We start from the raw sequence: 72,089 nt of genomic DNA, 5'->3' as shown, positions 1-72,089 counted from the left end.
TGTGGTGCAGAGGGAGCAGGGGCTCCCGCAGGCAATATTGGTACAGAATGGTCCGACTCCAATGCTATTGCCACCACCACAGACTCAGAGTATGTCAAAGTTTAATCAGTTGACAGGGACTTCAGTAGATCTTGCACCAGTTATGAATCAGGCAATAGGAGTACTACTCACACAGGATACCGGTACTATAGCAGCCCCATATGCAATATTGCTACTGATTACTGTTGGTCCAGAGGTACCTTGATATGTCCAGAAGAAAACCAAAGTAGGGGGACAGGCAGAGATGTCACAGACTTTGGTGAGAAGGGGAGTGGGAGACTCAGTGCATTCAACATCATCCTCCAGAACTTGTCTGGGTGAGCTTAAATCTCCTGCAGGATTTAGTCCTCTTGTGACATTACCAGATGTATTGAATGCCTCTAAAACAAGTCAGAGTTTGAGACTTTTGACACCACAAGCTTTGGGAACAGGGGCATAGCAGCTGCCAGTGACTAATGTGAGTAACATCACATTACAAGGGTTAACACCTCAGCAGTTAACTAGTTGGCTGGATGGTCTAGATTCTTCGCAAGGTGCACCAAAAGGGGGAGAAAAACTTAATCGAGTGGGACTAAATATTGAAGCAAATGAATTGGTTGAGGGGACAATGGGATTGCATAGGTTAGAGTCCTACACCGCAGAAGAGTTGAGGTACTTGTGCCCAAGGATTACAAAAGAAGAAGGGAAAATACAACAGAAGCTAGCGGAAGTAGCAGAGAAGCATGACATTGATCTTAAGACGACAAAACATTTGAGACAAAGTTACATATTGGATTTTGAGGCAAAGGATTTTGAACACATGAGATCAGCAGGAATGAAAGCACATTTGAGGGACTCGCTGCAGAGTGCGCAGATTTGGGGAGCATTAGAAAAGTGGCAAGGCAGATGGGCAAGGAAAAAATAGAAACGCAAAAGAGACTCTCAAGATGAAATGGAAGGAGCAGAGAAAGGGGAAGCGGTTAAAATGCTACCGATAAGAGAGATCCCAGGGGGGCAGTTTGTTCATGTCCCATGGCACCGAAGTGACATACTGTCTTTTACAAATGATTATCCTAGATTGAGAGAAAAACCAGTCGAATGGTATCAGCAGACTGAGAGGTTTGTGAAACTCTCTAAATGCTTATGGGAAGACTTGAATACTCTGTTTGAGATAGTTGTGCCATCTGACTTGTGGGTCGAATGTAAGAGGGCAGTAGACTGGCCAACAAGTGAACCTGAAAGAAACAAGGTTACAGGTGCACCGTCACCTGAGGTAATTAAAAATTATTACAAGGTAATTGAGTTTTTGAAAACAAGAATTTCTCCGAAAAACATTGATTGGCAGAGGATTGATAGGACAGTTCAGGAAACTAAAGAGTCAATACATACTTATTATGAAAGACATGTTGCATTTTGTGTTCAGATTTGTTGAAGGGTTAAGACCTGAAGTAGGGCAGATGATTAAGAACCTTTTGATTTGCTGGCAGGCAGTATGCTAAATCTTGCTGCGATGATATAGAGTTGAAGCAAAAGAAGTTGAATGAAATGCAATGCTGATGCAGATTGAGGCAGCACAATCTGGAGTGCAAGGAGCTTTAGTGCCGCCGATGCCGACGCAGCACAAGGCTGTCATGTTTCAGCCTTAAGTGAGGGGAAGAGGACGAGGTATGGATGTGATGCGTGGTCCAGATCTAAGTACTGTGGTTGTTCAGAATGACATGCAGGGCATAAAAAGGATGTTGCCATGTAATTTGTGTGGAAACATGGGACACTGGAAGCGGGAGTGCCCATTGATGGTGCAGGAAGGAATGGTTCAGCAAAGTGATGTTGGTACAGATCAAACCATGAGAGTCCCCAGAATGAGGGGCCCAGTCCCAAATGTTCAGAATCAAGGTCAGAATTTCTTGCCTGTACAACAGTTGCAGATGCCTCGAGCACAATTTACTCCTTTAACACCAGTACAGCAGCAGATTCCTATGGTGTCTAGACAGCAAATGCACATACCCCAAGCCCCGATTGAGCAGCAACAGGTTATGCTTACTCAACAGGTCACAGGTCAGAGACCAGATAACAGTAACAATACAGTACACCAGTTCCCATTTCACAGTGAGGATGAAATAAACGATGAATTGATGCGTGACAGTTCAGATGAGGGAGCTTGTATTCTTGCTGCATCCCTAGAGGTAGATCAAAGAGGGCCTTTTGCGAAGGGGAAGGTGATGGGACATAAGGTTTATTTTTGGTTGACACTGGAGCCACGCGCTCCACAGTGAGGAGTGTGGAAGTACCAGACTTACCTCTGTCCAGAAGGACGGTTCAGGTTGAGGGAGTGGAAAATAGGCAGTTAACGAATCCCATTACAGTTCTAGTGCAAATTGAAATTGTAAATTATTTGGGACTGCACAGATTTGTGGTATGCGTCTCAAGTCCTATATCTTTGCTAGACAGAGACTTACTGTGCAAGACCAAATGTTCCATAAATTGTACAGATGCAGGGATAGAAGTCCAGAAAAACAGTGATGATGAGGAGGAGCAGGCGTCAGCCATGGCTCTTAATGATGCATTTGAAGAGTACCCTTTGATTGAGATTTTCCCCATGTTCACACTGAAGTAGTTGCATGCAGATTTGCTGGGGAACAGTGAAGGAAGTCTGGGATTTGACAGGGAGAGAAGTGGGATTGATCAAAGGAGTGGAACCTGTTAAAATCATTTTGAAGCCGAATGTTGAGTTCCCGAAACTTCCACAGTATAACATGGTGCAGGATGTGATGATGAAAGTGGTGCAGATAATTGGAGATTTCCTGAAGCAGTGGGGTTCTAAGGGAAGTGTTGAGCAGCCCATGTAATTCATCGGTAATGGGATTGAAAAAGCCTTGTGGGAAAGTGCGAGTTGTTCAGGATTTGCGAAAAGTGAATGACATGGTGGTTAAGTGTTGTCCGATTGTGCCCAATCCAGCAGTGATACTGTTTCAGATTCCATGCGAGGCAGAGTGGTTCACTGTAGTTGATCTGTCATAAGATCTCCTTTCAGTGCCACTTCATGAGGATAGTCAGTTTCTTTTCAGTTTCAAATTCCTAGATAAAGTCTACAGTTGGGGCAGGCTTCCACAAGGGTATACGGAGTCACCATCCTTGTTCAATCAGATTTAGAAAAATAATTTGGAGTTGTTAGAATTGCCTTGCCAATCGACTCTAGTGCAGTACATTGATGACTTATTGATAGCATCCAGAACAAGGGAGGAGTGTAGGCATGACTCGATTGCCCTGTTGAATCATTTGGGAGAGTTTGGACACAAGGTTTCACCAGCAAAGTTGCAGTACTGTCAGACGTCTGTTAAATACCTGGGTCACCAAATTGAGACGGGCTGAGAAGAATCTCCCGAAAAAGAATTACAATGATTCTGCAGAGAAATCCCCCGACTTCCCAGAAAGATGTGTGCATGTTTTTGGGAATGGTAGGGTATTGTAGACAATGGATTCTGAATTTGTTTGAGGTTGCAAAACCCCTACAGCAGTTGACACACAAAGGAGTTACCGATCCCATTAGTTTAGATGAGGATCAGATGAAGGCTTTCACTGAGTTGAGAGAGAGTTTGTGCACAGCTCCAGCATTGGGAATGCCTGATTACGCAAAGCCTTTCACATTGTTTTGACATGATTGTGATGCTTGTTCTTTGTCTGTCTTGACACAGGTCCATGGGGTGCTTATCGCCCAGTAGCTTATTTTTCAGCTACCTTGAACCCAGTTGCAGCAGCTTTACCAGGTTGCCTGTGAGTAGTAGCCGCAGTTGGTCAAAGCCTTTCGCAATGTGAAGGGGTAGTCATTGGATACCCAGTGACGGTAATGGTACCACATTCTGTTGAAATCTTACTGACAAGAACGAAAACACAACATTTGACGGGGCCCAGACTGACAAGGTATGAGATGAGCATATTGGGAGCTCCAAATGTTACTTTGAAAAGATGTACAGCGTTGAATCCAGCAACGTCATTGCCAAATGATACTGTTGAAGTTGAAAAAGAGGAGGACATAGAGCATGATTGTCTTGAAGTGACAGACCTTTGCACAAAGCCTAGACCTGATATCAAAGATACTCGACAAGAAGAAAATGACCAAATTGTTTTTGTTGATGGTTCATGCCTCAGAGATGGAAAAGGCACATTAAGAGCAGGATATGCTGTATGTACAATTACAGGCAACCTAGAAGCATCTTGGCTTCCTGGTGTATATTCAGCACAAGTGACAAAATTGGTAGCTCTTACTAGAGCTTGCTATGTTTCTACCAGGCTGCAAGTGACAATATACACGGATAGTCAATATGGATTTGGAATTGTTCATGATTTTGGTCAACTGTGGTCGCAAAGAGGGTTTATGACCTCAAGTGGAACTCCAGTGCGAAATGGCGACAGGATAAAAGAATTACTGTATGCAATACAGTTACCTGAAGAGATTGCTGTAGTGAAATGCAGTGCACACCAGAAAACACCAGACTACATTTCCTTGGGAAATGGGTATGCAGATCAGGTAGCAAGGTTTTGTGCCTTGAACTGTATATCGTTTAAGATAAATGGGAACTAATGCAGGAAGACCAGTTGTGCAAATTTTGCATTAAAAGTAATTGGTACCCTAGAGGAATTGAAAACATTGCAAGAAAACACAGACAAGGAAGAGAAAAAGTTGTGGGCAAAGCTGAAGTGTGTACTGAGACCAGATGAGATGTGAGTACCTGAGGACGGTCAGATTGTACTGCCGAGTTGTTTGTTGTCGCAGATGGCTCGGTATTACCACGGTCAAGCACACATTGGAAGGGATGCCATGATTAGGTTATTCAAAGTCGATTGGTTTAATCCGAAATTTAGACAAGCAGCTGAAGTAGTGTGCCACAGATGTATAATCTGTCCGCAACTAAACGTGGGAAAAGGGACAGTGGTAAGTTTGAGCCACATTGGAAGAGCAGGAGGACCATTCAGCAGAAGGCAATTGGATTTCATTGAAATGCCTGCATGTGGTGGGCTGAAGTACGTGTTGGTGATTGTGTGTGTGTTTAGTCATTGGATTGAAGCACACCCCACACGTAGAAATGACAGTCTCACAGTTGCGAAGCTACTCCTTAGAGAACTGATACCAAGGTTCGGATTCCCAATCTCTTTAGAATCAGACAGGGGAACTGTCAACATCAGGGCAGTGCGCGCTGCACGGGCGACTAGAATGCAAAAACCCTGCACTCTCAAGATAACATAATTTATGCATTGTGCTGATATGCTGTTGTTTAACCTTTTGCATTGCAGAGTTTACTCCTGAAGACTTATGCTCAAGGTGCTTATAAATACTGCTCATTTGCAATGTATTGCTGCAGGCTTTCAGAGTGTGTCAGGGTGTGGTCCCTTTCCAGGACCTTCTAGAAGCTTTCCCTGCAACAAGCCTGGATGTGGGTTGTGGGCTTGGCCAAGACTCTATATAAGGGAGCCAGCCCAGCTCCACGTGCTCACTATTCAGAGGTCCCGGTGCAGAGCAGCAGCAACTTCCTGAGCTCCTGTTCCGGAGGCCTACTTTGATCTTCCAGGCCTTGCCCTTTAACTTTGTCGGTGATTCTTGATCAGGGTGGTAAGACGGAGGTCGGGCTGGGCCCCCGATCCCGTTCTCGAAGGCTTTCGAGTTCTTGGGCCTAATTTGCATGATAAAAAATGTTGCTCTTGTGCGTGTGAATGTGCGCTTGATGTTTAATGGCATTTACATGCTGACACTCGAATTGGCAAGACGCGCGATTCTTTGCTCGTGTACAACTCTTGATATTCATTGTGAGCTACCCTTTATGCCATTTACAAGGTAGCACTCGAATCGGCAAGACACGCGATTCATTTCTTGTGCTTAATTCATGTTATTCATTGTGCGCTACCATTTCATGGCATTCACATGGTGGCCTCCGAATCGCCAAGACGTGCGATTCATTTCTTGTGCTTAATTCATGTTATTCATAGTACGCTACCATTTCATGGCATTCACATGGTGGAATCCAAATCGGCAAGACGCGCGATTCATTTCTTGTGCTTAATTCATGATATTCAAGTGTGCGCTACCATTTCTTGGCATTCACATGGTGGCATTCGAATTGGCAAAACGCGCAATTCATTTCTTGTGCTTACTTCATGTTATTCAGTGTGCTCTACCATTTCTTGGCATTCACATGGTGACCTTCGAATCGGCAAGACGTGCAATTCATTTCTTGTGTTTAATTCATGAATATTCAGTGTGTGCTACCATTTCATGGGATTAGCAAGGTAGCATTTGAATCGGCAAAACGCACAATTTGTTTCTTGTGCTTAATTAATGATATTCATTGTATGTTACCATTTCATGGCATCTAGGTGGTGACATTTTAATCGGCAGGATGCACGATTCGTTCTTGTGCTAAACTCATGTTACTCATTGTGCGCTACCATTTCGTGGCACTCACATGGTGGTATTCGAATCGGCAAGACGCGCAATTCATTTCTTGTGCTTAAATCCCAATGTTCATTGTGCGCTACCACTTCATGGCATTTACTTGGTGGCCTTTGAATCAGCAAGACGTGTGATTCATTTCTTGTGTCTAACTCATGTTATTCATTGTGCACAATCATTTCATGGCATTTATAAACCCTTGTGGAAATCCGCAATGTGCGCAATTCATGTTCCTGCATTTTAAGAAAACTAAAGTGTTAGAATTCTAGATGTTATATTGTATATGCATAATAGGTTCCTCAAGTACAATTCATATGGTGTTATAGAAATCATTCAGATTATTTCCTGGTCCTCATGCAAAAGACTATGGTTGAATTTGAAAGCGTCATTCTATAAGGTTCTGATGTTTCTAATCCATGTGTAACATTTCATTGAGAGGTTCATTGGAAAATTGTATTAATCTTTCTTGATTCCTTCACAGGTATCCAGACAACTTGAGGCCTAGGTATTTTAGTCCATGCTTAAGTTATCCATGTTTCCAGTATGACAATGTTTAGAATCATAGTCTGGTAATTATTATTCTGATATAATCTTGATATTGTGTGTTGTAACCTTTTTGCTTCCTACAGGTTTCCTTCCCAGCTGTTCCCTACCTAATCCCCTTTTCTCCCTTGGACTCTCTTAGACTCTGTGACATTCTAATCAGAGTATTGGAGCTGTCTTGTGGTGGACGTGTTGGGAACGTGCACAGACCCGGAGGATCTGGTGACCCTGACAGGAACACACTTTAATAACGAAGTGATTAAGCTCTTATGTGCAGCATTAAACATTGAGCAGAAACTTCACTGCAGTTATCGTCCAGAAGCATCAGGACTCTTAGAGCAAATGAATGGTACTCTAACGTCAAGAATTGCCAAAATGTGTGCAGCTCAAATCTGAAATGGCCAGATGCATTGCCTCTAGTGTTGATGTCAATGAGAAATGTACCTGACAGGAAGGCAGGATTGTCCCCACACAAGATTCTTATGGGGAGAGTAATGAGACTGCCAGCAATACCAGCCAATGCTCTTGTCAATATTACAGATGATATGGTGTTGGACTACTGTAAGGGTCTAGCTGATGTGGTTCGATCTTTTTCTCAGCAGGTACCAGCCAGTTACAATGCCACCTATCCGCTACCCAGGCCACAATCTAAGAGAGGGAGATTGGGTCGTGATCAAAAAGCATGTGTGCAAGACTTGCCTAGAGCCACGTTGGAGAGGTCCATACCAAGTGGTGCTGACAACTACAACAGCTGTGAAGTGTGCAGGATTGCCTAACTGGATACATGCAAGCCACACAAAGAAAGTGGTGTGTCCTCAGGATCATGAAGAAGTGTTGCTGAGAACGCCAGCAGCTGCAAAACGAGCAGTTCTACCTGAACCAGAGTCAGAACAGGTGGAGCCAGAAGTGGACCCAGAATTGGCGGAAGAAGGCTCAATCACCCCATTAAGAGACGAGGGTGTGGAAAATCCAGAAGCAAATCGAGAAATCGATGCAGCAGAAGTAACAAGAGATCCATGCACAGGAGAGGTTCTTACAAAAACAAGGAGTGCTGAAACGCAAAAAGATCAAGTGCCAGAACCTGAGGGGGAAAGAGTTGAGGCAGGTCAAAGCAAAAGTGATCTGACTCCTCCTGAACCCGTTGCAGGTCCATCAAGAGAAGACACTTCAGACAAAGTGAAAGAGAAAAGTCTGATCCTGAAGAGATTGTTGACAGAAGGAGTGAGAAAAGGAGATCATTGGCATGAATCTCAAATAGGCAAGAAAAAGGACTTGGTAATAAATGAAACAATAGAGGAAGAACTAGACCCCAAAAAGAAAGACGATTTGAGCGATGGTGAACTGACAGGAGAAAGGAGGTTGAAAAGAAAGAGAGTGGCAAGTCGAAAATACGCAGGACCAGAATGGGCATATGCGACAACAAGTGATTGGCAAAACTAGTTCATGTCCTTTTGTTTTGACAGAGAAGCCCCAAATCAGTATTTTGATGCAACCTGAAGAAAATCAATCAAATGGACTGAGTTGTTGAGTTTAAACAAAAGAAATTGAGATTATTGATTTACCGGAAGAGACATTGATAGCCTGATATGACACTTAAACCCTGGAAATGACCAGCTGCTAACCGATTTTTACAAAGGAAGTAAAGGGGTCCTGTTGTGTGAATTTGAAGGGTGGAGAAAAAAAGTATATTTTTGTTTTTTTATTTTTGATTTTCTTTTCGTGTTTCGCATTAATTAAGAGTTAAAATCTGCTTATTGATTCTTTACAGATCATGGCTAGACTAGATAATAACATTAGGCACATTAGGTATTGTAGATATTTGAGTGTAGGGATGGCAATTGTGTGTGGAATATTGTTTATAATAATGATTGTGGGAATGTCAATTCATGAGGTGAGAGAAGCAAAGGTTACATCTGTTCATGAAACTACTACACCAACAGCTATAGAGAGGTTTAAACTTGAGGAGTGATATTTGCATGATTATACTAACGCAAAGGGAGAGTTGTCTTCTAACGTCTTTTATCATCTATTGAGTGAGTATGTGAAAACGATGGATGCTAAGGATTGGCTTGTGTGTATGCAAATACCTTCCTCTGTGGAAGAAGGGGTTACTTATCATAGTCTACCTCTGACTTACGGAATAACATGCAGTTTGCTACTAACTAGATTCTATAACCAAGAATATATTCAGTATTTCTATTCTAATTATGACCTAGTGTTTTCCTTTGTTCCTATAATTAGAAATTTGAGTAAGATAGCTAAGGATCATGATATAGTATTAGTTAGAGGATTCTTTGAGCCTACGCTAACTTTTGGCACAGCTTATGCGCATCGCAATTTAACTTGCTTATTAACACCTATAGAAAAGAGCTTTATTGGGCATACTGACGACAGGAGAAAAGCATTGAAAGAAAAATTGGAAAAAGGCATAGAAAAGAGAACATACCAGAATTATTATGCTTCCACTGCTAATAAAACACAAGGGAAATTGGCTCTAGATGCATTACATGTAGGGAAGCTTTGTATATATAGGCCAAAATCATGCACTGACACTTTATTTGTGGGAGCGAGTGAATGTAGGCATGTGTTTTTGTTTCAGAGTAAATGGACATTCATGATGAATGGTGCGGACCCTGTGATTCCTGGAATTTATTATATTTGTGGGCTCAATGCTTATTTCACACTCCCTAAGGGATGGTATGGGACATGTTACTTTGCAATAGTTTTTCCTCAGATTTATCAAATAGATGATTTGAAAAAGATACGACAAATGACTGAGTTGCACCAGTTGAGACAAAGGAGAGAAGCAGCCTCCGCAATAGTGGGTGATATTTTTGGAGCAGTAATTCCTTCTGTAGGAGTTATATTGAACGCAAACAAGATTTGAAAGTTGTCAACTATAGTAGATGATATGTTAACTAATTTTACAGGAGCTATACTTTTACTAAACACTGAATTAGCTGCGGATAGAGCTATGACGCTTCAAAATAGACTTGCTTTAGACATAATGGGCCGTATTTATACTCCGTTTGCGCCGAATTTGCGTCGTTTTTTTCGACGCAAATTCGACGCTAAACTAACGCCAACTAACGCCATATTTATACTATGGCGTTAGAGGCGTATAGCGCCAAAGTTCCCGGAATGTGCGTCATTTTTTAGCGTGAACCCCTTCCTTGCGTTAATGATATGCAAGGGAGGCGTTCCCGTCTAAAAAATGACTCCCAGGCCTTTACGTGGTATTTATACTCCCGGGCAAAAGAGACGCCCGGGAGTGGGCGTGGCTAAAAACGGCGCATTTGCGCCGCTTTTTAACGCCTGGGTCAGGCATGGCGTTAAGGGACAAGTGGGCTCAAAATGAGCCCAGAGTGCCCTCCCCTGCCCCCAGGGACCCCCCCTGCCACCCTTGCCCACCCCAGGAGGACACCCAAGGCTGGAGGGACCCACCCCAGGGACATTCAGGTAAGTTCAGGTAAGTATTTTTTTTTTTTTTTTTTGTGGCATAGGGGGGCCTGATTTGTGCCCCCCTTCATGCCACTATGCCCAATGACCATGCCCAGGGGACAGAAGTCCCCTGGGCATGGCCATTGGGCAAGGGGGCATGACTCCTATCTTTACAATGATAGGAGTCATGTTGATGGGGGATGGGCGTCGTTAAAAAATGGCGCAAGTCGGGTTACGACGATATTTTCGACGTAACCTGACTTGCCCCATTTTAAGACGCCCATGCGCCATTTTCCCCCTACGCCGGCGCTGCCTGGTGTACGTGGTTTTTCTCACGCACACCAGGCAGCGCCGGTCTGCTTGCGCCGGCTAACGCCATTCAATAAATACGGCGCCCGCATGGCGCTTCAGAATGGCGTTAGCCGGCGCAAAACTTTTTGACGCTAAACTGCGTTAGCGCAGTTTAGCGTCAAAAAGTATAAATATGGGCCAATATTGGCGAAAGACACAGGAGTCTGCAAAATGATTAATGAGAGGCACTGTTGTTCATACATACCTGCAAATGAGAAAGAAGTAAAAGAATTGCTTACTAATTTAACTAATGCAAGTAAGGATTTGAAAGAGCTGAAAGAACCAGAAGTTTGGGAAAAGGTTGGAAATGGATTTATCCCAATAGGCAATTGGTTTAGTCAAATTTGGGGTGGGATATTGTGGAAAATTGTTCCGGGAATACTGATTGTGATCATTGCTATATTAGGATTATGGGGGGCATGTAAATTGTGGCATAAAATAAAATTCAATTGAGAAGGGCTAAAAATGATCAGAGAAGGGAAGAACCACCCAGAAGAAGAATCTATAGGGAAAATGTAAACAAAAGAGGTCAAAATGTAGCTGAAAGTAATTTGTAATGAGTGACAAAGGGAAGATGTGATGACATAATTAGTCATCAGAGGAGGGACTGTTGCAGCAGATAAGCTAATATGAGAATATTCTAATGATTTGCGTTAACATACTAATGAGAAAAATGGCATTTGAAAACTAGTAAATGAAAATAAAGTGTAATGTGCAAAATGTGCCCACGGGGAGTGGTCACCATCTGTGTTAACAGTACTAAATAATGTGAAAGTTTTAAAATCTTGTATTAATATGCCATAACTGATGATATAACCTATGTTTATGATGCTTCGTATCCTTAACTTAGCTGAACTAGAGTCCTGGACGGCGCTGGGCCTTGCTTGCTTAAACGTGGAGACGCGATGAGCCGCAGAGGACTGGAACTGGAGAAAAGGACCTTGAACTGTACAGAGTTCAAAATGAGCTCTGCTAGAAACTCTGCAAACTCACCAGCGGACAGGAGACGATCAGAGCAAATTGATACAATTATGTGTAGAGTAGGCTAAATGTACTTTTCCAGGACTTGAACAATGGAACCACTGACTGAGAGCAGTGTGCAACAATTTCGTTACCTGAAGAGCCGGATGATGTTCTCATCAACAGAAAGACCAATCATGTTAATGGAACTTGATGCTCAAACTGATGCGAATAAGTGGTAATCAAAAACTATAGGTTAGAGTCATAACCCCTGATAAGGCTTACCAATTAGCGATTTGTGGGACGGACTGAGAGACCCTAATAAAAAGTCATGACACAAGAAGGGAAATCAGAGTGGAGAAAGAAAAATGTAATGACATCAGGAGATGCTGTCCGAAGTGCTGAAATTTGGGCTTGCTCCATGTGAGCCTGAGCCTTGCCGATGACTGATGACCTGGAGACGAAGACTGACTCGTTGCTGATCTATCTTTGATAGGTAGTTATAAATGAAGACTGACTAATGTGCATTTTCCTTCCTGGTACCAACGGCGCTGCTTAGAATGCTTTTCTCTCTTAAGTTAGGTTATTTTCCAAATTATTGATTTTTGACTAAATTGTTTTTCGCATGAAGACCCACATGCTAATGCTACTTTGAGATAGGTAGGGTGACAGAGGATGACTTAATGGTGACTTTGACTTTGAAGTGACTGACTCGCATTGCTGAATCAATGTATGAATTTGCCATCTTATTTTAATGTTGTTTTCACTCATTATTAAAAATCTTGATGAACTATTGCTCATGATGCTAATAAAGTTTGATTAACCATGGATTCATTGAAATAAAGGTTTTGATTAGAATTGTAACTAATAGGGAATAAAACAACTAATCTTGAGAGTGATGGTAATTTCTTATTAGACTAGGATTTTTGGTGTTATATGAACTGGTTGGGATTGTTGTTAATTTTCCTCTGGTCACCACTTAACTGGGATACTCTATGCGATCCAAAAGATTCCTCGACCTATACGCTTCCCCTTGTAAGTTTACTTACTAAGGACAAGGCGCGCTAGCAGCGTCAGACAATCATGTGCTAATAACAATCAATCATTTACTGTTAATGCTTTGGGAACCAGTTGATTAAATTAATTATTTTGGTGTCTCAGAGGTGTTACAAATGACATTCCTTTTTTATATTAGCCTTTGCAATAAGACTGAATGGCCTGAGATTCTTCAGTGAGTATGCAAGTTTTTGTATGGTTGTATAGTTACATTACAGAACCAAAGGGTCGTATAAACATGTCCGTTGACTTGTTTCTTGCGTTTCTCAGTTATATGAAATAAAATATTTTCCTGCAGAAGCACAATAGTTCACGAAACACATTGTATTGTATGTCTTCTTATTTGCTCAATCTTATTTGAAAGACTGATTATGTAAGTGATGGAAGTAATATTCTTGATTAATTGAGATAAGAATATGAACCGAAGACTTACTTTAAGTAATTTTCTGGCTACATAAAGAAGAAAATTGTTCAAAAAAGAATTTCCGGGAGAATGGCTCTATATAAAAGCTGAAAAGCATAATAAATTCCTGGTTACCAGATCAAGTTTGTATGTCTATCAGTGCATGGTAGCATTCACAGAGGAGCATTTGAATCTTTAGATGGTATGTAAATCAAACACCTTCAGACGCTCCAGTGGTTCTTTTAGTTATTGGTAATCATATTAATGCTGCAGAAGTTAATCAAATGCTACCATTTCATTATGCAGATTTCATTCTGCTGATTTAGAAATGGTATGCATTATGGAAGTGATGATAGTAAAATTAAAACTGGACTACCGTGTGACAGGTGGGTTTACATGTTTCGAAATCAGGTCCCTTTGTGTCTAACAGCCAAAATAGGTATAGGAGTATTACTCATTGGTTCTATATATGCAGCCGTAGATCTACTAACCAATCTTCAGTGAAGTGCATCAATCCTTGGTGGGTACATTAACCATCCATGGTTGTATAACTAATCGATTTCAGATCTGGCTACAGGCTTTTTCAACTGACTCGACTGACCACATGTCACCAATTCTTCAAAAAAGTACAATAAACAGTACACAGTAAGAGTGGACATTGGATCAGCCCTGCCACCACTGTATTTCATGTGTTTTTACTGGATTATCATTGCTTTGGTGGGTTGCCTAACAAAGTAGTGGCATTTTTAAGGGTTAATTAATTGTCCTATTTGTACTCCCATTAAGTTTTTGTGAAGCTATGCATATGCAACATAATATGTAGCTTGTAATTGGAAGCCGGTGTGCGTTCTTAAATATATTTAATTTTCCAACATGATGACAATTCAGTTGCTGATTTATGACATTTGTGTTCAGGAGATGTGCGATGTTTGTTTGCTGGAATGTGTCGTAAAGGCTTAAGGCCTTACTTAGAGTTTTGAGGTGCAGAAATGTCAAGTAGCAGGTCAGGAGAGTTTATTGTTTTAATACAGCTTTATTTCACCAGCTCATGTCTGGCAGCCTGTTTCTTGATCTGTCTCAGTATTCTCCCTTTACATTCCAGAACAGAATGCCAATATTGAACGTTGTCTACACACAGGTAATACTCTCTCAAACAACAATATATTACAAAAGAAAGAATAAAAAGTAAAGTTCTAACACATTTAATCAATAAATAAATTAAATCCAAATGAAGATACTAAGATAGTGACCCTCACATTTCTTCAACCAAGCGTTATGGGTCACATGTACTCCCAAATGGACGTTGTAATCCTGTAACATTTCAGCTTTAACCGTCTTTTGTTCGGAATATGTTCCTTAATTCCAGGATGATTCATTACCTTTATTTCCTACATGCTCTATTGATGCATCGCACATTTAGTTTATCTCCTTGATTTGTTATCTTCTTCAAATGTAAAGCATTTTAAGTGATATACTTAGTCAGAGATGTTCCGTAGATCATAGTTTCTTTAATATGGGTGTCCTGTAACGTTTCTTTGTGAAATAACGGATCTGTGTGAGAAATTGGGTTAGTGGTTAAGGGGTGTGAAACCCTACTACACAACACCCACAATACTTGTTCAGTCCTTGTCAGAGTGAACTACAAAAAGTCACTAAATTAACCTGTGCTTGACTCTCTGGAAGCTTGGCACAAAAGCAGTCAGGTTTAACATCGAGGCAAAGAATTAAGTAATTATGAAGCACTTTAACAGTAATAAATTGAAATCATAAGACAAGAAAAATCGCAGAAAAATAGGATAAATGTTAACAAATTATTCGACACCATAATAACAAAAATCAATCTCAGCAGCTGCAGTATCAAGGATTTAGGTAAGTATAGTGCCTAAAAGCACAAAGGTCAAGGTTATCTTGTCCTGATAGACTGGGGGAAAGTCACAGGTTCAGGCCAACCATGATGTAGTGTAGACTAGATACAGGGAACAGGTTAGTCTCAATGAAAAAGTTACCTCAAGGTTATCTTGTCATTATAGACTGGGGGAAAGTCACAGGTTCAGGCCAACCATGATGTAGTGTAGACTAGATACAGGGAACAGGTTAGTCTCAATGAAAAAGTTACCTCTCAAAGACTGGTCTGAAGAGAACCAATTCACGTTGGAGGAGTCTGAGAGGAGAAGGGAGAGAGTCGTCGATGGTTGCTGCTGTAGCGGGAAGAGCAGGCTGGGATTGCGGAGAGTCATCCCAGTAGCGCGAAGATCCTGTCAGGCATCGTGGACAATTGCTAGCGCAGGTGTCGTCAATAAAATTTATTAGTGAGTGTTTATTTGTTTTGAATAATTAGTTTATGTAGAAAATGAAATAATGTAGAAAAAAACTTGCACGTTTGCCAGACCTAATGCAGAAGCTGTATTTCTTAGCGTTTAATAAAAATGCTGACAGTGTGAATTAAACTGTAAATGTCCATTGTCCTGTTAAAAGTGCTTAACAGAAGCTTTTCGTGAGATCTGACTGCTAGGAAATGATGTTTCCGCTAGTGTAACATTTTATGTGTAATGTGTGTGAGACTGACTTTCCCTGGACGAGGACAATGAAGACACTGATTGGAGCTGAAGATGCAACAATATTGTCACCTGACAAGCCGGATGATGAGAACCTAGTAAAATGGACCAATCAACTGCATGTGAAAAGTGAAATATTAGAAATCATAGATTTGGTATTGAAATATTATTGGGTAAAGTATGAACATACGATTAACTGATTAATAGGGAATTGGGGGATAGTTTAGGTGACTTTGATATAACAATGCGACAGAGGAGAAACAGGCAGGGAGAGATACTTCAGGAGAGAGAGACTTATTGAGATCTAGAGATTTTGAGAGATGCAGAGACTTTAGGAGAGATTCGAGATTCGTACCGACATTGGGCTCATATTCTCGGACTGAGAGCCTGATGCATTGCTGATCGACTGATGACCTGAGGACGAAGACTGATTCTGCTTTTCTGACCCATACCGAGGATAGGTATATATAATGAAATGTGACTGTTATGCATTTTATGTTTTTTCTTTCTAGGTACCAACTGCACTGTTTGATATATCCATAGCTAGATGTTTTTCAAATTTGTGTTTCTAAATTGTTTTGCATGAAGCCTAACATGCTGATGCTAATCTGACGTTAGTTAAGGGCCCTCACAAATGACCGACGATTACAGGGACTAATGATTGATGAATTATCTTGCTAAATTCCATGTTGGTGATATGTTTGTCACAACTGACTCTGCCATTGATTTGCACTGTAGCTCTGGAATGTGTCGTGGTTCAAGCTTTGATTAGATTGCATTTCTTCCGGTGCTTCGGACTACCACTGCTGTTTTTATATGTTTTTCATTAGATTTTTAGATGAATCTGCGTGACTTTAGCATTGTTAAAATGGGGAAATAAGGGGCATACTTATACTCTGTTTGCGCGGAATGTGCCTCAAAAATTTTGACGCACATTCGGTGCAAACCTTGCCCCATATTTAAACTATGACGCCTGATCCCGCGGACGTAAAAAAACCTCTGTGTGCGTCATTTTGTAGATGCGGGAAACCGCCTTGCGTTAATGACATGCAAGGTATGCGCTCCCGTCCAAAAAATGACTTTCAGGCCTGTGCGCCTTATTTATACTCCTGCGTCATTTTGACGCACAGGAGGGGCCAGGCCTTAAAAAACACCGCACAGCCTGATGTGTGCCGTTTTGTAACGCCTGGGTGAGGGCAGGCGTTATGGAACCCATGGGCTCACTTCCGTGGTCCCTGAACATGGAAGCAGTCCAAAGGTGCCCTTCCCAGCCCCCAGGGACACCCCCTGCCGCCCTTGCCCACCCCAGGAGGACACCTATGGATGGGGGGACCCATACCAGGTAAGTACAGGTAAGTTGAGGTAAGAATTATTATTATTTTTTTAAGTGACATAGGGAGGCCTAATTTGGGCCCCCCTACATGCCACTGTGCTCAATGACCATGCCCAGGGGACAGAATTCCCCTGGGCATGGCCATTGGGCAAGGGGGCATGACTCCTGTCTTTGCTAAGATGGGAGACATTTCAATGGGGGGTTGTGCATAAAAAAATGGCGCAAGTCCGGTTTGAGCCATGATTTTTGACTCAGAACCGACTTGCACCATTTTTTGACGCACAACCCCCATTCTTCCCTACGCCGGCGCTGCCTGGTGTATCCCTGTAGCTCAGAACAGGCCCTCCACATGACCTTTGACATCACTCTACCTGGCATGAAGGGAGCAGGTCCAGTCTTCCTTCTCAGAAAGCAGACTTAGCCTCAAGCAGCAGGGCAGCCATGTGGCAGCAGGGCAGTCCTTCTTCTGTAGTATTCAAAGAACTGAACAATACTGAAGAGTAGGTCTCAGAGTTCAATATTTATGCATGTGAAAAGCTTCTAGACCCCCCCCACCCACATCTAGTTCTAGAATTTCCTTTCTTTCCCTGAACAGGCCCTAAGATGTCTGGTGTGACAAAAGGCTAGTGTGAAGCCCTTTGTGAGTGTAGGAGGTAGTCCCTATTGAAGTGCAATTAATGGTGGGGTACAGCTCGGCCCAACCCATCCTGTCAGTATAGCCAATCCTGCCAATGCCTGGTTCCCCTTTGTGACACTGTCTGGGAGGAATTCACAAAGGTCAACTGCCAACCACATCTAGTCATGTGACTCAGGACACAGGCTTCATGCACCAAATGGTTAGGGGAAATAAATTCCAACTTTCTAAAAGCAGCATTTTCAAAGTTGTGAATTAAAATTTGAATTGACCATTAAGGAGGATTTTAAATTGCAGTTCATTTGAGTGCACACATGACAGTTCTACCTGTTCAAAAACAAACATTATCACTTATTAAATGTAATAAGGTAACCCAATGATATCTTGTGGCAGAGATAGGCTTTGCAGTAGTCAAAAACGAATTAAAGAGTTTTTCACTACTAGGACATGTAAAACGTAAAAATACGTGTCCACCTTTTTTAATGCACTGCACTGTGCCCAAGATGCTGTTACGGCCCACCCTAGAGGTGACTTATATGTATTAAAAAGGAAGGTTTAGGCCTGGCAAAAGGTTTGTTTTGCTAGGTGGAAATGACAGTTTAAAATATGAGACATGTTTTAAAAGGGATACTTAAGTGGGTGGCACAATAAGTGTTGTAGGCATTCAATTTACAGGCCCTGGGTAATGTAGTACCAGTTTAATAGAGATTGATAAGTAAGTTTAATGTGCCATTTGGGTATAAGCCATTTTTTACCATGTTTAAAGGAGAGAGCTCAAGCCATTTAGCCCTAGGTAGCAGTTGTAAAGTGCACAGAGTCCTAAAACAGGTTCAGAAAACAGGAAGGGTAAAGTCAAAATAATGGAGGTGACCCCGCAGTGTGGGCCAAGTCCAACAGTCTGTTTTCCTTTTCTGAATTTATTTCACTATACCCCAATCACCCAAAGTGATGTCTGATATGTTGGTAGGCCTCCCACGGTAGCATTCCTCCTTCATTTTGGATTTGGCAAGATTATCTCTCTTTGAAATACTGGCATGTTCCTTGTTGAAAGATCTACGGACCTGGAGCAGGCTAGTTTGTTGTGAATGTCCAAACATTAACTTAGATGGTGCCTTTCCTGTTGAGCTATGCGGAGTTCCTCTATAATCACAAATACTTTAACACAAAGCTTAATGATCTGTAATTTGTGTCATGTTTACCAATGTATTATTTTCTTTATAATGATCATACATTTTTCTATCATTCTGTTCATTTGCGGCCACAATGGTGTGATTTTCCTATGATTATTCCCAAATATTGCATAAATCATTGGAATTCTTTTCCATCAAATGATGACCTACTGGCTTGAGTGTGCGTGTATGCCTGTGTCTGTAAATATTTGAAGAAGTATACGAAGAATAGACATTGATGCTGTAGGTGACATGTCATACAGTCAGAAAATGTGAGTACTCATCTATCATGAGCAGTAAGTATTTTCCAAAATCCAGTGGACCGCAAAAACCAACAGCTACTGAGTCCCATGTAGCCTCATGAAGTTTAGAAAAAATGTGTTTCTCTGAAGGGAGATGTTTCCCAGCACCATGGAATATATGGCATGACTGAATGTTGTTTTCAACAAGTACACCAGGCCCAGAAAACCAAAGTGTGTCCTTGGGAAATATTGTTGTTTTAGTTTTTGCCACTCCCATGTGGCTTTCATGAGCAGTTTACAAGTCCACCTCCAGAAAATGAAAGTTAATTTTGAATGTGTTTGAATACTACCATTTCTTTGTATGCACCTCCCTTTGCAAATTTCTTAGCATTATTGAATTGTTTTCATTTGTTTTCTTTCTTATACTGGTTATTTTGCAAAGTGTGTGATCTTATATAGTTGCTTTTGTGAGCTTAGACTCTGAACCCTTTCAGGAATAAATTGCTTGACTATGAAATGGATCTATTATTCTGACAGCATTACATTGGTTTTCATTGTTGAAAGTGGATAGCTAGATATGTAGTCAGCTAGATTATCATCTTTGACAGGCTTGTGCAAAACTTTGTACTCCTACTACATGAGAAGATTGCCCATCTCTCTATCCTTGGATGTATCTTTGCTTTAGGATTCCCAAATATAGTGAACAAAGCTTGATGATCTGAAACTACTGTTCAGTGTTTTCCAAAAAGAAATAAATGATAATGCTTGCAAGTCCAGAAAAGCATTAAGGTTCTAATTTTCTGGCTGGGAATATGCTTTTCCTGTCGTAGTTAGACTTCTACTACCATAGGACTCTACGGGTTTCATTTACCAGGCCGTTCTGCCACTGTTGCGTCATTTGTTGTTATGCAGCTGTGGCGCGAGGAGTGTTCTACACTGTTCCACATTTACTAACTGGCGCAATGGGCCCAATGCATCAGTTTGTAAAGCTGTGAGCCATGTTATACCTGCACCAGGTATAATGTATGCAAGGTACGCGTTCAATCGGAAAAGCTACACAGAACTGCCATAGTGAAATTTACAACATTTCACTGTGTCATTCTGAGATTTAATTGCATCAGAACAAGCTCAGAGCAGGCGTAAAACTGATGCAGGTCTTTTCTTAATGGGAGCCTTCTGGCATTAATAGATTAACGTCATTTTTTTAATGCATGAGTTTAGCGCCACAGATGCATCAGAATTTCTGACGCATCTGTGAAAAGGTGCACCATGGAGCTCTCTATTGTAAATACATCGCATCTATGGCGTTGTTAGGGGGTCGTAGGGCGGTGCAAAAAAATCTGACACATCTGAGCTGATGCATCAGATTCTTGTAAATGAGGCCCTATATGTCTTGGTGAATACTTTCCTAGTTTGTGTTGTGCTAGAACTGCACCTAATCAAACTGGACACACATCTACATTTAATTCAGTGCATAGTTTGGAATGTAAATATTCTATGACTTTTCTTGACATTACCTATTCTTTGATTGTATTCAAAGATTCCTGATGCTCATTAGTCTGGCCAAAACTCTGTCCCTTATAGGTGCACTGATTGTTGTAAACTGAGGTGTGCATTGCGAGCAATAACTCACCATGCTTAAAAAAGATCAGAAATATCAGTTGAGACAAGAGTATCACATTTAGTTTTCACCTTTGATGGATCAGGACATATTTCTTGCTTTGGAAAAATCTGGCGAAATAATTCAGCTTTCTCTAACTCACATTTATCTGTGTTTAAGTTTAAGTCTGCTTAAGTTAAGCACTTGTGCATTTCTTTAAGTGCATAATTATGCTCCTGTTGATTATTCCGATACACAAGTATATTGTCAAAATAATTTAAACAGTTCTTTACAGATGTAATTACTTTTCATGCAATTTCCTGAAATATGTCTGCAGCTGTAGATAGTCCAAGGCCTAGGGCCTGATTAGGAGTCTGGGAGTCAGACCGCCAGAATTTCAACACTGCGGTGGGGAGGCAGCCACCAAGCCAGCGGCCTCACCACCACCATATCAAGATATCACTGCCAGGCCAGCCGGTGGACACAGTGCAGTGGCATTGGCTCTGGCTTGCATGAAGAGCCAAGGACAATGCCGCCACACTGGCAGCACACTCAGAATACGCACTGTCTACCATGGCAGACAGTGCGATTCCGAGTGTGCTGACAGGGGGACCCCATCCCTGCCTTTCCGCTGGCCTTTCCATGATGGGGTCCCTGCCTGCGGTGATTTCAATCAGCATGGTGGTGCCAAACTCGGCACAGCTGTGGCTGACCACAACTTGCACCGCTGCCAGCCAGTCAGGATCTCTGAACCTGGCAGTGGCAGTGGTGTGCGGTGGTCCGACCACCAGCATTGTAATGTGGATATCAGACCGCCAAGTTTGTGGAGGTCCAACCACAATGCGGGTACGGTGGTCCATGGACCGCAATACTCGTTATAAGGACCTTAGTCTTTTGTAGTGAAAGAATCCTACATAGATTGAGAAAGAAGTGATGTTTCGAGATTGTTGATCTAATTCCAACTGCTGGTTACCCTTGCATATGTCTAGTTTTGAGAATATGATATCTCCATTTCAACTTCTGATCATGCCCCCTAAAATTGGACATGGCTCTTGTTCAGTCACTAAATTAGGTTGATTCATGTCTACACCAAGATTAATTTTATTCATCCCTTTCTTAGGCGCAACTACAATGACAAAAACCTGAGGAGTTATCCCGGGAACTGGTTCTATGGTATCTCGCCGTATTAGCCTTCAATCCCCTCTTGTACCTGAGCTTGGAGGTATATTGGTGTTCTGCAATGATTTAGGGCTACTGAAAGTATGGCTTAATTTATGTGTAAAGTAATTTGGGTGCCACACAATTTGTAAGGCCTTTAAGTAATTCTGGAAATTCTATATACATAATCTGATCAGTTCATATAGGTCATAGTCATAAACCCCACCATTTATGCTGCCACATTGCTTATCAAACATGGTGCAGGAACATCTTCTTTTAAAACATGAATTTCTTCCACTAACGACGTTGTTCCATTCATTATGGTATCTTTATATTTTTCGAAGTTTTCAACTGGTTTTCTCATTCCCCATTGAAACACATTTACAATTGACAGTATAAATGTTGGTTTATAATTTTGTTGCACTCATACACACACATTATGATGCATGTTGCACCATTGCCAAAATGCTGCAGTATGCTGACCCACTTTCAGTTCCATTGAGGCTGTTTTCTTTATTCGTTCGTGATCTAAGAAGTGTACTTGTTCTGAACAGGTTTCAGTTTTGTCAGAGTCATCTTTTTCTTTCATTAAGTATGATCTTATAATCTTTTTTCTACATTTCTGAAGGGAGATGTGTCACTTTCATCATTTTCATTCTGGCTTTCCATCTGGTGCACAGGCCAACTTGTTCTTTTTCCTGGTCTCTCTTGTTTTGCAAAGTTTTCTGTTTTTAGTAGTGGTTTATTCCTGCTGCAGCGCCACGGAATCCTAGCTATTATTTACACTGAATAGTGGATTCTCCCCTATAGGAGGATGGATCGAGGTGACATAGGTTGGAGGGGATATCATCAATGAGCGACGTGAGCATCAACAAAGGTCAATAACAATCAATAATATAAATCTTCAGTCAATGACCACACCAGTTTATTAGGAAGAATTCATGGATTTATTTCCCTATATTAACAATGCTAATGTCACGATAAAATAGCTCTCAAACACAAATGATAAGCATAAAGATCAATAGCGGTTGATTAAAGCGTCTTATATATCTCAATTTGATCAAAACAATTAAACAAATTATCTCCAAAAGAATCACACTTATTATTAATACAAACACCATAGTGTGAATAAATTTAAAACCTTTCACACTTTGAATGTGCAGACGTGTTTTTAAATAATGAAAAATGATGCAATTAACATGTAGCAATAATAGGTAGGCCTCAGACGAAAAGCTGTATTTTGAAAATGAAAAGGGGAGAACTAGACTTTAAAATTTACATGTATTACGGTTGAAAGTCAACAGAATGCATTTTTCTTGTCTTTTAGAAAACCTGACTTTGGTCAGAAATATGAGATTTTAAACTTTCAATGACACAAATGTACTTAGAAACGTATGAAAATAGAAACTGATAGATTTCGACCTTCCCATTTGCATTTTTTTCAAATATTAAAATAATGTATTAAAATGTTTAGTTTAATTTCCTTAGAATGTTTCATATGAACAATGATACATTTAATTTAAAGTGGATGGAGACTACATGAGATCATAGTGTGATGCATAACCATAAGCTGTTGTTGTCTTCTAGTAAGTGAATGCTAGGGATCTTTCTGTGATTTGCAAAATGTTTCTTAAAATGTTTCAGGTGAATGTTAAGATCTGTAAGGTATTGTCTCTTGACTGCTTAGACAACGGAAACGTTCCTGTTCCATGATGACACTATGTGCTGGTTGGACAAGGCAACTGAGTACGGCAACAACTTGTTACAACTGCAGATATGAGAATATTATAAATATTTGTGTTCCTATGGTAAGACAGAGCTCTCTCAGACTCAGATTCTGAACTTTCTTTGCTGACTTTTCAGACAAGTCTGCAGAGCCTTTTGCAGATGCTTCTCAGATTCTATCTGACTTTTTTATTTTTGCTGACTGAATCTGTGTTGCTCTGAGATTCTACTAAGTTTCTTGAACGTCTCTTTATGGGAAATTCTGCCTTGATTGATATTTGAGATGTTATGCTAAAGCTTCATGCTTTCGCCTCTTGAATTTAGACCACTTTATGGTTCTGATTGGTGTTTTTCTCTCATCCACCATAATTTAGAATAGGAACTTTTCTTTATGACCATGCTTTATGTATTTGTTCTGATATTCATGATTTGTATTGATTTGTCTAATTTATTACTTTGATGATGATTAATAAAGATTTACTTACTAAAACATTTTACACAAAGCTTTGAAACTCACACCAACTCTCATCATTGACTCTCAAAAGATTGAAATTGAAACTGTGATGAAGAAATTTATTTTGTTTTAAAGTTCCTGAGTAATTCTTACTTTCGTCAAAGGTCTACTGACCTGGGCCCAGTAACAGTGGGGACCTTCGTCAAGAGAGTTGGTAAGATTTACACCGTAAACCAAATTTTTATTTAAAGTTCTTGCTTCATTAAAATTGGTCCGAGAGGATGGTGTACGTGATGAGAAAGAGGATCTGTAGTAATTAAAAATTGCACCGAGATAGATAGATGCCCATGTCCCATTGCCCAAAGCCCAAACTTGAACATTGGCAGGGTGCGGTTTTCTAAGGTGCTTGCTGGATTGGAGGTGTGAGTTTCAGTAAGGTTATGCATCAAAATTGATTGTTGATTATTGAATCTTGTATATTGTTATTGGTGTATGCGTGTTGACTGAATTATTGAAGCTTATGATTGCTGATGCTTATGCATACAGATGTTATCGGACTAAGAAGTAGTTGAAGATCTCGGAATAGATAAATAAAGAGTTGAATCTTGGTTTTCTTGTCTGTTAATGATTTGTGGTGCAGGTCACAGGAAGTTGTGGACTGCACTTTTGAGATAGGGATAGTAACAGTTTGTTGTGATTGTAATAATATCGGTCAATGTTAGTAGAACCTGATGCGCAACAATGACACTGTATTGATTCAGGTGATTTCCTACTGGTCAAGATTGCATTAGTGTGCATCAAAGTCTTTTTGATTGAGTAAAGTCAAAGGATGTAAAAACCTGAATATTCCATGGTTGAATTGTTCATTTTGTTCTCTTTAGAAGGGGCACACAAAGACTGCTATTTTATGTTGCATAGAGTAGCATTATTGATGCTTTCTATCAATATGCAGAAATTGTAAAGGAGGGCAAGCTTCTGCAAGGAGCAGCTTGTTGTGTCACATTGTGCTTTGTTGGTATTGGTCATTTGGTGTGAAACACTGCGCTAAGATTGTTTGAGTTGCTTAAAGAGGATGCAGTGATTGGTTGGTTGGTGTAAAGAGCTGTGCTGAGATTGGGAGACGGGCTTACTAAAAAATGTACATATACAGAACAGAATCAAAACATTGAAGATTTATATTTCATTATTTGCCATTTGTGGATTTAAATTTTAAATCATAACATTTTTTTAAACTATTAGAAACTCAATGACAGGTGATGTGACTATTGCAGTATGCGAGGGTGAGGAGTCACCACCTGAGGGTACTCCAGCTTATCGCATGATGATCGAGGAAGGGTTACATGTATATGTGTATGACTTTACCAATTGTGCAAGATCTCTGACAAAGAGTGTCTATAGAGGTTTCCTAGACAGAGTACATTCAATTTTAGACAGATTTTGAGAAGCACTTTGTGACATGAGGCCTCCTCCTAGACCTACATAAGTTGAAGCACTATGTGCTTGGGAGAAACTGGTGTGTACTAGGGATAGGAAGAAATACCAACGAAAGCCAAAAAGAGTTATGAGAAATTACACATATGACATGTAGGATGAACAACAGTAAAGATGGAGAAAGAATATAGTGGAGGGAACTAGATTATACCCTGCAACTACAAATGAGAAAAATGAGCAATCTATAAAACACGAGAAGCCCCCCTCCCCAAAAAAAGATTAAAGAGGAACAGGAGACAAAAAATGAATGAAATCAGACACTGATTCTGATTCAGGAGATTATATTTTGGATGAGTTATTGGGGTACGCCCACCACCTTATGTGGGTCTTGTGACAAATTCTGATGGACATCAACCACCTTATGTAGGTCTTGTGACAAATTCTGATAGAAAATCAGCTAATAATGTGACTGTGCCTGCACACCTTTTTGATCCAACTGTATATCAAACTGAAAGACCATTATCAATGACCCAGCCCATTGTAGCAAAAACTGTTGTAGCACGGCCCATGATGACACAGCCGGTTATGACACGACCCGTTGCAGAACCTGTTAACCAAAAAAGTTGCTTGCCCATGTTGAGACTGTACAGGCAGTGATTCCTATTGGTGTTACTGCTCCTATTGTGACTGTATCAGCACCTGTTGCCAGGGTTATCACAGCACAGCCAGTAGAGATGTGCACGCCAAATACTCAGATTAATATTGTTCCAAATGCCGTAGCTCAAGAAGCTGTTGAAGGAGCGCCAGTGACAGGGCTTATCCAACTTCACAGAATTAACAGATTGTTGTGAAGACACCATCACAGACTATTCAATTATTGGGGGAAGGAAGGAGATTTGTCTTTACGACACAGACAATACAAGCTGAGACAAATTTGGTCGAAGATGGAACTTGTCCCCGATGGTTTGGGGAAGCTGCCAGGAAAAACGCATAAATTGAGAGAGCAGAAAGAGAAAGACCACTAAATGTCTAGAGATTAAAAATAGAATTGGATGAAATAAGTATAGGGTGTTTGGATCATAGGAAGTAATACCAACAAAAAAGAACTGATGTATCTGTGCAAGGAGATTACTAGGTGAGCTGCAACTGTATATGATAAATTGACAGAATTAGCAAATAAATATGAAGTTGATTTCTCAGAAATTTACTTCAAACGTTTGCAGAAAATTGACACTTGCAAAAAGGTTTCAGGGTACATTTCTAGGATGAATCAATTGAGACAATGTGTTCCTCAGGAATGCAATTGCACATCAGTGAAATACCTTCACAGATGGTGTGAGTGTGGGAAATGAGAAGACAAATGGGAAAAGAAACGTGAAAAGAAAAAGAAACCGAGAGAGGCAGCTGAAGAAAAGAGTAAGCCACTTTCAGGTCCCCTAGATAATGGAGAAGCTTCAGCTTATCCATTTAGGAGAAATACCAGGCTAACGGTATGTTCATGTACCTTGGAGTAGGGGAGATCTTGCATAATTTAAAATTTTCCCATGTTGAGAGAAAACCCAATGCAATGGTACTCACACGTTGAAAGATTTGTGAATATTTAAAAGGTGTTGTGGACTGATTTGAATACATTCTTTGATATTGGTGTTTCAAATGATTTGTGGTCTGAATGTAAAATTTCACTACATTGGCCACATTTAGGGCAGCCGAGAGATTCCCATTCTAATGCACCATCACCTACTGTGATGAATAAATACAATGAGCTGCTTAATTTCCTGAAAAGAAGAGTTCCTCCAAACAATTTGGATTATCTGTGGTTGAACAGGATTCAGCAGTAGGAGAAAAAGTCTGTGCAAGAGTGTTATAAAAAGTTGTTGAAAGTGTTTCAGCAGCATTCAGGTCAAACTCATCAAGAGCTGAATAATATGAGATTCTTTATTTCACAGTTTTTTCTCAGATTGACCTGGGATCAGTCTGCATATACAGCAGAATGTGATTTGTTGGCAGTCAAATTTGTTGGATTAGATTTTGAAAAATGCCAAGTACTGTAGTGATGAACAGGAGATGAAACAGAAAAAGCTTAAGGAGAAGCTTTTGAAGGCACAGCCCACAATGGCTCAGAAAGATTTTCAAAATCAGTTGTTTGCAGGGAATGTTGGTGTAATTCAAGGTGTTGGTTTCCAGAATGGCATGCAAGTAGTTGGGTTTCAAGCTGGACAGCAAGGTGTTCAAGGAGTTATGGACTGGTGCACAGGGTAGAGGTCAAGAAGTTTAGATTGATTAAAATACAGGTGTGAATGTTGCAACATCGAAGAAAATAACTCCTTGTTACTTTCTTTAACAAGGTCGGACATTGGAAGTGGGAGAGTAGGCTTAATCCAGACAGAATAAAAGCTTATAATCAAATGCAAGGAGGAACTCAGGTACAAATGCAAAATGTGCAAACTCAACAGATGCAAGTATAAATGCAAACTCAGGTTCCTATGATGCAGGTCTCACAAGCCCCTGTGGTTCAACAGAATGTGGGAAAGTCTTAAAATGAACATGAACTAGATGCCCCGAGAAAAATAAAAATAAATTTCCGGTATGGAAGCAGAACGCAATTCAGCACTTTCCTTTGATTGAAAGTGAGAGCTTTGACCCTGATATGTCACAATGACGATGTCTGAGTGGGGAAGCAGATTGCGTGCTTGATGCAGTCTTAGAATTAGACCAGCATGGACCATTAGTAGAAGGTGAGGTAAAAGGCCACCAAATGTAATTTCTTTCTGACAGCAGACATCCCAGACCTACCCCTATCAGGAAGGAAGATCCAAGATGTGGGTGTTACAAGCAAGCAGATTACAAATCCAGTTTCAAAAGAAGTCCCTGTAAAAATAGGTTCATTTGAAGAAAATCACCAGTTTGTTGTGTATGATTCGAGTGCTGTAACGCTGGTAAGATGTGTTTTGTTGAGCAAGTTAAATTGCACAATCTATTGCACCGCTAATGGAGTTGAGTGTCAGGCTCATGATGAGGATGTTGAGTTTAAACTAGCTCGACATGATGCCATAGGGCTTTATCTAATGCGAACTGTAAAGGGATTGCCCCCTGACTTGAGAAGAACTGTGACTCCAGAAGTGTGCGATTTTACAGGGAAAGACATCGGACTAATCAAAGGTGCAGAACCAGTCTGTATTATAGTCAAGTCAAATGCAGTTTTCCAGAGAACACCATCTTATCATATGACCCCAGAAATAGTGGCTAGAATAACACAAATAATTGAGGACATTTTGAAGAAAGGGATTTTGAAAGAAATAGTTGGGAGTCTTTGCAACTCACCTATTATGGGCGCACTGAAGCCCATGTTGTACAATGGTACCCAAACCAACCACCTCACTGTATCAAATTTCGTACACAGCAGAATGGTTCACTGTTGTGGGCCTTTTTCTTTATGTCATTACATGAGGATAGCCAGTTCCTATTCTCATTTGTGTTTTAGGGGAGAATTTTGGCATGGTGCCACGTCCCACCAGGGTATACTGAGAGCACTTCAATCTTCAATCGGATGCTAAAGAAAAATATGGAAACATTACAGATGCCTAGGAATTCAGTTCTTGTGCAATACATTGATGACCTGCTTGAGGCATCGAGCAGAAGAGAAGCATGTAAACAGGATACCATTTCTCTCTTAAAACACTAGCTGAGAATGGATACAAAGTGTCCCCAAATATATTGCAGTACTGTCAAAATGAAGTCCAATAGCTGGGGCATATCATTGAAAAAGGAGCAAGAAAAATATTACAAGAGAGAGTGGAGGCTCCTCTAAGGATGGGTCCTCCGCAATCGCAAAGAGAAGTCAGAATGTTTTTGGGAATGGTTGGCTACTGTAGACAGTGGATACTTAATATTTCCCTAGTGGCTAAACCTTTACTGAGGCTGACACACAGAGATGGGCCTGATCTGCTTCCATGGGACAACAAATGCATGAAGGTTTTCCAAGAGTTGAAAGTCTCTGCGGTGACTCGGCACTAGAATTGGCAGATCATACCAAAATGTTTACTTTCTTTTGCAGTGAGAGGGAGGGCTGCACTCCTTCAATGCTTACACTGTTACACAGTGAGGCAAGAAGCCCTGTGACCTGTTTTTCAAATACCCTTGACCTCGTCACCGCAGGGCTGCCTAGTTGTCTGGCATCAGTAGCCGTGGTGAGTCTCATTATAGAAAGGCGTGAAAGCCTAGTGATGGGACATCCTCTAACTGTTATAGTCCCTCAGTCTGTGCAGATTTTGCTTACCAGAACCAAAACCCAATACATGACAAGCTCCAGTCTTACCAAATATGAGAAGCAAATCCTCACATCAGACAATGTGACTTTGAAGCGTTGTCAAGTTTTGAATCCCAGGAACCTGCTTCCTCTGCCTAAAAGTGAGATATCTGATAATTTTGAACACGACTGCCTTGATGTTACAGATGTATGCACCAAGCCAAGACACAACATAAAAAATGAGTCTTTAATTAGACTTGATTTTGTGCTTTTTACTGATAGTTCATGTTTGAGGACACGATTGTTCCCTGAGAGTAGCTTATGCTGTCTACACAATCTAAGACATTGTAAAAGCCTCCTGGCTTCAAGGTCTTACCTCTGCCCTCACCAGAGCTTGTAGTTTAACAGCCCAAATGAGAGTGACTATATTTACAGAAAGTCAGTATGGCTATGGTGTGATCCATGACTTTGGTCAGCTATGGTCACAAAGACGTTTCATTATATCATCCCGGTCACCTATCGGAAATGGTAAGCATGGGAGAAGATTATTGGAAGCATTGCAGCTCTCAACTGATATTGCTGATGGTAAATGTGCAGCTTACAGGAGTGACAATGGCTATGACACAGTCCACAACAGATATGCAGACAAAATAGCACATTATTTTACAATTGTGGCCTTCACTCATAATGGAACATTCACAGATGACTATCAAGAGGACACTGTATTTTCAATGTTGATGTCTATAGCTGACACATGGGAAGAACTCAAAAGTTTGCAGGAAAATGTTTCAGAGGAAGAACAACAGGATTGGATCTGAGCAGGATGTGGAAAGGATGCAAATGACACATGGATTTTGACAGATGGGAAACCAGTGTTGCCAAAGAGTTTATCCCGCATGACATGATATTTCCATGGCCCCACACATTGAGTTAGGGTGCAATGGTCAGGTCCTTTAAACAGAATTGGTTTAACCGCAAATTAAGGACACATGCAGAAGATTTTTGTCACTCTTGTGTAACATGTCAACAGATAAATGTAGGGAAACGAACACCAGTTACACCAGTTACACTGAGTCTGCCTGTTAGTAATGGCTGAGATATGTCCTGGTTACAGTGCACATTTTCTCTCAATGGGCGGAAGCCTACTCAACCAGAAGAAATGACAGTCTCACTGTAGCTAAACTGCTGTTAAGAGAACTGGTTCAGAAGTATGGAATGTCGGTTTCTCTGGAGTCAGATCGAGGAACTCACCTTAAAAGGGAGATCCTTAAGATGTTGTGTGCAGCTTTACAAGTGGAGCAGAAGTTGCATTGAGGCTATCGACTAGAGGCGTCTGGTATAGTTCAGCAACTTAATGGACCAATCAAGTCTAGATTGGCAAAAGTCTGTGCATCCACTTTACTGAAATGGCCTGATGCTTTATCTTTGATGAGCCTTTGAGCTACCCCTGACAGAAAGACAGGTTTATCCCCTCCTAAGATTCTTATGAGAACAGCCATGAGACTTCCTCCTGTACCTGCAAATGCCTGCACTTGAGAACTTAACAGATGACACAGTACTCGATTGCTACAAAGGATTGACTGATGTGGTGCATTCTGTCTCTTAACTGGTTGAAGCTGTCACTGCAAATCTGCATCAAAAGCAGTGCCACGACTAAAACCCAGAGGACTGGGTACACATTCAATCAATCAATCAGGAATTTGTAAAGAACACTATTCACTCGTGAGGGTCCCAAGGCGCTGAGGAAGGGGGAGGGGAGAAGAAGGGAGGAGATGCTGCTACTGCTCGAACAGCCAAGTCTTGAGAAGTTTCCTGAAGGTAAGGAGGTTTTTGGTCTGGCGCAGGTGGGTGGGAAGAGTGTTCCATATTTTGGCGGTGAGGTGCGAGAATGATCTACCGCTGGTTGTAGTTCTGCGGATGCGTGGGACGGTCGCAAGGGCGAGGTAGGCGGATTGGAGATACCGGGTCGGGGTGCAGAAGGAGAGTCGTCTGTTGAGGTATTCTGGTCCGGTGTTGTGCAGTGCTTTGTGAACGTGGGTGAGGAGGTTGAAGGTGATTCTCTTGTTGACTGGGAGCCAGTGCAGGTTTCTCAGGTGGTCTGTGATGTGGCAGTGGCGGGGGATGTCCAGGATGGGGCGTGCGGAGGCGTTCAGGATGCGCTGCAGCCTTTTCTGGAGTTTGGCCGTGGTTCTTGCATAGAGGGCATTGCCGTAGTCCAGTTTGCTGCTTACGAGGGCTTGGGCGACTGTTTTGGTTTCAGTGGGTATCCATTTGTAGATCTTTCGGAGCATGCGGAGGGTGTTGAAGAAGGAGATGGCATTGACTTTCTGGGTCATGGATAATGAGGAGTCCAAGATGAATCCTAGGTTTTGTGCGTGGTCGGTGGGAGTCGGAGCGGCTCCGAGAGTGGCAGGCACCAGGACTCATCCCATGCTGAGGGGATGGAGCGGAAGATAAGGACTTCTGTCTTGTCGGAATTGAGTTTGAAGCTGCTGCTCTTAATCCATTCGGTGATGGCCTTCATTCCTTCATGGAGGTTGGTCTTGGCGGAGTCCTTGGTGAGGGAGAGGATCAGCTGGATGTCGTTGGCGTATGTTATGATGTTGAGGTTGTGGGATTGGGCGATGTTGGCGAGCGGGGTCATGTATACGTTGAAGAGGGTCGGGCTCAGGGACGTACCCTGGGGTACGCCGCAGATAATTTTGGTGGCCTCAGAACTGAATGGGGGGAGGCTGACTCTCTGGGTTCTGCCGGTGAGAAAGGAGGTGACCCAGTCCAGGGCTCTGTTGCGGATTCCTGCATTGCTGAGGTGTGAGCGTAGGGTGTGGTGGCAGACTGTATCAAACAGGGCCAAGAGGTCTTGAGGTCCTTTGGGTCCTATGGGCATTAAGAAGCACGTGAGAAAGTCCTGTCTAGAGCAGAGGTGGGAAGGCCCCTACCAGGTGATTTTAAACATGAATACTGCTGTTAAATGTGCTGGAGTGCCAAACTGGGTGCAAGCTTTGTATACCCAGAGAACAAGAGATCCTTATGAAAAAATAAGGTTTCTATGGGCCAGAACCAAGAACACTGGTGACTACCACCGCAAACCGTACAAGTTACACAAGTACAAGGCGCAAAACAGCAAGTGGCATAACATCAAGAAGAAAGGGGTGAAGAACTGCAGACAGCTGAAGAAATCTTATTCTCAGATATCTCACAGAGTAGCATTGAAGCTCTTCGTATACAAGGAGGAGAAGCGAAGCAAGAACTCAAGTTGAAGTGACAGTTGAAACACTTTCAGAGCAACAAGAAGATTTAGGAGAAGAAATAAATACTGAATCGAGACCAAGAAGAGACACCCACAATGCTAAATAGCCAAGAACCCATAGTCAAAAGAAATTGATATCAAGTGTGTCAGTTGGGTCTGGACCACCCACAATTGCTGAGGAGGGTCTAGTGGTATACGTGACACAGAAGAAGATCAACAAACACTCAGAAGATCCAAAAGAGCAAGAGTACCTTGTCAGGGTTATTAAGCACCTGAATGTACTTAATACTTACTACATGAGTCAAGTGCAAAATATCCCAATATCAGATCTATTTGACTGGAATAAAGAACTTCCTGAGCCACTTTGAAGTTGTATTGAATTTAGTTTAGGAATGCTAAAAATTCATTGAATGCACTGTACTAATAGAATGAAATAAAAATTGATAAGCTGCTAAGTAAAAAGAATTATGAAGATATACCTAAGCCAAAGGCTAAAGTAGAAGAATAGAGAAACATTTTAGAAGAACATGAAGTAGGGTTAAGGAAAACTATACAAAGATTGCTGTAATAAAAGCTGCAAGAAACTAATTGAATTACAAAGAAAACATAGAAAAATAAAGACTGTGAAAATAAGAAACTTTGAAAGCAGAGGATTAACACTTGCTTCTATATTAATTAAAACATCTGACTTTAGAAAAACATGTGTATTCTAACCAGAGCTAGATGCAAGATTATTGTATGTATTGGAGTTTTTAAGTAGTTTTATTAGGTATTGCATTATTGTTATTATTATTATTATTATTATTATTGATATACTTTACACCAGAGAAGGAGATATCTGTATTTTTATTTACTAACATCCATTCTTGACATAGATGAGGATGAGCTGAAAGCCTCATTTGTACATTAAATGAAATAAGATTTTTCAACAAATGTTTATTCTAGATTAGTTCAAGAGTATACACACACTTTAGATGCTAGGGATTGTGATGTCTGTGCACACTTATCTTCATCGGCTGACAAGGAAGTGGCATACTATCTCATTCCTCTATTATATGCTACTTCATGCAGTAGATTACTTAGGTTAGTTTATAGGCAACAACACTTTGAATATTATTATTCTAACTTTGACATGTTTCTTTCAAAAGTACCTTTACAGAAGAGCAGGAATTTACATTGAAAGGCAAAAGAAATGGAAACAGCCTGGCATTATTTTAGACCTTTTCATCCTATAGACACTGTTAAGGTGTACAAGAATAATCTAACCTGCTTAATTAGTCCATTAGAGAAAACTTTTATCATGATGTTAGAAGAGAGAAGAACAAGCTTTACACGTAGTACTAATCAAAATAAAGATGTTTTGAAGAGTGGTTGGGACAAGGAAGAAGATGAGTATAGAAGAAAAATATTTGATTCAAAATTAAAATTAGAAAAGAGGAAAGTTTGTGTTTTTAGAAGAAGAATTAAAAAAAGAAAGAGTCCTGTAGGGAATAGTAATTGTGAACACACATTTGAATTATTAGGAGGTTCATGGCAGGGATTACAGGGAGATGATCCAACTATACCTGGAGTTTATTTTATTTGTGAAAGGACTGCATTCTTCAGATCACCTGCTGATTGGCAGGGTATTTGCTATTTAGGTTGGCTATTTCAGAAAAAGTATCATAATTTAAATGCTTTGACAATGCACATGCACACAGATGCATATGTAGCATTAATGAAGGAACACAATTAGTGGGAGACATATATACATATATATATATATATATATAGCAATTATTCTAGCAGTAGGAGAGATACTAAATGATGAAAAGATTAGAAAACTTTAAACAGAAGTGGTCAAGCTGGCAACTACAACATCTAGAGCTTTATTAGTTGAAAACCTAGCACTAGTCGCAATTAGACCAATGGTTTTACAACATAGGTATGCTTTAGACATTTTATTGACAAAGAAAGGTGTCATCTGCAAGATATTGAAAATTTAACATTGTTGTACATACATACATGATGAGTTTAAGAAAATTGTAGAATATGCAAAGAACATATCTGACAAATCTTGATTTGGAACCATTAAAGACCACTTGTATTTTTAAAAGTTTCACAAAGGGAGTTTCTGCAATAGGGAATTAGATTGCAAAAGCAGGAGGAGGAATCCTCAAAGTATTTTAGTACCCAAATTGATTGTTGTTATTCATTTCCTGACCTCATTAGGAGTATACAAAGCTATCAAAATCTTATTGCAAAAAAAGAGCAAAATAAGAAATAACAAATAAAGAAATATTTAGAATTAAGAGATCACAATTAACAGATAATAGACTAAAAGAAAGAGAAATATATAAAAGGAAAAAGAAACAACTCAACTGAAGATGAATGTGAACTTTGAAATCATCTGTGAATTAATTTTTATGATGCTTCAAAACTATCAAAGGGATGAGGTTGCAGAAGCGTTTTAAATAACGAAAATTAATGCAATCAACGTAGAGATAATGTGTAGGCCTCCGACAAAAAGCTGTCTATTAAAAGCAATTGAGAGCACTAGGCTTTCACATTGACATGTATTAAGTTTGAAAGGCTGTAGAAAGTATTTTTCTTTTCTTTTACAAACCTCAACCTAGGTCGGAAATGTGAGCTGTTAAACTTTCATTGACACGAATTTACTGAGAAATGTATGACTTATTAGAAACTGAAAGATTGCCACCTCTCCATAGGCATATTTGTCATAGAATATAATAATGTATTAAAATGTTTAGCTAGATTTCCTTAGAATGCTTCATAAGAACAATGGCACACTTAGGCCCTCATTACAACCCAGGCGGTCGGTGATAAAGCGGCGACAATACCGCCAACAGGCTGACATTAAAAAAAATGGAATCACAACCATGGCGGAAACCGCCAACACAGACAGCCACTTTAACACTCTGACTGCCACAGCGGTAGAAACAAACACCGCGGCGGTAACCGCCAACAGACAGGCGGAAGACAATGTACCGCCCACTCTATTATGACACACCAATCCGCCACCTTTTCCGGGGCAGTACCAACGCCATCAAAAGCATGGCAGAAACAGGACTTGGAACGGAAACCACTCACCTCTCGACATCCAACGAGGAACCAGGACGCCATGGAGCCCGAGTTACAGGTGTTACCAATGTTGGTTTACCTCCTCTTCTACCAGGAACATCAAAGTCGGTGGGGACGACCACAGTGAGTACTGCACCGAGCACACAGGGGAGGGGGGAGGAAAAAGAGAGTGACACACACACACAACACGCAACACCCCCACCAACACACACATAAATACATGCAGCAACATTACATTGACACCTCGTAACCCGGTGGAAGAATGCAAGGACCAAATGAAATGATTGTAACAAGTGTAATCATCGAAAATCCAGATAGGCCAACATAATTTTAAAATATCAGTATATACAAATATTCACAGTATGTACACAAGTCCGGATACTGTTTCATAACATGTATGTGGACTAGTTGTCCCAAAAAGCATGGGCGAAGCCCACACATGAAACCTGCCTCAAAATGGAGAGAACACTGCTGGGGCATCAGGTCGAAAAAAAAGAGGCACCTCAGGGGCAAGGGGAGAGGGGGCACCTCAGCCGGATGATGGGACGACGCCACTGCTCGACGAGGGGGCTCCATGCTCACTGCTTGGTCCTGGGGAGTGCAAAGCCACAGTCTCTCAAGTCTCTCAAGTGGGTGGGTTGCCCACTGCTTTATCCTGGGGAGTGCAGAGTCACAGTCTTTCAAGTCTCTCAAGTGGGTGGGTTGCCCAATGCTTGGTCCTGGGGAGTGCAAAGCCACAGTCTCTCAAGTCTCTCAAGTGGGTGGGTTGCCCAGTGCTTGGTCTTGGGGAGTGCTAAGCCACAGTCCCTCAAGTGGGTGGGTTGCCCAGTGCTTGGTCTTGGGGAGTGCAAAGCCACAGTCTCTCAAGTGGGTGGGTTGCCCACTGTCTTATCCTGGGGAGTGCAAAGCCACAGTCTCTCAAGTCTCTCAAGTTGATGCTGTTCTCCACTGGTTCTGGAGGGGGCATGGTGCCCAGAGTGCTTCATCCTGCCAAGGACTGGGGGAGTGGATGCTGTTCTCCACTGGTTCTGGAGGGGGTATGGTGCCCAGAGTGCTTCATCCTGCCAAGGACTCGGGTAGTGGATGCTGTTCTCCACTGGTTCTGGAGGGGGCATGGTGCCCAGAGTGCTTCATCCTGCCAAGGACTGGGGTAGTGGATGCTGTTCTCCACTTGTTCTGGAGGGGGCATGGTGCCCAGAGTGCTTCATCCTGCCAAGGAATGGGGGAGTGGATGCTGTTCTCCACTGGTTCTGGAGGGGGCACGGTGCCCAGAGTGGTGCACGTGGGGTATGGCAGTTCCCATTCCCTCACCTGGGTGTCTGAGCCACAAGATTTTCTGTGAACAGGTAACATAAATCTCTATGGCGGCAGAGACACACTCCTCCCTGCGGCGATTTAGCCTGCCAACTTCTGGTACTGCCAGTGCTGGTTGTGGTGCCCCATGTAGTCTGTGCAGAGTCCAGGGTGTCTCCTGCAGCCACGGACGACTGCCCAGTGGGGATGATGCTGATGTCGGCTGTGGTGGCACTGACTGGGCACTTCGCGGGGCAGGTGGCGCGGGCTGTTACGGTGTCTATGGCGGTGTCTGCGGCGGAGATGCTGCTGGTGGTGCTGGTGTCAGCACCTGTGGAGGGAGACAGCAGGACGTCTCCTGCAGCCTCGGGCGGCTGCCCACTGGGGATGATGCTGGGGACTGTAGCAGATGCAGCAGACGTGAAGGTGGCGGTGGCCACCACTGTACAGGTTGCTGTTCTGTCTTGCAGAACGGGTGACACCAGTCCCTCACCCGGAGGCTCTGTGCCCTGAGCTGACTTCCCTTTGGCCTTGTGTCCCTTACCTACCTTGGAAGTCGCTGCTGGGACCTTGGCACTGTCCTCTTTCGTCTTGGAGGAGGCCTTGCTGGGTGGTTGGTGTGGCTTTTCTCTACGGCATGTGGGCCCCTTCTTCACCTTGGCAGGTGGCGGGATAGGGTGATCCTTGGCCTCACTAGGTGGCACACTGGCAGCCCGGATGGGTGCCATACGCGATGTTGCTGGACTTGCAGGGACCACACTGCTCAAGGGTTTTGTGGCTGAGGTGCTAGGCTGGGATCTGGACATCCTGACCCTAGGGGAAGGACGGTGGGAGGTGTAGGGAAGAGGTCAATGTTAGCCAGGAAAAGTTTCTTTGACACACTGGGACGGGAAGATGGACAGGGTTTGGGAGTGGAGGAAGAGGTAGTGGTTGTAGGAGGTGTACGTCTGCTGTGAGGTGGATGGCTGTTGAGTAGGTGTGTGCCTGTGTTTCTGTACTTTGGGAGGAGGGCTCACAGACACACTGGGAGAGGACACAGGGTGCATGGTAGTGGGGGTGGTGATTGCACTTGAGCGGAGTGTGGTGATGGGCGTGCTGGTGATGGAGGTAGTGGCTGAGGATGTAGTGCATGCAGGTGTGAGTGGAGACAAGACTGGGAGGGAGGTGGAGGATGTGGAGGAGGGGGACACAGTGGAGGCAGTGGATGTTGGTGTGTCTGCATGGGTATGGTGCTTGTGTGAGTGCTTGTGGGATGTATGGTGCTTATGTTTGCTTGGGCCACTTTTGTGTGTTGATGAGTGTGCATGCTGGTCTGATGGTGTGCTTGGTATAGGCTGAGGTAGAGAGGATTGGGTCTGGGTAGTGGAAGTTGGAGGGGGGAGGCTGGACACAGGGACAGTGGCTGCCATCAGTGCTGAGGCCAGAGCCTGAAATGCTCTCTGTTGGGCTGCCATGCCACAATGAATGCCCTCCAGGTATGCATGTGTTTTCTGCAAATGCCTCTCGACACCCTGGATGGCATTCAGAATGGTTGACTGCCCAACAGTGAGGCATCTCAGGAGGTCAATAGCCACCTCACTAAGGGCAGCAGGGCTGACTGGAGCAGGGCTTTAGGTGCCTGGGGCGAAGGAGATGCCCACCCTCCTGGGTGAGCAGACACGGGAAACACGCTGAGGGGCTTCTGGGAGGGAAGTGCTAGTAGGGGGGTGGCGGCTGTACCTGTTGTTGCGGTGGGCACAGAGGTGGCCGCCGCCACCGCAAGGGAGCTCCCATCAGAGGAGGAGTCGCTGTCACTGGTGTCTCCTCCTGTCCCTGTCGTGGAGCTCCCCTCGCCCTCCGTGCCTCTGGTGCCTTCAGACTCCGTACATTCACCCTCCTGGGCCATGTGGGTTGCAGCTCCCTCCTGCTCCGGTGCCAATGCTCCTCCGCCAGATGATGCTAATGCACACAAGGACAGGGTGACAAAACAAAAAGGGGGGGAAAGACAGAGGACACACATGGTCAATGCCAGCAACAACATCACCCTTGGCGGACACAACACACAGGGAGCAGCACTATGCACTAGGCCATGCACTAACTGTACTTGGGAAAATCACCTGCCCATGGGGGACTGTGCCTAAGCCCATATGATGCACACCTGGAACCCACAGGAGCCTCACTATATGTAGATGGCCACTACCACTTTTGGGGTTGTAGTGCCACAGAGCCTGGCTAACAATGGACCTACCCTAGCAAGTTTGCCCTGGCCTAGGGGAGCCCACAGCCCACTTCCCCCACCCAGACACCTCATACAGCGCGCAGAGTCAATTGAATGTCACTGCACTCACCCCCTTGTGGCTGCTGTGATGCTCTCAAGCGCCCATCCAACTCAGGATATGCCACCGCCAAGATCCGGTACATCAGGGGGGTCTTGGTGAGACGGGCGCCCCTTCCACGTTGGGAGGCCATCCCCAGCTATGCCTCCTCCGTCTTCTTGGTCCAGCGGAGCTTAGAATGGATGGAAACCATATGAGATCACAGTGCAATACTGAGACCTAAAATAAACTGTAGTTGTCTTATAGTAAGTGAACAGTGGGAATCTTTCTGTGACTTGCAAAATGCTTTATATAATATTTCAAGAGAATTTTAATATTGGTAAGCTATTGTCTCTTGACTGCTTAGATGTTGGAATCTTTCCTGTTTCCAAGATGACACCATGTGCTGAATGGATAAGACAGCTGAGAACTGCAACAACTTGTTGCAACTACAAATATGAGAATATTAGAAATTACATGTTCCCAGAGTAGGACAGAACTCTCCCAGACCCAGATTCCGAACTCTCTTTTCTGACTTTTCAGACCACTCTGCAAAGCCCTTTGCAGATACTTCTCTGATTCATTCTGAGAGACCCTTTTATTTTCCCTAGCTGAATCTATGCTGCTCTGAGCCTCTACTGAGTTTTCTGAGCCTCTCTTTATGGGACATTCTGCCTTGTTTGATACTTGAGATTTCATACTAAAAGCTTCATGCTTTCACTCTTGAATTTACAGCTTTTTATGGGTACTGACTGATGTTTTTCTCTCATCCTCCATTGTTTAGAATACGAATACACTTTATGCATTTGTTCTGATATTAATGATTTGTATTGAGTTTTCCAATTGATTACTTTGATGATGATTAATAAAGATTTATTTACTAAAATATTTTGAATAAAGCTTCAAAGCTCTCATTATTGACTCTCAAAAGATGGAAATTGTTATCAATAAATTGATTCTTATTTACAGTTCCTGATTAATTCTTACGTACAGCAAAGGTCTATTGACCTAAACCCAGTAACAGTGGGGACTTTGGTCCAGATGAGCAGATAAAATTTACACCGTAAACCAAATATTTATTTAAAATCCCTGCTCTACCGGATTTGTGATGTACAGTTCAGGACACATGCAAAGTGGGAAAAGTTAGGGGAAAAAAAAGTATTTATCCTTTTTAATGCCTACTATTGTTAATAGATAATGTGTTTGAGTAAAAAACTATTGGGCATATTTATGCTCTGTTTGCACCAAATTTGCATCATTTTTTGGTGCAAATTTGGCACAAACTTAACTCCATATTTATATTTTGATGCTAGACACATCTAGCGCCAAAGGTTTGCACCATTTTTTGAATGCGTGAACCTACCTTGCGTCAATGAGATGCAAGGTAGGTGTTCCCATTTAAAAAATTGTGCTATCCCCATAGCCCCACATTTATCCCCGTGCTAAAATAACGCACTGGTGGGAGGAGGGGCTTAATAATGGTGCAAAGCTTGCTTTCTGTCCCTTCCCCACCTTGCTTTGCACCATTATTTAACGCCTGGGTCAGACCAGGCGTTAGGGGACCTGTGGACCCATTTCCGTGGTTAAACACCATGGAATGGCTCCACAGGTGCCCACCCCAAGCCCCAGGAACAACCACACCAGAGGGACACCAGATGATGGGGGACCCCATCCCAGGTAAGTTGGGTCAGTATAAGTAAGTATTTTTTGTTTTTATGTTGAAGTGCCATTGGGGGCAAGGAGCCCAAGTATGGCACATGGTGCAATAGCTATGCTCAGAGGACACTGGTCCCCTGTGCTGGCGATTGGGGTGGTGGGCATGACTCCTGTCTTTTATAAGACAGAATGTATTATGGATGGTCGTGCGTCAGGAAATGACGCTAGGCTGGTTTGAGGCATTTTTCTCTCTTCTCCCGCCACCCCCACCCAGCTAGCGTCATTTTAGTTGATGCTAGCCCAAGCTTAGCCAGGAATGCCGCAAGCCAGCGCAAAACTTTTTGGTGCAAAAGTGCGTTAGCGCAGTTTTGCACCAAAAAGTTTAAATATGGGCCTATGGGTGGTTGCACAGGAATGCCCATGTATCACCCATGAAATACCCCATTTGAACAGATTAACCCAAAGCAGCACTTCACGCAGGTTTACATTACTTTTTCTTACAAACCAGTGCAACTACAAATTTGAATTGTTTTTTTAATTCTGAAAAGGATTTTGCGTAGGTTTTGTATTGAAAAAATAACACAAAAATGGCAAAACCTTTCTGTATCTGGGCTGATATGTTTTCATCTTTTTCCTGAACAGTGCCATTGATGGAGTACTACATGTGAAGAGGGATTTTTTTCCACATCATGCATAATTAGCTTGAGATGGCGTCATACTAGTTTATTTTCTTTAATATAAGTGTTCTCCTCCATTATTGTGATATCCTTGCTTGTTGTGCTGTGCTGCACCCTTGTCCTGTGAGATGCTAATTTTTCCTGCCAGTTGTGCGAGTGGTGAGGGATGTATACAGTAAGTCACTACTTAACCCATTTGTTTGTGATGATGTAGATCTTGAAAAAGACTCTGGCATAGTGTACATTCATCAGAGTGCAAGAGGTGTAAAAAATCTCTTCAGTAATTTGACTATGCATGCTGAGACTTGGAGCATGGTCTTCAGTAGAATAAGGGAGAAATAAAGAAGGCTGGAGCCCATTATATTGCCAGCATCCGTGGATGAGCAGACCAGAACATGGGTAGTGGTTCTAAAGCAGTGCTTAATTTGTGCTTGTTGTTTCCAGTGCAGAGCACCTGCACTTAATTTTGAGGACCGGCACTTATTTTTCTGCCTCAAGCATGTACTATGAGCAAAAGACACAAATGGGAAAGAGGGAGGAAGAGAAAAACAAAAAAGCGTCACAAGGGGAGAAAGCAGAAAGCTGCAAGAGTGAACTGAAGGTGCAGGGAGTGGCTTTCAATGGATTGAAGAGGCCCAAGATGGCTTCAGGATTATGCTGCCTCAGTATTCTGTGCTTGCACATTTAAATGCAGCAGCAGTGTGTTTAAGAGGAGAGCTTTGGGCACCGGCATGTTTTTATTTACAAATTAGGCACTGTTCTAAAGTCTGCTTCACTATATTGGGCAGACTTTATAAAGAAGTAAGCTTTGGTATTAAGATGTCTGCATTGTGTCTGGTGATATGAGTTCTATTGTAGATGTCAGAATAAATTGAGTCACAAGTATTCATACTCATTTGGAAGAGGGTAAAAGTCTGCAGTTTACCAGGTCCCACAGCATAGGTTCAAATGGAAATCTTGAGATGGGAATTAATAGAGTGTCGCACTAAAGGATCGCATCTGTTAGACAAGCTGCGCAATGATCAGACTGCCAACTGGGACAAGCCTGATCAAAGGCAATTCCAGGACATCAAACATAATTCTAAGCCCAGAGGAAGTGGTTCTCTGTTAGAACTATCAGACACACAGGTAAAGTAGTGACCTAATTTGGCAAAATTAGGCAAGATCTGTCCGAGAGAAGCTGGGTCGGATGTGGGCTATGAAGGTCAACTGAAATCAGGTAGGCTCGTGTCATAAACATCTGTTCCAAACAATAAACTGTAGGATCTAACATATGGGATCATGCACTTTATATGAGTGAAAAAGATCTCTCTGACACTGACTGTGACAAGGTCAGTTCTTCATTTAAACTGGTGTTTGTAGGTGATGGGCTCCTGGCACTCTAATTTTTGGACGTTGACCCAGAGAATGAGAGAGTAAGACAGGAAAGAGAGAAAGAGGCAGAAAGAAAAACAGAGAAAACAGGGACAAATGCAGAAAGCTGGGATGTAAAAGGAACCTGTACAGGAGAGTAGAAGAGAAAATAAGGTTATTGTGGTGGAAGATAAAGGCAGAAGGCATTTTTAGAAGACTCCTACAAAATCCTTCAGTGCCTTCATTGATTTATTTTTTTTACAAATTCAAGGCTAGACAGGGCAGTTGCCTGGATGAAACAAACAGAGACTTGGGCCCAGATTCATCAAACTGTCACGCAGCACAACACAGCAAGACACATTGGGGCGCTGTACTGCAAGAAAGGAAGAGAGAAAGAATGTGCCATATTTAACAACAAATGGTGCATTCCTGTTGTCCCTATGCACTGGTACAAGGGTGGTGGTGTTGTAGGCAGGATTGTTTTTGTACAGGAATAAACATCACCCTGCACAAAAACCATTCTATGAGGCTTTTTCCTCTTTCTGTGTGGGCTGCAGAATGGTGCGGATGTAGAAAGAGGTAAAAATGAGTTCGATGTGAATTCAGATACATGTCATAATCTGTTCATCTGTAATGCACGGTGTCTTTTCACGATCGCCTTGTCTCTTAGCGTCTATCAAAACAAGATTTCTTGGTAAAGCCCATGTGGTTTGACACATCTTTGCAATGTACTTCCTTTGTATATTTTACTTAAAAAATAATGAGATTGAGACGGGAACTAGAAACAACAGGCGGATTAACGTTTATTACTTTGTTGAAACTATGAGTAGTTGTATCAAAGTTGCTACAATGTGTTCCTGCGTTTATTCTGCTTCATCGAGAGTTTTCAGATTGGCAGATCACTTTTCTTTCCCAAATTGCCACATGAATTAAAGATGATTTTCACACTGCATGTATTATGTTTTTTTGGCTTGTGGATAAAAAAGCAGTTGAATTTCTTCCTCGCTTGGTAAATTGTTTAGGATCACAACGACTAGGAAGATAGCTTCCATTTTAGGTTAGATCACATCTCAAGTCTGGCAGGCAGTGTCTGCTCTGGTAATACCAGTACAAGAGCTGGGGAACAAATGAATTAATCACATTAAGAGAGAAAGATGCTGTCAGATTTCCCACCGTTAATGAAATCACATCATAAAATCTGAATAAAATATGACGGATAATGAGAGTATTGGCTATGAATTTAAAACGGACGTCTCAGGGCACAGTGCAAACTAATTGGAAATTTGTCACAGAGTGGAATATAAGGGTATGAGTTTCAGATGCTTACAAAATTTCTTTCAGGTGTGGAGGCCACACAAGACCCAGTACCAGTGGCTGCTCCTCCGCTATGGCAGCCGCTGCAAACCTTTAACAACGAAACGATAATAAACTATGTTTACTATTGTGTTGTTGTTAAAGGGGTGGGGAAATGGGGGGGTGACGACGAGGGGGAATGCACTGTGCAGTCCCCTCAGTGTGCACGTGTTTTTGGCCAGCTGTCTTGGGCCGGCCAAACACACATGCGCACTGTGCTCTCTTCAACCTGGCTCTGTGTTGCCAGGCTGGAGAGAAAATGCACGGGCTCCTAGTGTGCCTGGGAGTGCCTTGGCTGGGCGCTCCAGCCAATTCTAATGCTGCTTTCATGCAGCATTAAGATTGGTCGCATGTCAGGCTGGGAGCCTGCGCCTGCTGAGGGGATGGAAGAGCAGCACAGCGTGGCAGGTAATTTCTTTTTTTTAAACTGTTTTTATTTTGTGTTTCATTATTATCCCCCGCTACGCGCCGCCCCACCCCTTTTAATCCATGCGAGCCGCGACTGCCCAGTATGTGCACTGTTCCTTGGACAAGGCAAATGCTTCAGAAGGTTCCACTTGATGTGGCAGAATGGATTGATGTGCAAGTGAGGATTCTTTCAGATGTTTATTCTGTTAGCACAGATATAAACCACAAAGCAAAATCTTAAAACAGTTAATAACAGATCAACAATAAAAAAGCCCAGCCCTCGTTAAAAAAATCATGAAGCATATGTTTTTCTAAGCTTCAACGCCCGAGTAATAAAATTCAGAACAGAAAAGCATTCTGTAGGTGTCTCTAAACGTTGTACTATCAATGAACCTTCTAAATACGTCCTAAGACATTAAAAATGTTACATAAAATCTGCTTTCTGAAGACAGAATACAACTTACAAAACAACATAAAGTGGTTGGCATACTGTGCGGAAGTCCTGTCACATTGGCAACAGGGTAATGAGGCAAACCATGGCCCAGGACATGATAAAGCTCCTAGGAAATGAATTGTATTGGCTGCAAGCTAGGTTAAATAAAAACTGTATTCTGGGTCCTTTATCCACATTAAGGGTGTCATTATGAACCCCAGCGGTTCAGCCCGCCATGCCGCCGGCGGGTGAGCAGACCGCCACCGGCATTGGGGGCTGAACCACCATATAATTAACACATGGGCTCCACCGCCAGGCTGCCTCCAACAGACAGCCTGACGGTGCAAGGAATCATTATCCGACAGGGCAGCGCTGCTGCCCCTTGGATAATGATATCTACTGCCCCCAGCCTTTCCCTGGCGGGTACCCCCGCCAGCTAAATGCTGGCAGAAGGGGTGCTCCGGGGCCCCTGTGCAGTGCCCCATCACGCAGGTCACTGCACGATTTAAGGGCAGTGAACTGCGCGATGGGTGCAGCTGCACCCGCCGCACAGAGGCATTGACAGTAGCTCCATGTGGAGCCGCCGGCAATGTCCCAGCCGTGCATTCTGCTGGGCCGGTGGGCGGAAACAATGTTTCCGCCCGCCGGCCCAGCCGAATGTTCTTTATGTGGCCGGCAGGGTCCTAGGGGGGCTGGCGGTCAGTTAAATGACCGCCAGCCTGAACACGGTGGTAAACACTGCCATGTTCGTTATGAGGGCCTAAGTATGGTTCCATACCATTGCATGTGGAAATAGGTATATACAGCTGCACTGAAGCCATATCAGCAGCTTTTGCTAGTCTCAACCTTTCCCGGTGGGTGTAATACAGTTCCTTCACCTGGGCCTTAACATCTGGGCTGACCTTCTCCGGAGTATCAAAAAGGCAACCCGGGTTTAAGTCTTGAAGAGTGCCTTTTACATAAGAAATCCAGGGGATAGCTAATGAATTGCTGAAATTAAGACAATCCTCCAGTATTCTATGGGTAAAAATCTGCTCTGAGGAAGACCAGACTTTAACCCATAACAAAATAGGTGCCAGGCCAACCAGATCTTCTAAAATCCCTAACCCCACTTTACAATGAAAAATAAAAGTCAATGTGGATTTAGGGAGTGCTAAAAGTCTGCACAAGAACCTGTTCTCTATTACTTGGAAGGTCTTTGGAGGCAAGTATCCCCACACACCTGCCCCCTGTATGTGCCCAAAGAGAGACATTTACTTTTATATAACACAATTAATTCTCTTGGAGGCCTTTGACCCACATTCCTCACTAGCCTAAACAGTGATTCATGCCCTGCCTCCATCATTTGGGGCCTCAGGAGAAGTTAATGGTTCCAGGACAGATTTACAAATAAAATGCGAAAATAGCTAAAAAGCGTAATTTTAGTGATTGGCATGCCATCCATAAAAAACGTTTTAGAGTGGGTATTCTTAGGGCCACAAATTAAAACGTATGATATATCGCTGTTGATCCTGCAAACCGTTCACCCTGCAAGCTAAAAGGATGGCATCATCAGCGTACAGCAGAACGAGGACATGTCGTGTGCCTCCTTTGGGCACATCGTGGGTACAAGACCCTAGGAAAGAATCTAAAGCATTAATACAAAATAAAAATAAAAAAGGGGCCAGAATACAGCCATGACTTACAGGTCGTGTGCCTCCTTTGGGCACATCGTGGATACAAGACCCTAGGAAAGAATCTAAAGCATTAATAAAAAATAAAAATAAAAAAGGGGCCAGAATACAGCCATGACTTACCCCATCAATAACTGGAGTGGTTGGGGGGGCGAGTCAAGTCCTCCAACTGAGAATACCAGACTCTCATGTGGTTATCTTGGTAAAGTTTTTTTAAAACATCTATTGGGGGGGATCAATGCCTACTAGACCCATGCTATCCCAGAGTTTGTCCCTGTCCACTAAGTCAAAAGCACAGGAGAGATCCATAAACGCCCCTGTCCCGGCTTAGACATATATACCAAGAATCAGAGTTAGGTTTAATGCTTGCTCTGTAGTGCCCGACCGGGGCGAAAGCCATACTGCACATCTGTAAAGAACAGGTTTTCCTCTGCCCAGGTTTCCAGTTTCCCCCAAATAACCCTGCCGGAGATTTTTAATGAGGAGTCAAGCAAGGAGATTAGATGATAATTGGAGGGGGTATTTTTACTACCTTTTTTATAAATAGGAACAGTAACTGACTGTTTCTATGACTCCAAAGGCCCTCCAAATATCAGGAATATAAACACATTGGTCAGCAATGGAGGCCAAAGGTCTGGGTAATGACTGAACAATTCACCTGGAACCCAATCTGGACCTGGCAATTTCCCTGTCACATAGTTTAGGATTGCCAATCGCACCTCTTCCACTGAGATGGATTGAATAAAATCTATTAAGGCCGATTGCAGCACACTAACAACCCCTGACAACGTCTTAGATTTGGCCAATGCAGGATTAAATATTTTAGGAAAAATGCAAACCCCATTCCTGCTCCAATATGACAATCAATCCCAGAAGGGTTTTTTCAGTACAAAACAGCCTGTTCACCACTTCCAATAAAGCCTCATTATCTTTTAAGACAGCAGCATGTTTGAAATCATCCCAGGCCTTTGCTCTGATTTCTGTCTTTCTTTTCTCTATGGCAGATTTATAACTTCTTCTGGCTGCCCGTACCACTTCAGGATCTCGTGGGAAGATATTGGTAACATGTTTTAAAACTTTTAGGGTATTAGTACACTCAGAGTTGAACCAGGCCTGGACAGGTCGTGCCCTCCACCGGTTGTCTGTCACTAGCAGATTAGAGACGAAGGAGCAGATCTTAGTGAAGTTTGAACCAATGATAACTGGAGCCTGATCATCAGTTAAACACCTATTAACCTCTCCATGATTATTTCTAACTACCTCTGCTAAGAATTTATTGGCGTCAACATGATGCCACTTCCTGCGAACCACTTTGTTGTGGATAAAAATGAAAGCTGAGGGCTGAATGTGGTTAGGAGGGGCAATATGGACAAATGATAATTCAAAAGAGATTGGGCGTGATCGCTCCAAGAGGAACAAAGAACCTAATACTTTCTTAGCTGTTGAGCCAGGTCCTCAGATCCATGGTGCTCCCCTTGTCCCTCCCAACAAAAGTTGGGGCATATGCAAAATATGCATCCCCTAAATTGAAGCAAAAAGCAAACTGTTAACCAAATTCACTTGTGTTAAGGCTTCACCGTACTCTGAATGGCAAAAAGAGTCCACACGATCACCCTGGCCATTTATAATTCCACAGGATTTGCGCCCACTGTGGACACATTTAGATATATTAAAATCACTCAACCATAAAATGTAAGCGTCAGACTCCTTTTCCATAATTTCTGAATGGATAGTCTCCATTTCCTCAATAATCCCCACAAATTGACACCCATAGAAGTTATAATAAAAGTTAACAAGGATTATGTGAAACATTTCAAGGTGGGATAAGTTCAAAAACTGATAACAGGGATTTTAAAACAATTCCCTGGTTGTAAGTTATGCTACTGCAGTGGAGACCAGGGCTAAAAGCCCCCCCTGCCTCCTGTCAGCCACCAAATAAACCACAGGGTGAACAAAAGGACCTAAACCAGTTGATGAATTGGTAATTGAATAACCAGGACTCGGCAACATATAACATCATAGTCCTTGATAAAGCTCAACCACTCCTGGTTATTCAGCTTAAATCTAAGTCTTGCCACAAACCGTAAAACCTTTGGGCATGGCAGAGCAGGGCTAGCCTTTATTACTGAACAGTCATCCTAGATTAAATTTGAGCCAAATATACTTTAAGACAAGACTTCAGTTTACACCTCATCAATTGGACCATCCACACCCTTAGCTGGACCAGGTGTTCCTTCTGGGCTTAATGTGTTACCCCAATTGTTATCAGAATAGTGCTTCCGTCCTACAATACATTTAAACTCCACATCAGACTGCCCCCCCCCACTGGTAAAGCCAGAGACTATGGTATTGAGAGAGCGTAGCTTATATAATCTATATTAATATGAGACGTTTATATATTAATGTGTAATGATGCCGCCTAGAGACTATAATAATAGCGATTTTGCTTAAACGTGCACCTGAAATTGTGACCACGATGAGTGGCCACCAATGTATACGCAAACTAATAATGATGAATAAAATGTTTATGTTATGTTCAATTAAGCTTATATTAACCGTTGCATTACTGAATCTGTATTGAAAATCCTCAAAGGCCTTAAAGTTAGCCTGAGCTGCAGATTAGCTACTCAACTCTCATATTAAATACATTTCTCTGTTTTCCAGTGTGCTGACTCACAAGGGGCCATGACCCCACAATGTTCTTTTTCTTCTAGCTTGGAAGATGAATGTAACCATGTTAAATCCGTTCCCAGGAGCATCTTCGGTGCCCTGGAATAATTGTTATAAATTAATTGAAACAAGTGTAGATTAATGTAATGTACAAGGTCATTCAAACCGGGACCACAAAGAACTGCTGACCAAAAGATGTACAAAGAATTGCCAAGAAAGTGAAGTAATACCGGATGTGCCACCTCAAAAGCTGTAGATAATATGGGGTGAAGATTTGGGATTACCTAATGTGTTATACGATAGGTTAAAGATAGGGGGGTATAGCAAGTGTCCAATAGAATTTTGGGGGAATGTACTACGAAAAAGGGATAAAACCCCATGACACAGAAGGGTCATTAGAATTAGGTAGGGAATGCTATTGATTTTATCCAGAAACTCTATCACTCTGTTTGGTGACTTTGAGACTTATTAAAACCATCCTCACCCATAGACTGCCCATTTACACTTTTCCTCCTTACGAGGGAAGTGCCCTATGCCCTTTAGTTGAGTCCTGACTGATGGCGTTTTGACTGATGTCCTGAAGACGAAGACTGATCCTGTGTGCTGACCAAATCTTTGGAGGGTAATTATGACAATGCATTTGTGATTTGTCTGTTTGCTTTTCCTTTCTAGGTACCAACTGCTTGTTTTGACAGAGACCATAGTTAGATGTTTTCCAAATTGGTGTTCTAAATCTTTTGCATGAAGCCCAACATGCGAATGCTAATCAGTGGTTAGGACAGGGGTACACCAAAACTAACGCAAATAGACAAACGACTGACATTATGTTATGTTAAACTGACGCGTATTTGACACTCTGCTATTTTGATCTATGTTTACGCCGTGCTATGTTCTGATGTTCGTGATTCTCGTGTTAATGAAATCTTATCACAGCTGCCATATCGTGACTATACTCTTATGTTTCTTGGTTTTGAGATTAACTCATTTACTCGTAGAATGTAATCAATTGGGAATAAAATTAATAAAATTCTATTAACTGGTGTGGTTATTCATGGCTGGAAGGTCATGGTTGCGTCGTCAATTTGATTAATGACTTTGACTAAAGTGAAATGTATTGTTGTGCGAAATATTGATGACATTATTGATATATTGATTGACATATTGATCAGCTATCTCGTCCTACGGTGTCTTTCAACTGGGTCAAAAGATTCATTGGCCTAAAACGAGTCCTAATGTGTAATAAATTAACATAAAAGGACGCGTTAACAGTTCTACAGGCAGGTCTCCCAAGTCATGAGCCACCCCCTCCATAAACAAACTGCTATCGGCCCGATGCAGTGAGAAACACGTAATAGGCAATCGGCCAATTACCTATTTAGCTGAGGGGGCTTCCAGCTGTCGATCAAGTCAGTCATTGCAATCCAGCTCTGATAGCACCTAGAACCTATTGTGTCACAATCTTGTGGTCTCCCCATGCCACTGAGCCATACAGGGTGTGACAGCCTGCTCTCAACTTGGCCCTGTGAAAATCAGGTAAACAATAAAAATAATCCAATGGGACAACAGACATCTGCGCAGTGGCACTTTTATTCCAGCCTCTGAAACTCAAATCTATTAATCAGTGGGCCAGATCTGGATACCTACAATTAACAATAATATAGTTTCCTTTTAAAGCTGTGACAGAAGGACCTACGCAGCCCATTCTCCTCACCATAAGGATATCATTGACCTCCTGGAATGGTAAAGTCAGTATTTCTAGAGAGCCAGTGACACACTTTGGCCCTCATTACAACCCTGATGGTTGGTGATAAAGCGGCAGTAATACCACCAACAGGCTGGCGGTAAAAAAACAATGGAATTATGACCACAGCGGAAACCGCCAACACAGACAGCCACTTTACCACATCGACCACCATGGCGGTAGCAACAAGCACAGTGGCAGTAACCGCCAACTGCCAGGCGGAAGATAATGTTCCGCCCACTCTATTATCAGAGGCCAATCGGCCACCTTTTCCGGGGCGGTACCAACGCCGTCAAAAGCACAGTGGAAACAGTACACAGAAGGGAAAAGACTCACCTCTGGACACCCAAGGAAGAACCACAACTCCATGGAGCCCGAACTACATGTGTTTCCCATGCTGGTATACCTCCTCCTGCAAAAGGAACACAAACGGCGGCGAAGACGACCACGGTGAGTACCACACCTAGCACACAAGGGAGAAGGGGAGGAAAAAGAGAGTGACACACACACGCAACATGCAACACCCCCACCGCCATCCCCACCCCAACACCATGCACAAAAACAGATGCAACAACATTACATATCCATCCCGTAACCCTCCGGAAAAATTCAAGGACAAAAGGAAGTGAGAAAAGTCAGTGTAATAATATACATTTCAATAAATACATCCTCAAAGCACAAAACAGTATCTACAATATATAGAAATGGAAGGACACAGCCCAGGCAAAATTGTCCGTGGCCCACAGGGCCATATCACATAGGCCAAGGCCCCCCTTGACTCCTGCCTCAATACGGAGAGAGCACTGCTGGGGTATCAGGTCAAAAATACACAGGCACCTCAGGGGGAAAGGGAAGGGGGGGCACCTCAGCCGGAAGATGGTACAACGCCACTGCTCCTGGAGGGGGCCACATGCCCAGCACTCTGTCCTGTGGAGAGCAAAGCCACAGTCTCTCAAGTGGGTGGTTTGCTCACTGCTTGGTCTTGGGGAGTGCAAAGACACAGTCTCTCTAATGGGTGGTTTCTTCCACTGGTTCTGGAGGGGGCTTTGTGCCCAGTGTGCTTCATGCTGGCTAGGAGGGGGTGAGTGAGTGGAGGGGGCATAGTGCCCAGTGATGCAGATCGTGGAGGGTGCAAGGTCACAGTCTCTCACCTGGGTGTCACACCTACAGTTGTTGCAGGGGCCAGGACACACTACATCCCATGGAGACACGACTACACACTGCCCTCCGGCGGTCATGGCTGCTCAGTGGTGGCAGTGGTGGTGCTGGCGGCGGAGCTGCCTGTGGTGGGAGTAGGCTCCAGCCCTTCCCCCGCAGCCTCGGACGACTGCCCACTGTAGCTGCTGCTGCTGGCAGTGGTGGTGGCAGTGGTGCTGGTGGAGGTGCTGGCAGCGGTGCTGGTGGCGGTGCTGGTGGCTAGGCTGGCGGCGGTGCGGGGAAGCTCCAGCCCTTCCCCCACATCCTCGGATGGCAGAAGTGCCATGGCTGGTGTTGTGTGCCCAGGTGCTGCTCCAGCACCAGACTCATTATCCATCGTGCGGAGTCTGTGCCTTTCTCATTGTCCTTGGCAGCTGGTGTTCCTTTCCTGTCCTTGGCAGCTGGTGTTCCCTTCCTGCCGTTGCCTGCTAGTGGTGCCTCCTTGCTTCTGCCAGCTGGTAGTGCCTCCCTGCCTTTGCCAGCTGGTGGTGCCTCCTTGCCTTTGCCAGCTGGTGGTGCCTCCTTGCTTTTGGCAGCTGGTGGTGTCTCCTTGCCTTTGCCAGCTGGTGCTCCCTTTCGGCCCTTGGCAGCTGGTGCTCCCTTTTTGCCCTTGGCAGCTGGTGCTGGCACACTGGCTGTGTGGACGGGTGTCTTCTTGGAGCCTCTCACAACTGCAGTGGCTGCAGAAACGACAGTGGTCGTGGACAGGGTGGTTGAGGTGCTAGCCTGGGTCCTGACCACCCTTGCCCGAAGTGAAGGACAGGGGGAGGGGCAGTGAATAGGTCAAGGGTGGAGAGGAAAAGCTTTTTAGGGACACTGGGGCTGGAAGAGGGTGAAGGTTTCGGAGTGGAAGAAGAGGGAGTGGTGGTAGGAGGTGTTTGCCTGCTGTGTTTGGGTGCAGGTGCATGGGATGGATGCTGTCTTGAGGTGGATGGCTGTTGGGTGTCTGAGTGCTTGTGTTTGTGTACTTTGGGAGGAGGGGGCACAGACACAGTAGGAGAGGACACAGGGGACGTGTGCATGGATGTGGGGGTGGTGACTGCCAGTGAAGGGCGTGTACTAATAGACGTGACTGTGATGGAGGTAGTGGGTGTGGATGTAGTGCATGCAGGTGTGAATGGAGATGCTACTGGGAGGGAGGTGGACAACGAGGAGGAGGGGGACGCAGTGGAAGCAGTGGCTGTTGGTGTGTCTGCATCTGGATGGTGCTTGTGTGAGTGCCTGTGGATGAAGTGTGGTGCTCGTGTTTGCCTGAGCCACTTCTGTGTGTTGATTGGGGTGCATGCTGGTCTGAAGGTGTGCTTGGGATAGGCTGGGGTTGAGGGGAATGGGACTGGGTAGAGGAAGATGGAGGGTGGGAGGCTAGAAACAGGGACAATGGCTGCCATCAGGAAGTTGGCCAGAGCCGGGAATGATCTCTGTTGGGCAGCCACGCCAGAGTGAATGCCCTCCAGGAATGCATTTGTTTGTTGCAAATGACCTGCCAGGCCCTGGATGGCATTCAGTATGGTTGACTGCCCAACAGAGATGGATCACAGGAGGTCAATAGCCTCCTCACTGAGGGCAGCAGGGCTGACTGGGGCAGGGCCTGAGGTGCCTAGGGCGAAGGAGATGCCCATCCTCTTGGTGAGTGGGCATGGGAAACACGCTAAGGGGATGCTGGGAGGGTGGTGCTGGTACGGGGGTGGCGGCTGTACCTGTAGTTGGGGTGGGCACAGAGGTGTCCGTCACCGCCAGGGAGCTTCCATTGGAGGAAGTGTCGCTGTCCGAACTTTCCCTTCCAGTCTCCACCATGGTGCTCCCCTCGCCCTCCGTCCCACTGGTGCCCTCACCGTCGTTTGATTCGGCCTCCAGGGCCATGTGGGATGAAGCTCCCACCGTCACCTGTGCCTCTGCTCCTCTGCCAGATGATGCTAATGCACACAATGACAGGGTGACAAAACAAAAGGAGGGGAGAGACAGGGGATACACTTGGTCAATACTAGCAACAACACCACCGTTGGCATACAAAACACACAGGGAACAGCCCTATGCACTAGGCCATGCACTACCAGTTACAATGCTAGTCCCCAGGCCATGGAGTACAATGCCTAGCGCCAATAGCAGCACACCTAAAACCCACAGGACCCTGCCCAGAAGGAGGTGCCCACTAGCATATTTGGTGTTGGAGTGCATCAGCCCTGCCCATCATGGAACCTACCCTGCCATGTTCGTCTTGGCCTAGGCACCCACATCCCCCACCCAGATAGCACCTTAACACGTGCAATTTGCTGAATATTAAACTGTACTCACCCCCTTGTGGCTGCTGTGATGCCTTCAAGTGCCTATCCAACTCCGGATAGGCCACCGCCAGGATGCAGAACATCAGGGGGGTCAGGGTACGATGGACACCCCTTTCTCGTTGGGAGGCCATCCCCAGCTGGGCCTCTGCCATTTTCCTTGTCCAGCGGCGCAGGTCATCCCACCGTTTGCGACATTGGGTTCTCTGCCTGTCAAAGACCCCCAGGGTCCACACTTCCTTGGCGATGGCACACCAAATACCCTTTTTCTGATGGGCGCTATCCTACAGAACAAGATGCATAGAAAAGGGTATTAGTCATACCGACTGGCCTGTTACAATCATGGCCCACCGTATCCCTTCCATCCCCTTACGCACTGACATTGACCACCAGACATGCAGCACTCTGCCCAGGACCCAGGCCTCTGCCCACGACCACGGTGAGTACCACACCTAGCACACAAAGGAGAAGGGGAGGAAAAAGAGAGTGACACACACACGCAACATGCAACACCCCCACCGCCATCCCCACCCCAACACCATGCACAAAAACAGATGCAACAACATTACATATCCATCCCGTAACCCTCAGGAAAAATGCAAGGACAAAAGGAAGTGAGAAAAGTCAGTGTAATAATATACATTTTAATAAATACATCCTCAAAGAACCAAACAGTATCTACAATATATAGAAATGGAAGGACACAGCCCAGGCAAAATTGTCCGTGGCCCACAGGGCCATATCACATAGGCCAAGGCCCCCCTTGACTCCTGCCTCAATACGGAGAGAGCACTGCTGGGGTATCAGGTCAAAAATACACAGGCACCTCAGGGGGAAAGGGAAGGGGGGGCACCTCAGCCGGAAGATGGTACAACGCCACTGCTCCTGGAGGGGGCCACATGCCCAGCACTCTGTCCTGGGGAGTGCAAAGCCACAGTCTCTCAAGTGGGTGGTTTGCTCACTGCTTGGTCTTGGGGAATGCAAAGACACAGTCTCTCTAATGGGTGGTTTCTTCCACTGGTTCTGGAGGGGGCTTTGTGCCCAGTGTGCTTCATGCTGGCTAGGAGGGGGTGAGTGAGTGGAGGGGGCATAGTGCCCAGTGATGCAGATCGTGGAGGGTGCAAGGTCACAGTCTCTCACCTGGGTGTCACACCTACAGTTGTTGCAGGGGCCAGGACACACTACAGCCCATGGAGACACGACTACACACTGCCCTCCGGCGGTCATGGCTGCTCAGTGGTGGCAGTGGTGGTGCTGGCGGCGGAGCTGCCTGTGGTGGGAGTAGGCTCCAGCCCTTCCCCCGCAGCCTCGGACGACTGCCCACTGTAGCTGCTGCTGCTGGCAGTGGTGGTGGCAGTGGTGCTGGTGGAGGTGCTGGCAGCGGTGCTGGTGGCGGTGCTGGTGGCTAGGCTGGCGGCGGTGCGGGGAAGCTCCAGCCCTTCCCCCACATCCTCGGATGGCAGAAGTGCCATGGCTGGTGTTGTGTGCCCAGGTGCTGCTCCAGCACCAGACTCATTATCCATCGTGCGGAGTCTGTGCCTTTCTCATTGTCCTTGGCAGCTGGTGTTCCTTTCCTGTCCTTGGCAGCTGGTGTTCCCTTCCTGCCGTTGCCTGCTAGTGGTGCCTCCTTGCTTCTGCCAGCTGGTAGTGCCTCCCTGCCTTTGCCAGCTGGTGGTGCCTCCTTGCCTTTGCCAGCTGGTGGTGCCTCCTTGCTTTTGGCAGCTGGTGGTGTCTCCTTGCCTTTGCCAGCTGGTGCTCCCTTTCGGCCCTTGGCAGCTGGTGCTCCCTTTTTGCCCTTGGCAGCTGGTGCTGGCACACTGGCTGTGTGGACGGGTGTCTTCTTGGAGCCTCTCACAACTGCAGTGGCTGCAGAAACGACAGTGGTCGTGGACAGGGTGGTTGAGGTGCTAGCCTGGGTCCTGACCACCCTTGCCCGAAGTGAAGGACAGGGGGAGGGGCAGTGAATAGGTCAAGGGTGGAGAGGAAAAGCTTTTTAGGGACACTGGGGCTGGAAGAGGGTGAAGGTTTCGGAGTGGAAGAAGAGGGAGTGGTGGTAGGAGGTGTTTGCCTGCTGTGTTTGGGTGCAGGTGCATGGGATGGATGCTGTCTTGAGGTGGATGGCTGTTGGGTGTCTGAGTGCTTGTGTTTGTGTACTTTGGGAGGAGGGGGCACAGACACAGTAGGAGAGGACACAGGGGACGTGTGCATGGATGTGGGGGTGGTGACTGCCAGTGAAGGGCGTGTACTAACAGACGTGACTGTGATGGAGGTAGTGGGTGTGGATGTAGTGCATGCAGGTGTGAATGGAGATGCTACTGGGAGGGAGGTGGACAACGAGGAGGAGGGGGACGCAGTGGAAGCAGTGGCTGTTGGTGTGTCTGCATCTGGATGGTGCTTGTGTGAGTGCCTGTGGATGAAGTGTGGTGCTCGTGTTTGCCTGAGCCACTTCTGTGTGTTGATTGGGGTGCATGCTGGTCTGAAGGTGTGCTTGGGATAGGCTGGGGTTGAGGGGAATGGGACTGGGTAGAGGAAGATGGAGGGTGGGAGGCTAGAAACAGGGACAATGGCTGCCATCAGGAAGTTGGCCAGAGCCGGGAATGATCTCTGTTGGGCAGCCACGCCAGAGTGAATGCCCTCCAGGAATGCATTTGTTTGTTGCAAATGACCTGCCAGGCCCTGGATGGCATTCAGTATGGTTGACTGCCCAACAGAGATGGATCACAGGAGGTCAATAGCCTCCTCACTGAGGGCAGCAGGGCTGACTGGGGCAGGGCCTGAGGTGCCTAGGGCGAAGGAGATGCCCATCCTCTTGGTGAATGGGCATGGGAAACACGCTAAGGGGATGCTGGGAGGGTGGTGCTGGTACGGGGGTGGCGGCTGTACCTGTAGTTGGGGTGGGCACAGAGGTGTCCGTCACCGCCAGGGAGCTTCCATTGGAGGAAGTGTCGCTGTCCGAACTTTCCCTTCCAGTCTCCACCATGGTGCTCCCCTCGCCCTCCGTCCCACTGGTGCCCTCACCGTCGTTTGATTCGGCCTCCAGGGCCATGTGGGATGAAGCTCCCACCGTCACCTGTGCCTCTGCTCCTCTGCCAGATGATGCTAATGCACACAATGACAGGGTGACAAAACAAAAGGAGGGGAGAGACAGGGGATACACTTGGTCAATACTAGCAACAACACCACCGTTGGCATACAAAACACACAGGGAACAGCCCTATGCACTAGGCCATGCACTACCAGTTACAATGCTAGTCCCCAGGCCATGGAGTACAATGCCTAGCGCCAATAGCAGCACACCTAAAACCCACAGGACCCTGCCCAGAAGGAGGTGCCCACTAGCATATTTGGTGTTGGAGTGCATCAGCCCTGCCCATCATGGAACCTACCCTGCCATGTTCGTCTTGGCCTAGGCACCCACATCCCCCACCCAGATAGCACCTTAACACGTGCAATTTGCTGAATATTAAACTGTACTCACCCCCTTGTGGCTGCTGTGATGCCTTCAAGTGCCTATCCAACTCCGGATAGGCCACCGCCAGGATGCAGAACATCAGGGGGGTCAGGGTACGATGGACACCCCTTTCTCGTTGGGAGGCCATCCCCAGCTGGGCCTCTGCCATTTTCCTTGTCCAGCGGCGCAGGTCATCCCACCGTTTGCGACATTGGGTTCTCTGCCTGTCAAAGACCCCCAGGGTCCACACTTCCTTGGCGATGGCACACCAAATACCCTTTTTCTGATGGGCGCTATCCTACAGAACAAGATGCATAGAAAAGGGTATTAGTCATACCGACTGGCCTGTTACAATCATGGCCCACCGTATCCCTTCCATCCCCTTACGCACTGACATTGACCACCAGACATGCAGCACTCTGCCCAGGACCCAGGCCTCTGCCCACGACCACGGTGAGTACCACACCTAGCACACAAGGGAGAAGGGGAGGAAAAAGAGAGTGACACACACACGCAACATGCAACACCCCCACCGCCATCCCCACCCCAACACCATGCACAAAAACAGATGCAACAACATTACATATCCATCCCGTAACCCTCTGGAAAAATGCAAGGACAAAAGGAAGTGAGAAAAGTCAGTGTAATAATATACATTTCAATAAATACATCCTCAAAGCACCAAACAGTATCTACAATATATAGAAATGGAAGGACACAGCCCAGGCAAAATTGTCCGTGGCCCACAGGGCCATATCACATAGGCCAAGGCCCCCCTTGACTCCTGCCTCAATACGGAGAGAGCACTGCTGGGGTATCAGGTCAAAAATACACAGGCACCTCAGGGGGAAAGGGAAGGGGGGGCACCTCAGCCGGAAGATGGTACAACGCCACTGCTCCTGGAGGGGGCCACATGCCCAGCACTCTGTCCTGGGGAGTGCAAAGCCACAGTCTCTCAAGTGGGTGGTTTGCTCACTGCTTGGTCTTGGGGAGTGCAAAGACACAGTCTCTCTAATGGGTGGTTTCTTCCACTGGTTCTGGAGGGGGCTTTGTGCCCAGTGTGCTTCATGCTGGCTAGGAGGGGGTGAGTGAGTGGAGGGGGCATAGTGCCCAGTGATGCAGATCGTGGAGGGTGCAAGGTCACAGTCTCTCACCTGGGTGTCACACCTACAGGTGTTGCAGGGGCCAGGACACACTACAGCCCATGGAGACACGACTACACACTGCCCTCCGGCGGTCATGGCTGCTCAGTGGTGGCAGTGGTGGTGCTGGCGGCGGAGCTGCCTGTGGTGGGAGTAGGCTCCAGCCCTTCCCCCGCAGCCTCGGACGACTGCCCACTGTAGCTGCTGCTGCTGGCAGTGGTGGTGGCAGTGGTGCTGGTGGAGGTGCTGGCAGCGGTGCTGGTGGCGGTGCTGGTGGCTAGGCTGGCGGCGGTGCGGGGAAGCTCCAGCCCTTCCCCCACATCCTCGGATGGCAGAAGTGCCATGGCTGGTGTTGTGTGCCCAGGTGCTGCTCCAGCACCAGACTCATTATCCATCGTGCGGAGTCTGTGCCTTTCTCATTGTCCTTGGCAGCTGGTGTTCCTTTCCTGTCCTTGGCAGCTGGTGTTCCCTTCCTGCCGTTGCCTGCTAGTGGTGCCTCCTTGCTTCTGCCAGCTGGTAGTGCCTCCCTGCCTTTGCCAGCTGGTGGTGCCTCCTTGCCTTTGCCAGATGGTGGTGCCTCCTTGCTTTTGGCAGCTGGTGGTGTCTCCTTGCCTTTGCCAGCTGGTGCTCCCTTTCGGCCCTTGGCAGCTGGTGCTCCCTTTTTGCCCTTGGCAGCTGGTGCTGGCACACTGGCTGTGTGGACGGGTGTCTTCTTGGAGCCTCTCACAACTGCAGTGGCTGCAGAAACGACAGTGGTCGTGGACAGGGTGGTTGAGGTGCTAGCCTGGGTCCTGACCACCCTTGCCCGAAGTGAAGGACAGGGGGAGGGGCAGTGAATAGGTCAAGGGTGGAGAGGAAAAGCTTTTTAGGGACACTGGGGCTGGAAGAGGGTGAAGGTTTCGGAGTGGAAGAAGAGGGAGTGGTGTTAGGAGGTGTTTGCCTGCTGTGTTTGGGTGCCAGTGCATGGGATGGATGCTGTCTTGAGGTGGATGGCTGTTGGGTGTCTGAGTGCTTGTGTTTGTGTACTTTGGGAGGAGGGGGCACAGACACAGTAGGAGAGGACACAGGGGACGTGTGCATGGATGTGGGGGTGGTGACTGCCAGTGAAGGGCGTGTACTAATAGACGTGACTGTGATGGAGGTAGTGGGTGTGGATATAGTGCATGCAGGTGTGAATGGAGATGCTACTGGGAGGGAGGTGGACAACGAGGAGGAGGGGGACGCAGTGGAGGCAGTGGCTGTTGGTGTGTCTGCATCTGGATGGTGCTTGTGTGAGTGCCTGTGGATGAAGTGTGGTGCTCGTGTTTGCCTGAGCCACTTCTGTGTGTTGATTGGGGTGCATGCTGGTCTGAAGGTGTGCTTGGGATAGGCTGGGGTTGAGGGGAATGGGACTGGGTAGAGGAAGATGGAGGGTGGGAGGCTAGAAACAGGGACAATGGCTGCCATCAGGGAGTTTGCCAGAGCCGGGAATGATCTCTGTTGGGCAGCCACGCCAGAGTGAATGCCCTCCAGGAATGCATTTGTTTGTTGCAAATGACCTGCCAGGCCCTGGATGGCATTCAGTATGGTTGACTGCCCAACAGAGATGGATCACAGGAGGTCAATAGCCTCCTCACTGAGGGCAGCAGGGCTGACTGGGGCAGGGCCTGAGGTGCCTAGGGCAAAGGAGATGCCCATCCTCTTGGTGAGTGGGCATGGGAAACACGCTAAGGGGATGCTGGGAGGGTGGTGCTGGTACGGGGGTGGCGGCTGTACCTGTAGTTGGGGTGGGCACAGAGGTGTCCGTCACCGCCAGGGAGCTTCCATTGGAGGAAGTGTCGCTGTCCGAACTTTCCCTTTCAGTCTCCACCATGGTGCTCCCCTCGCCCTCCGTCCCACTGGTGCCCTCACCGTCGTTTGATTCGGCCTCCAGGGCCATGTGGGATGAAGCTCCCACCGTCACCTGTGCCTCTGCTCCTCTGCCAGATGATGCTAATGCACACAATGACAGGGTGACAAAACAAAAGGAGGGGAGAGACAGGGGATACACTTGGTCAATACTAGCAACAACACCACCGTTGGCATACAAAACACACAGGGAACAGCCCTATGCACTAGGCCATGCACTACCAGATACAATGCTAGTCCCCAGGCCATGGAGTACAATGCCTAGCGCCAATAGCAGCACACCTAAAACCCACAGGACCCTGCCCAGAAGGAGGTGCCCACTAGCATATTTGGTGTTGGAGTGCATCAGCCCTGCCCATCATGGAACCTACCCTGCCATGTTCGTCTTGGCCTAGGCACCCACATCCCCCACCCAGATAGCACCTTAACACGTGCAATTTGCTGAATATTAAACTGTACTCACCCCCTTGTGGCTGCTGTGATGCCTTCAAGTGCCTATCCAACTCCGGATAGGCCACCGCCAGGATGCAGAACATCAGGGGGGTCAGGGTACGACGGACACCCCTTTCTCGTTGGGAGGCCATCCCCAGCTGGGCCTCTGCCATTTTCCTTGTCCAGCGGCGCAGGTCATCCCACCATTTGCGACATTGGGTTCTCCGCCTGTCAAAGACCCCCAGGGTCCACACTTCCTTGGCGATGGCACACCAAATACCCTTTTTCTGATGGGCGCTAACCTACAGAACAAGATGCATAGAAAAGGGTATTAGTCATACCGACTGGCCTGTTACACTCATGGCCCACCGTATCCCTTCCATCCCCTTACGCACTGACATTGACCACCAGACATGCAGCACTCTGCCCAGGACCCCTCAGCAACACCCCGTACGCAAGGCTTACACACACAGCACTCCATGCATTCATGCCCCATACATCGTGCTCACAGTGTACTCACCTGTTGGTCTGGAAGACAATAAAGTAAATGGTACTGGGGTAGGACCCCATCCACCAGTCTCTCTAACTCCTCTAAAGTGTAGGCAGGGGCCCTTTCCCGTGACACTCAAGCCATGGTCACTTCCAGACACAGGCCACAGCAGCACTTGCAGTGTAGGTCCTCTCCTGTTGAAGGTCAGGTAGCAAGTGAGTGAACAGATAGAAAATGGCAGTCACGTTTGCAGTGGTGCGTACTGTCACCACCGGTGTACATCACCATTGGCTACTGGAACGCATAGGGCCCAATGATAACCAATGAGGTGTTGCACGGTGGTCGTCGACCACCTCCTGCAACGGCGCAAAACACCAGGGGAATTACCTCATTTCACTTGTCCCTCCACACAGGTCAGGCAGCCGCCATTTCAGGGGTGAACAGGCCATGGCACCTAACTGCGTCACAGCAGACATAGGCCCATTAACGGAAATACACATTCACCTACTGTTTCTGTCACAACATGCAAGGCATTTTACTTTGAGGATATGTATGAATCTGACCTTCTGCTCACCGTTTTTCATCCTGGAGTTCAACCGCTGTGGATGAATAGGAGATGGAGACATCCCCCCGTGTACAAACCCCTGGTGGACCTGGCAACAATGGAGGACAGACACATTATCCTCACCTACAGACTTGATAGGGCCACAATCCAAGAGCTGTGTGCCCAATCGGAGCCAGACCTGGTCTCAGCTATCCGTCACCCCACTGGGATACCTCCTCTTGTGCAAGTCCTATCAGTGCTCCATTTCTTGGCAAGTGGCTCCTTCCAAGCGACATTGGCCATGGCAGCAGAGATGTCACAGCCTATGTTCTCAAACATGCTGACCAGAGTGTTGTCTGCCCTGATGAAACACATGCGCACCTACATAGTTTTCCCCCAGGTGGAGGATTTAGCCACAGTAAAGGCTGATTTCTATGCACTGGGACATATCCCCAACATCATTGGTGCTATTGATAGTACACATATTGCCTTTGCCCCCCCCCCCTGGAGAAATGAGCAGGTGTTCAGAAATCGACAAAGCTTTCACTCTATGAATGTGCAGATAGTGTGCCGGGTGGACCAGTACATCTCCCATATCAAAAAAACGCCAAGGCACTCGTGAAGTAATAAAAGCTCAAAAGTTCGTGTTTGGATATAATGAAGTCCTCTTCCAATCAATCAAGTACACTGTGACCCATGTCAATGCTAAGTATCCTGGGTCTGAGCATGATGCCTATATCCTGCGGAATAGCAGCATCCCATATGTGATGGCTCAACTCCAGAGGCACCGGGTGTGGCTAATAAGTGAGCCCATGGTCCCCACCCAGTGGATGTTGGTATATGGGTGTGGGGTTGGCCCTAAGGGTGAGTGACTGGCTTAATGGTATCCCACGGCATTTGCAGGTGACTCTGGTTACCCCAACCTCTCATGGCTACTGACCCCAGTGAGGAATGGAAGGACAAGGGCAGAGGAATGTTCCAGTGAGGCACATGGGCGAACAAGGAGGATCATTGAGTGAACCTTTGGCATCCTGAAGACCAGGTTCAGGTGCCTCCATCTGACAGGTGGATCCCTGTGCTACTCACCCAAGAATGTCTGCCAGATCATCGTTGCATATTGCATGTTGCATAACCTGGCCTTGAGATGCCAGGTGCCTTTTCTGCAGGAGGATGAGGCTGGAGATGGTCGTGTGGCAGCGGTGGAGCCTGTGGACAGTGACGAAGAGGAGGCAAAGGAAGAGGATGTGGAAAACAGAACAACTATAATACAACAGTACTTCCAGTGACACACAGGTAAGACACTGTAACCTCTCCTTCCATTGCTGTTTTGTGAAGTGAATTATTTCTGGATGGCTGCTGTTCCCTCTACACAGTCCACTTATTGTACTCTTTAACATGTCTATTTGCAGATATTTGTGCCATCCAGTGGGTCCTGGTGTATTGAGTGCAGCACATTATAGGTCATAACTATGTTTACATCACTGTACTGTCTCTTTGCAATGTCTACAGATTGTTAAACAGCTACATACTGAAATCATTTGACAGACTCCATACTTTTATTTTTTAAGAGGGTGTTTATTTCAGTGCTGAGAAGTAAATGGGGATGTGCAATGGGCTGGGGGGATGAAGGAGGAAAGTCCATGATAGAGTCCAGTCTATTTGTATCACAGGTGCATTGTCCAAATGGGCATAGGAAGTGGAGCAATGGCAGTTCATGGTGGACAGGGTGACAGTGAGGGACAGAAGAGTGGCATTCAGGGGAGTCTTATTTCCTGGTGAGGGTCTTGGCAATGTTCTCTGGCTTCTGCCTGGATCGCAGGGACCATTTGCGTGGTGGTTCTCCTTCTGCAGGGGGTGGGGTGCTGGTGGCCTGTTGTTCCTGTGGCGGGGCCTCCTGTCCACTACCGTTGGTGGAGGTGGAGGACTGTTCATCAATGTGGCTGCTGTCAGGGGCCCATTTGTGTGCCACTGCCTCCCTCGTGGAGTTGGCCATGTCTGCCAGCACCTCTGCAATGGTGACCAGGGTGGTGTGGATGTCCTTCAAGTCCTCACTGATCCCCAGGTACTGACCCTAATGCAGCCGCTGGGTCTCCTGCAACTTGGCCAGTATCTGGCCCATTGTCTCCTGGAAATGGTGGTAAGCTCCTAAGATCCCTGAAAGCGCCTCGCAGAGGGTCGGTTCCCTTGGCCTGTCCTCCCCCTGTTGCACAGCAGTCCTCCCAATGTCCCTGTTGTCCTCTGCCTCTATCCCCTGAACAGTGTGCCCACTGCCACTGACCCCAGGTCCCTGATTGTCTTCGGTTTGTGGGGTGGCCTGGGGTCCTGTAGTGGTGGACACACTGCTGGTTGACGTGTCCTGGGGACAGTGGGATGGGCCCGCTGGGTGGGTGCTGTGTGGGTGTTTCCTGAGGGGGGAGGCTCTGTGGTGGTATGGGACTGTGGCTGGTTAATCGACTGTCCAGAGGTCCCATATGGGCCAGGTTGGTCATCCATATCCAGGCGTGCAGAGCTGCTGTAATCACTGTGGGCCACTTCTGGGGGTGGACTGGATGTTGCTGGCACCTCCTCTCCGGTGACATTGTGTGGGGGTCCTGTGCGTATGTAAATGCAGTGTTATTGTTTCTGTGTGTGGCATGTGGTGCATGGGTGTGTTTCCCTCTATGGTTGTTATAACCAAGGCAGCTTTGGTTTGTGTGAGTTGTTATTTGGTTGACTAAGTGATTGTCACTACTGTGCATGCTGTGGTGATAGGTGTCAATGCAGGTCTGGGATGCGTGTGGGAGGGGTGGGTTGTGATGGTGGGGTGTATGTGAGGTGGTGGAGTGATGGGGTTGAGTGTGGGGGTATGTGATGGCATGCAGGTAGGGGGGTGATAGTAATAGAGATTTGACTAACCACAGTCCAGCCCTCCTGCTACTCCTGCCAGGCCCTCAGGATGCATCATCGCCAAGACTTGCTCCTCCCATGTTGTTAGTTGTGGGGGAGGAGGTGGGGGTCCACAGCCAGTCCTCTGTACAGCTATCTGGTGTCTTTCAACCACGGAATGCGCCTTCCCCCGTAGGTCATTCCACCTCTTCCTGATGTCGTCCCTTGTTCTGGGGTGCTGTCCCACGGCGTTGACCCTGTCCACAACTCTCCGCCATAGCTCCATCTTCCTTGCAATGGATGTCTGCTGCCCCTGTGACCCGAATAGCTGTGGCTCTACCTGGATGATTTCCTCCACCATGACCCTTAGCTCCTCCTTTGAGAACCTGGGGTGTCTTTGTGGTGGCATGGGTGTAGTGTGTGTGGTGTGTGTGAGTGGGGTGATGTTTTGGGGTGTGTGCTATGAGGTGTGTGGATCGTGTATGAGTGATGATGTTCTGTGGCTCTGGTTTTGTGGGTGCTCCTGGCGTGTCTCTCTCTCTCTGTTGTAAATTGTTATTTGTGGTAAAGGGTTGTGGGTAATGTGGGTGTGTGTTTTATAGTGGTGTGCGTGTGTGGGTATGGTGTGTGTATGGGTGTCAGGTGTGTGTTTTTTTAAAATTCCAATGTAGTGTTGTTTTGTTAGTGTGTGTGTATTTTGAAGGAGGTGGTATGTACCGCCTATGATTTACCTTAGTAATGTCCGTCGCGGTGATTCGCTGGTCATAATACTGTGGACATATTTCTGTTGACGTAACGGTGTGGGTTTTGGTACCACCATTTCGTACACGTAGCCCTTGGTGATTTAATTGCACGTTTTACAATCTTTATCATTACTATTTTCTTTTTTTGGGCTGGCTTTATCAGCAATAAACTACAAATAAATAGTAATAGTCAACATGAACCACGAGATCAGCTATTGAAACTGGTGAAATGGAATGGCTGCAGCGTCCTTTCTAATTAAGCAGAGCAGGGTTACTGAATGGTCAACTGCAGTCAGTGAGGAAGCAACAACAGGCCAGCAAATACATTACACAAGATGTACCATTTGGGAGTTTTTAATTCTGTAAGAAAATCAGCATGTAACAGGATGAGACCCAATGAGGAGGGTAAAGTGATATTGGAGGGCTGTGGATGAAGGGAATAATTTTTATGGGAGACGCATTGGGAAACCAAATGTGTGTTATAGTCTGAGAGGCATCAAGAAACCCTGTCATTAAAAAAATACTGTTGTGCAATTTTTCTACTGACAATGTAGTGATCCCTAAAGACATAAAATAGTGGATTATGCAGAAATGCAAAACTGTATGGAGACCAAATGAAAGATACATAAACACAACATTAACCTGTTCTGTGCCTTGGACGAGATGATCTCGTCCAAGGCTACAGTTCCCCTGTGCCTTGGATGAGATCATCTCGTCCATGGCACAGGGGAACTTGGGGGTGCGCTAGCGCGCCCCCGTGCACCCCCTCCCCCCCCCCAAGTCGGGGATGGAAGGGGAAGACCTTCCCCTTCCACCCCCGAACCCCCCCCACCCCCCCCTGTGACGTGAGCGCGCGCTGATTTGTCACAGGGGCCTCCCTCGTCGCGCTGGAAGCTCTGCTTCCAGCGCGATTGAAGGAGAAATGCAAAAGCATTTCTCTTTCAATCACTGGGGAGGCCCGGAGGGGCTTCAAAGGGAAGGAAAAGTATTTCCTTCCCTTTGAAGTCTCTCCGAGGGTTTCAAAAGCCGGATTGCTTGCAATCCGGCTTTTGAAACCCCACTAGACACCAGGGATTTTTTTTTTTTTTACTGTTATTGACAAAAGGGAGCGACCCCTTGGGCAAGGGTCGCTCCCAGGGGGGGCATATTTTCGGGAAGGCCTTTTCTGCCCCCCCTGGGGAAACCTCTAGGCGCCAGGGCAAATTGTTTTTGTGTGTTTTTTATTTTTGTTCTTTCTTTTTTTAGAGATGGGGAGCGACCCATCAGGCAAGGGTCGCTCCCCTGGGGGGCAAATTGTATTTAGGCCATTTCTGCCCCCCTGGGGCAGATTGGCCGATTTTAGGTCAATCTGCCCCTAAGGGGGCAGAAACCACTAGGCACCTGGGATTTGTTTTTTTGGCGCCAATGTCACGCAGGGGGAGCGACCCCGTAGGCAAGGGTCACTCCCGGGGGGTGGGGGTGGAGGCTGGGGGGGGCAAATTTATTTTAGGCCATTTCTGCCCCCCCCGGGGGCAGATCGGCGTATTATTAGGCCGAACTGCCCCCAGGGGGGGGCAGAACCCTCAGGGCAAATTTTTTTGTTGTGTTTTTTTTTTTGTTTGTTTGTTTTTTTCGAGATGGGGAGCGACCCATCAGGTAAGGGTCGCTCCCCTGGGGGGCAAATTGTATTTAGGCCATTTCTGCCCCCCTGGGGGCAGATTGGCAGATTTTAGGTCAATCTGCCCCCAAGGGGGCAGAAACCACTAGGCACCTGGGATTTGTTTTTTGGCGCCAATGTCATGCAGGGGGAGCGACCCCGTAGGCAAGGGTCGCTACCGGGGGGGGGGGGGTTGGGGGGGCAAATTTATTTTAGGCCATTTCTGCCCCCCCTGGGGGCAGATAGGCCTATTATTAGGCCGAACTGCCCCCCGGGGGGGGGGGGGGGGCAGAACCCTCAGGGCACCAGGGCAAATTTTTTTGTTGTGTTTTTTTTTTTTGGGGGGGAGATGGGGAGCGACCCATCAGGCAAGGGTCGCTCCCCTGGGGGGCAAATTGCATTTAGGCCTTTTCTGCCCCCCTTGGGGGCAGATTGGCCGATTTTAGGTCAATCTGCCGCCAAGGGGGCAGAAACCACTAGGCACCTGGGATTTGTTTTTTGGCGCCAATGTCATGCAGGGGGAGCGACCCCGTAGGCAAGGGTCGTTCCCGGGCAGGGGGGGCTTGGGGGGGTGGGGGGGGTTCAAATTTATTTTAGGGCATTTCTGCCCCCCCTACCCCCTCCCGGGGCCGGCTGAGCTAGAGGCCAAACTCCACAGGTAGGCACTTTGCAAAAAACACCTCTGTTTTCTGTGAAAAAATATGTTCTGTCCACGTTGTGTTTTGGGCCATTTCCTTTTCGCTAGGCCTACCCACAGAAGTGAGGTACCATTTTTATCGAGAGACTTGGGGGAACGCTGGGTGGAAGGAAATTTGTGGCTCCTCTCAGATTCCCGAACTTTCTGCCACAGAAATGTGAGGCACATGTGTTTTTTTAGGCAAATTTTGAGGTTTGCAAAGGATTCTGGGTAACAGAACCTGGTCCGAGCCCAGCAAGTCACCCCTCCTTGGATTCCCCTAGGTCTCTAGTTTTCAGAAATGCACAGGTTTGGTAGGTTTCCCTAGGTGCCGGCTGAGCTAGAGGCCAAAATCTACAGGTAGGCACTTCGCAAAAAACACCTCTGTTTTCTTCCAAAAATTTGGATGTGTCCACGTTGCGCTTTGGGGCGTTTCCTGTCGCGGGCGCTAGGCCTACCCACACAAGTGAGGTATCATTTTTATCGGGAGACTTGGGGGAACGCTGGGTGGAAGGAAATTTGTGGCTCCTCTCAGATTCCCGAACTTTCTGCCACAGAAATGTGAGGAACATGTGTTTTTTTAGCCAAATTTTGAGGTGTGCAAAGGATTCTGGGTAACAGAACCTGGTCCGTGCCCCGCAAGTCACCCCTCCTTGGATTCCCCTAGGTCTCTAGTTTTCAGAAATGCACAGGTTTGGTAGGTTTCCCTAGGTGCCGGCTGAGCTAGAGGCCAAAATCTACAGGTAGGCACTTCACAAAAAACACCTCTGTTTTCTTCCAAAAATTTGGATGTGTCCACGTTGCGCTTTGGGGCGTTTCCTGTCGCGGGCGCTAGGCCTACCCACACAAGTGAGGTATCATTTTTATCGGGAGACTTGGGGGAACGCTGGGTGGAAGGAAATTTGTGGCTCCTCTCAGATTCCCGAACTTTCTGCCACAGAAATGTGAGGAACATGTGTTTTTTTAGCCAAATTTTGAGGTTTGCAAAGGATTCTGGGTAACAGAACCTGGTCCGAGCCCCGCAAGTCACCCCTCCTTGGATTCCCCTAGGTCTCTAGTTTTCAGAAATGCACAGGTTTGGTAGGTTTCCCTAGGTGCCGGCTGAGCTAAAGGCCAAAATCTACAGGTAGGCACTTCACAAAAAACACCTCTGTTTTCTTCCAAAAATGTGGATGTGTCCACGTTGCGCTTTGGGGCGTTTCCTGTCGCGGGCGCTAGGCCTACCCACACAAGTGAGGTATCATTTTTATCGGGAGACTTGGGGGAACGCTGGGTGGAAGGAAATTTGTGGCTCCTCTCAGATTCCCGAACTTTCTGCCACAGAAATGTGAGGAACATGTGTTTTTTTAGGCAAATTTTGAGGTTTGCAAAGGATTCTGGGTAACAGAACCTGGTCCGAGCCCTGCAAGTCACCCCTCCTTGGATTCCCCTAGGTCTCTAGTTTTCAGAAATGCACAGGTTTGGTAGGTTTCCCTAGGTGCCGGCTGAGCTAGAGGCCAAAATCTACAGGTAGGCACTTCGCAAAAAACACCTCTGTTTTCTTCCAAAAATTTGGATGGGTCCACGTTGCGCTTTGGGGCGCTTCCTGTCGCGGGCGCTAGGCCTACCCACACAAGTGAGGTATAATTTTTATCGGGAGACTTGGGGGAACGCTGGGTGGAAGGAAATTTGTGGCTCCTCTCAGATTCCAGAACTTTCTGCCATCGAAATGTGAGGAACATGTGTTTTTTTAGGCAAATGTTGAGGTTTGCAAAGGATTCTGGGTAACAGAACCTGGTCTGAGCCCCGCAAGTCACCCCTCCTTGGATTCCCCTAGGTCTCCAGTTTTCAGAAATGCACAGGTTTGGTAGGTTTCCCTAGGTGCCGGCTGAGCTAGAGGCCAAAATCTACAGGTATGCACTTCGCAAAAAACACCTCTGTTTTCTTCCAAAAATTTGGATGTGTCCACGTTGCGCTTTGGGGCGTTTCCTGTCGCGGGCGCTAGGCCTACCCACACAAGTGAGGTATCATTTTTATCGGGAGACTTGGGGGAACGCTGGGTGGAAGGAAATTTGTGGCTCCTCTCAGATTCCCGAACTTTTTGCCACAGAAATGTGAGGAACATGTGTTTCTTTAGCCAAATTTTGAGGTTTGCAAAGGATTCTGGGTAACAGAACCTGGTCCGAGCCCCGCAAGTCACCCCTCCTTGGATTCCCCTAGGTCTCTAGTTTTCAGAAATGCACAGGTTTGGTAGGTTTCCCTAGGTGTCGGCTGAGCTAGAGGCCAAAATCTACAGGTAGGCACTTCGCAAAAAACACCTCTGTTTTCTTCCAAAAATTTGGATGCGTCCACGTTGCGCTTTGGGGCGTTTCCTGTCGCGGGCGCTAGGCCTACCCACACAAGTGAGGTATCATTTTTATCGGGAGACTTGGGGGAACGCTGGGTGGAAGGAAATTTGTGGTTCCTCTCAGATTCCCGAACTTTCTACCACAGAAATGTGAGGAACATGTGTTTTTTTAGCCAAATTTTGAGGTTTGCAAAGAATTCTGGGTAACAGAACCTGGTCCGAGCCCCGCAAGTCACCCCTCCTTGGATTCCCCTAGGTCTCTAGTTTTCAGAAATGCAAAGATTTGGTAGGTTTCCCTAGGTGCCGGTTGAGCTAGAGGCCAAAATCTACAAGTAAGCACTTCGCAAAAAACACCTCTGTTTTCTTCCAAAAATTTGGATGCGTCCACGTTGCGCTTTGGGGCGTTTCCTGTTGCGGGCGCTAGGCCTACCCACACAAGTGAGGTATCATTTTTATCGGGAGACTTGGGGGAACGCTGGGTGGAAGGAAATTTGTGGCTCCTCTCAGATTCCAGAACCTTCTGCCACAGAAATGTGAGGAACATGTGTTTTTTTAGCTAAATTTTGAGGTTTGCAAAGGATTCTGGGTAACAGAACCTGGTCCGAGCCCCGCAAGTCACCCCTCCTTGGATTCCCCTAGGTCTCTAGTTTTCAGAAATGCACAGGTTTGGTAGGTTTCCCTAGGTGCCGGCTGAGCTAGAGGCCAAAATCTACAGGTAGGCACTTCGCAAAAAACACCTCTGTTTTCTTCCAAAAATTTGGATGTGTCCACGTTGCGC

The sequence above is a fragment of the Pleurodeles waltl genome, chromosome 10 (genome assembly GCF_031143425.1).
Source record: "Pleurodeles waltl isolate 20211129_DDA chromosome 10, aPleWal1.hap1.20221129, whole genome shotgun sequence".
NCBI classification, from domain to species: Eukaryota; Metazoa; Chordata; class Amphibia; order Caudata; family Salamandridae; genus Pleurodeles; species Pleurodeles waltl.
The sequence above is the reverse complement of the archived record's forward strand: the minus strand, read 5'-3'. Positions refer to the sequence as shown.